Source organism: Neovison vison, chromosome 6 (assembly GCF_020171115.1).
Source record: "Neovison vison isolate M4711 chromosome 6, ASM_NN_V1, whole genome shotgun sequence".
NCBI lineage: Eukaryota > Metazoa > Chordata > Mammalia > Carnivora > Mustelidae > Neogale > Neogale vison.
In genome coordinates, this window is record NC_058096.1 from 135,719,941 (window position 1) to 135,792,029 (window position 72,089).

General features: G+C 39.9%; 1 long non-coding RNA gene across 1 annotated transcript; it reads left to right on the top strand.

Moving 5' to 3' along the window:
• Positions 1-11,012: 11,012 nt before the first annotated feature.
• LOC122908963 lies at positions 11,013-54,534 on the top strand. The gene is made up of 4 exons (XR_006385055.1): positions 11,013-11,045; positions 35,154-35,216; positions 53,469-53,583; positions 54,352-54,534. It is a non-coding gene; the product is annotated as an uncharacterized LOC122908963 (long non-coding RNA).
• The last annotated feature ends 17,555 nt before the right edge of the window (positions 54,535-72,089 follow it).

Here is a 72,089-nt window from a genome sequence, read left to right on the forward strand (position 1 = left end):
AGAAAGAGAGGAGGAAGCAGGATCCCCGCTGAGCAGAGAGCCCAATGTGGGGCTCCATCCCAGGACCCGGAGATCATGACCTGAGCCGAAGGCAGCGGCTTAACCCACTGAGCCACCCAGGCGCCCCTCCATGTTCTGATGTTAAAGGAAAAGTTTTTCAGCCTTTCACTATTGACTTTGATGTTAGGTGTGGATTTTTCATATGTGGCATTTATCATTTTGAGATAATTGCCTTTTATCCTTTTTAAGATTTTTTTTTATCATGAAAGGCTGTTGAGTTTGTGAGATGCTTTTTCTGCATCAGTGGAGGTGATCATGTATTTTTCCCCCCTTCATTTTAAGGTGATGGTGTTCTGTTGATTGATTTTCATATGTGAACTTTTCTTAATTCCAGGAATCAATCTCACTTGGCCATGGTATTAGAGAGAGCCCTTTTAGCAGGTTGCTGAATTTATTTTGTTAGTATTGTGTTAAGGATTTTTGTATCATTACCATAAGGAAAATTAATCTGTAGTTGTCTTTTCTTGTAGTATCTTCTTTTCTTTGGTACAGGTAAATGCTGTCTTCATAAAATGTGTTAGGAAGTGTTTCTTCTTTTTTGAGAAGTCTTTGAGAGTGATTGATTTTAATTCTGCTTTAAATGTTTGGTAGAATTTTCCTGATGAAGCCATGAGGTCCAGGACTTTTCTTTGTTGAGTAGTTTTTGATCACTGATCCAATTCCCTTACTAGTTCTAGATATATTCAGATAGCCCATTTCTTAATGATTCAGTCTTATTAGTAGGTTGGGTGTTTCTAGAAATCTGTCCATTTCATCTAGTTTACCTAATCCATTGGCTACAGTTGCTCATAATACTCTCTTATAACCTCCCATTTATTTCCTATTTTAGTGATTTAAATGTTCCCCCTGTTTTCATGGTCACTTTCCCTGTTTGGATAGTTTGATGATTCTCTGTTGCTTTTCTGTTCAGTATTGCATTTATTTCTGCTCTAACCCTTTATTATTTCTTTCCTTTTTCTTGCCTTGGTTGGTTTTGCTTTTCTAGTTTCTTACACTGAAAAGTTAGGTTATTGATAGCAGATCTTTTTTTTCTTAAATAATAAGGCATGTACAGCTATAAAATTCCCTGTAACCACTGCTTTAAAACAGCATTCAACAAACTTTGATATGTTTTCTCATTTTTGTTCATCCGAAAGTTGTGATCTTCTTGTGATTTCTTATTTGACCTATGGTTGTTTAGGTGTGTACTGTTTAATACCCACATATTTGTGAATTTCCTATATTTTTTTATGTTACTGATTTCTAGTTTCATTACATTGTGGTCCAGAGAATGTAGTTTATATGATTTCAATCTTTTTAATTTATTTAGACTTGTTTTATGGTATTTCTGTGTATATATGAGAAGAGTATACTGCTGTAGTTGGGTGGAGTGTTCAGAAAATGTTAGGTCTAGTTAGTGTAGTGTTACTAAAATAGCCAATTTTACTTCCTTGTTGATCTTCTAATTATTCTATTCATTATTAGAAGTGAGTATGGAAGTCTCCAATTATTATTATTGAATTGTATATTTGTGCCTTTTATTTATTTACTTTTTAAGATTTTAATTTATTTATTTGACAGACAGAGATCACAAGCAGGCAGAGAAGCAGGCAGAGAGAGAGAGAGAGGAGAAAGTAGGCTCCCTGCTGAGCAGAGAGCCTGACGTGGGGCTCGACATGACCTGAGCTGAAGGCAGAGGCTTTAACCCACTGAGCCACCCAGGCTCCCTGTGCCTTTTATTTTTAAAGGTTATGAGTGCCAGTAGGTGAGGGAGCATGAATGATTTGTTACATAATATAAATATCTTTGATATTGACTATAAAGATGTCCTATAAGTCAACATGAAAGATTCATTCTCCATTGAAAAGATATGCAGAGCATTGAACAATTTGTAGGCATATACAGCTTTCTAAAAAACACAGGAAGTTCTGTTTCACTTGTAGTCACAGAAATGCAAAAGAAAATGATATAACCATTAAGTCTAATTAGCAAAAAGTATGTAGTCTTAGAATATGGGGATATTCAGATATTGTATTGCATTTTATTTTATTCTCAAACATTGTTACTGATACTATAGCTTACTCTTTTTTTTTTTTTTTAAAGATTGTATTTATTGCGTGCCTGGGTGGCTCAGTGGGTTAAGCTTCTGCCTTCGGCTCAGGTCATGATCTTAGGGTCCTGGGATCGAGTCCCCCATCGGGCTCTCTGCTTGGCAGGGTGTCTGCTTCCTCCTCTCTCTCTCTCTCTCTCTCTGCCTGCCTCTCTGCCTACTTGTGATTTCTCTCTGTCAAATAAGTAAAAATCTTAAAAAAAGATAAAGGTTGTATTTATTTATTTGAGAGAGAGAGCATGAGAGGGGAGAATGTCATAAGGGGAAGCTGACTCCCCGTGGAGCTGGAACCCCAATGCGATTCGGGACTTGATCCCAGCATTTTGGGATAATGACCTGAGCCTAAGGCAGTTGCTCAACCACCTGAACCACCCAGGCGCCCCTGTAGGTGACTCTTTAAACTTTTTTTTTTTGGCAACCTCTTTGAAGCTTTTTAGTTTTCTTCCGTTTTGTTATGAATACTCCCCCATATTCATCACCCTACTTCAATAGTTAAAAACACACAAGACCAATCTTATTTTACCTGCGTTTTCATTAAACAGGTCCTCACATACCAGCTAAATTGAATCCAAGCTTTGTGTTTGTTTCGTTTTGGCAAGAATACTTTATAAGTGGTCTATTTCTCATGTGTTGCATCATACATCAAATAACCCTTGACTTTATGATTTAATTGATCGGGTTTCAGGTCTTATCAGCTTGATTATTCCCTTATAAAGTGCCTCATCAGCTTTTACCTCATGGTTTTAACAGCTATTAATGGTTGTTGCCTAGATGGACTATATTAGATTACAAAGTGGCAGGGTTTTAAGTTAATCATTCTGTCATTCATTATCAAAAATTTTTTTTAATTTTTTTTTATTTGACAGAGATCACAAGTAGGCAGAGAGGCAGGTGGGAGTGGGGAAGCAGGCTCCCTGCTGAGCAGAGAGGCCGATGCGGGGCTCTATCCCAGGACCCTGGGATCATGACCTTAGCTGAAGGCAGAGGCTTTAACCCACCGAGCCACCCAGGTGCCCTATTATCAAATTAAAAAAAGAAAAAAAAACTTTTCTTAGTCAAATATTTGGTTATGCTAATATGCAGAAAAGCAGGATAAATGCTTTCTTTTTCCCTCTCCTTCGTATTTAGCAGTTCTCAGAATAATGGCTTAGTTTTCTGGCATCCTCCAAAGATCTCCGGACTTGGAAATTTGAACACATATAATAATGTTTTAATCAATGGCAGACATTACTCTCTTTACGCAGTCTTTGCCCAGTGGGAGTTAACTTCAGGTTGGCTCCTGAATCCTTTCAGTGTGACTGTAGTCTTCAATAACATCTTCGCTTTTGGCAATGTAAGTTTCAGAGTCAATTGTATCTTTTTTTAAGATTTTATTTATTTATTTGACAGAGAGAGATCACAAGAAGGCGAGAGGCCGGCAGAGAGAGAGGAAGGGAAGCAGGCTCCCTGCTGAGCAGAGAGCCAGATATGGTACTCAATCCCAGGACCCTGAGATCATGACCTGAGCTGAAGGCAGCGGCCTAACCCACTGAACCACCCAGGCACCCCTCAATTGTATTTTTTACCCCAAATCTGGAATTAGCTATTTGTCAAAAAAGTCTCATTTTTTTAAAAAGTGGGAAATGATATTTGAAGACCACAGTCTTGGGCCCTGGGGGGGGGTGGTATTCACTCCTGTAGGGTTGCTCATTTTTTTTCTAGGTCTTTTCAGTGGCTCAAACTAGAAAATTCTAACTTTTTCATTAAGGTAATGCAGATCATAATGTGTATACTTTTTTAAACCAAATTTAGAATTTCAGATTTTTACTATTTTGATTTAATATTTTATCTTTTCTCTTACAATGAAAATCTCATTCCCTAGTGACAATAGCATGGTAACTTATTATATTCTACTTACACTTGAAAGTTTCAAAAAATAAAAAGTGTTATTACTACCAACATAATTACTTAAAACAGTTTAAAATTTCATTTTCTTTTTACCCTTAGGATATAGCTTCTAAGAATATTCATTCAAATTCTGTGTTTTAAAGCAACTAAACTACAACTCTTTATATATGGGTAGGTTGACGAATTTAATTTGGATTTGATTTTGTTTTACAATTAGCTGAAGCAGGTCCCTGGTTCCAAAGTTAAATGTATGAACCAACATAAGAAATCTAGCTTCCATCCTGTCACTTTCATTCCCTTCTCTCCTTCCTGTATGTAATTGCTTGGATGCTTATTTTTCTTGACATCTTGTGTTTTGTTTACTCAAATAAATGTGTGTGCAAATGCATTCATACTCTTCAGCCCTCTCTCATGTGAAAAGGGTGCTAACATTGCACATTATTCTAGACCTTGCTTTTTTGGTGTTTTATTTGTTTGGCAGCAGTAGTGTTCCCATAGCCTTGCGCACATGACACTTCATATTTTTGCCATATTGTCTGTGTGAGGAATCACTACAGTGGGGTTATTGCTTCAAAGTATAAATATATAAGTAATTTGGCTAAATATTGCCACATTGTTCCATTTCTCATCCCTTTAGCAGTGTAAGATTATATTGTCAAACTTCTGAAATTTTTCCCGTTCTAATAGTTAAGAATTAGATGAGTATGGCTTGATTTTGCATTTTTCTTGTAATAAAGTTGTTGAAGGGCTGTTCTATGAACTGTTAATATCTCTTACCCATCTTTTTGTTGGGTTGTTAGTCTTCTCGATTTTTCTAGAAACATTTTAAATGTTAGAGCTGTTAGCTGATTAGTTGACATAGTAAATTGAAGTAGTTTTTTCACTCACAGTTTGTACAGCTTTTTTAAAAAAGATTTTATTTATTTAGAGAGTGTGCATGAGCAGCCTGAGAGGCAGAGGGAGATAATCTCAAGCGGCCTCTGTGCTGATTGTGGAGCTGTATGTGGGGCTCAGTTTCACTACCCTGAGATCATGACTGGAGCCAAAACCAAGAATCTAATGTTTAATCTACTGAACCCTCCAGGTGCCCCTGTACAGCTTTTTGATTACAGTTGGTTGAATTTTATTTATTTATTTATTTAAGATTTTATTTATTTATTTGACAGAGAGAAATCACAAGTAGGCAGAGAGGCAGGCAGAGAGGAAGGGAAGCAGGCCCCCTGCTGAGCAGAGAGCCTGATGTGGGACTCGAACCCAGGACCTTGAGACCATGACCCGAGCTGAAGGCAGCAGCTTAACCCACTGAGCCACCCAGGTGCCCCAGTTGGTTAAATTTTAATTATAATTTGATTACAGTTGAATAAAAAAGAAAGCGGTATATCCACGTAATGGAATATTATTGGGCCATAAAATTGAATGATGAACATGGATGATTCTTAAAAACATGCTAAATGGATGAAGCAGGCAAAGTAGTCCACATGCTGGATGATTCCATTTATATATGATTCTAGAATAGGCAAATCCATAGAGACAGAAAGTATGTTAGTCATTGCTAGGAAATGGGGTGAGGGGAGATTGGGGCGTGACTGCTCTTAGATATGAGGTTTCTTTTTGGGGTAATGAAAATATTCCAGAATTAGATAGTGGTGGTAATTTTACAACCTTGTGAATATACTAATAAACACTGTATGCTTGGAAATGGCTAATTTAATGGAATGTGAAGGAAAAAATTAAAAATTAAATCAAGGAAAATATTAAAAATGCATATCATCACTCCAATCATGAGAACATGAAACAAATTCAAATGGGAGGGCATTCTTCACAATAACTGGTAAAGTTTACCAGTGGTCCTCAAAAGTGTCAGGATCATGAAAGTAAAAAATAAAAGTCTTAGTAGCTATCTCAGGTTGGAAAAACCCAAGGAAACATGAGAACAAAATGCAGTGCTAAATCCTGGATTAGATGCTAAACCAGGAAAAGGAAAAGATGAGTGAGAAAAATGGTGACATTCAAATAACATATAAATTACCTTAAAGTAGAATAGCAATGTTAATGTTTAGATTTGGATAATTGTACTGTAGTTATCTAAGACATTAGTATTTGGGGAAGTTTGGTGAAGGACATACTGGAACCCTGTACTGGTTTTGTAACTTTTCTGTGGGTTTTAAATTGTTTAAAAAAATAGAGTGGGTGACTCAGTTGGTTGAGCGTCTGAGTCTTAGTTTTGGCTCAGGTCATCAGTGTCTTTCTCCCTCCGTGCCCCCCGCCCCTTGCACATTCTCTCTCTAAAATAAATCTTTTTAAAAAATCATTTAAAAATAAAAATAATTATTAAATTATTAATTGCAGCAATATTAAAAGTGGAAACTCTCTAGTAAACATCAGTAGTGGAATGGTTAAAATTATGGTACCTCTGTACAGTGGAATATTGTGTAGCTATTATAAAGAATGAAGATTTGCATGCAGTGACATGGAAATAGATAAAGGTAAAAAAGGCAACATGTGTATTGTATTACCAGTTATGAAAAAGTATGTTTTTACCTATGAATGTACATGCATAAAAATATGACAGATTTCTAACATTGTGAATACCTATGAAAATTAGAACATGTATATTGCCTTAAGGTTTTACAATGTTCATATATTAGTGTAACGGTTGTAATTTCTTAAGTAAATATATTCCATATAAAATAACGCAAAAAGAGATTTGTCTCCTGCTTTTAAAACATTAGGTGGAAGAGAAATGCTAAGTGCAGTTATGTATTCCTTTAATACTAGCTTTCATAAATTTGATACTTTGCTTCTTTGTATTCAGGCTCATGAGCTGACTTTTAGGAATATGTGTTGAGTGAATCTTTGGTTGTTGCTCTGTTCTACTTTGAATGAAATCCCAGGGAATACTTGTTTTGCACAGTGTTGTTTTTTTTTTTTTTTTTTGATAACTAGTTATAAACTTCTGAATAGCCAGAGTGATGTAAACCCCTACTCACTTCTCTTTGGGAGAGAATTATGATAGGCTTATTTAACAGGACTGAGTCTAGATGTTGTTTTCCTTCTTAAGCAACACAATGTTAATTCCTCAAATTAAGAAAAAAAAATACTCCGTGCTTATTATTTCCTATTATGTGTAGTATACAGTCTTTACACAAAATGCTGGGGACCATGTTTTTTATTCACCTTCAAGCTAACTTCAGTATGTTAGGAAAATCATTAGTTCTCACTGAGGACCTTCTGACTCCATTTTAGGACAGTTTCCCTTTTTTGATTTTCACAGTTATGCGTGGACTGAGCGATGAGACTGGAGAATTACCAAAGGGATCTCAGGAAAGTTTAGTTTAAACTTAATCATGAGGGCAAAGGGGAGGAGGTTGTATCACTTAATGATTGCTACATAAGAAACTACCCCCAAATTTAGTGCCTTTAAAACACCAACCATTTATGACAATTCTTTGGGCTAAGATCAGCTTAGGGTTCTTCACTGGATTTGTGTGAGTCACTCATGCTTCCATAGTCATCTTCAGGCTTGATGGAGTTGGGTGATCTTAGCCTTGTTCCTCTGCCAGGCAGCTGGTAATGGCTGTTCACGCTGGTTGGTCCAGGTGGCCTCAATAGGGAGAACTTCATATGCTTTCCCCCTCTTGTGCCTATAAGGCATTTCCATGTGGTCTTGAAGGCCTCTGGAGTCCATATTGTCACTTCACCTGACATCTGTTGGTTTGTTGTTAAGCCAGCCCAGATCGAGGGAAGTGGAGAAATAGACTCTACCTTATTATGGCATAGACAGCACAGTCATATTGCAAAAAGATTATTATGTGCACAGAAATTCAGAATTTGTAGCTCAGTTTTTGTAGTCTTCTGCAGGTGTCATATATTGACATATGTATTTTAGAATGGTCACTCTGTGGTATCCAGAAAGATTTGGAGAAGGCAGGGTAGAGAAATCAAGGTAGAGTGAAGAGGCCATTGCAGTCATCTGTGGGAGAGACGGTAGTAGGAATGAATAAAGACATCACCACATACTTATTTTCTAAACATCTCAACCTGTTCCCTACTGATTTATAAAAGGGCAAATGGAGAGACAAGCCATTGAACTAATCCAGAGAGGCTACACTAGATCAGGCTCAACTGGAAATTTGTTAAAGTTTTCCTCATTACCTCAGATAATTTAAGTGAGAAAGTTGTGATACTTTTTTTTCATCAGCATACTGGCCACCAAGAGCTTGAGAAGAATTGGATGGACGGCAGACTTATTTTTGTTACCTTCTTATTTCTAGTTGCCCACATCATACCAAGGCCTCCCTGCCTATCATAGTACATTTCTTTTATGTATCACAGGTATTGACTAGTAATAGTTGATAGGTCAATTAAAGTAATTTAGGTAGAGGTGAGAATAAGAACGCGTTTTTATTTTAGAAGAGGTGTTTGTTAGACAATTTCTAATCGCTACATCTAAGCATATAATATGTAAACAAAAAGGTAGCGTTGTCTGGTTTTTTTCAGGGTGTTAAAATAGCATAATATCCTAAAAATATATCACACAGTTTAAAGTGTGTGTCTGTTCTTATGTTTAATCAGCATTGCCATCACATGGATCTCTATCCCAGTGGTCTCCATAAATAGAGCTTCATTGCCTAGGAAAAAACACCAAACCGTGGAAGCTGCAAATGCGAAATAGAGCTGCTTTCTTTGGCTTCCTGTTGTGTGCATTTTCAGAGTTTCCTGAGATTCTTATATGCATGATGCTTAATAAATAAAATGAATGATTCAAAAGCAATTGACATTCTTGCCCAGTGTACGGAAGCAATTGTTTTTTATAGTGTGTGGTTGGTGACTATCAGAATTTTTACCCAAACAGCTGGGAATTATTAGTTAATGCACATAGGCTCATTTACTTTTTAAAAATTATTTTTTGCTACCACTTCTACATCTTTTTTCTGTAGATTTTTAAAACAGATTCCAAACACACTCTCATTTCACAAATACATTACTGTGTATCTCTAAGAGATAAGGATCTTTTAAAAACACACCTTACTTCAAAACCATTATTACAAAGAGTCTAATTCTTTAGTATCAGCAAATACCCAGTCCATTTTCAAATTTCCATGATTGTCTCAGAATTGTCTTTTTTCAGGTAGTTTGAGTCAAACCCCAGAGTCACACAGTATTGCATTTGGTTAGTATTTTTTAAATTTCTTTTAATCTGTATACTAACATCATTCTCCCTCCTTTTTCTTTTTTTCTTTGCCCATACCATTTCCTTGTTGAAGAAACTGGAACATCTGCTTTAAAAATTTTTCCACATTTTGGGCTTTGCTGTTGAAAGGCTCTGAGAAAAGAGCAGTTAACATTTTTGACATTTGCTTTAGGAAATATGTTTTTTTTTTGTTGTTGTTGTTGTTGGTTTGGTTTGTTTTTGTGTTTTCAGCCAAACCATTTGACAGTAAGTCTCTGAAGAAGAGATCCTTCTTCCATCTCCTATATTTTGTGGAGTGCTTAGTACTATAGTGGGGTAAAAGGAGGGCTATTTGGATACATCATTGAACAAAGACAAAACCTTTTTCCTTCCTAGCATTTAAATTACCATTCCATGGGCAGTAGACAAAAATGAATCATTAAGTTTGTTGGAAATCCTCTAGAAAACAGTAAGAGCATAACAAGCGGATAGGGAGGTGTGGGACCTTGTTGGACAAGGGGGATGTGGGGCTGAATGCCCTGGAAGTCTAAGAGGGCAGAGTAGAGGAGTTGCCAGGATCTGATTTACGTTTAAATGGAGGCACTGCCGCTGCTGTGCAGCGGGTGAAAGGGCAGGGGTGGAAAGCTACTCTGTAACCTGGGAAAGAGATGGTAAAGGATTAGATAGAGGGCAGTGCAGGGAGAGCCAAGGGTGAAGGCCAAGTTTCTATCTCTAGCAGCTAGAACGACTTCATGCAGAGGGTCTCAGAAGGCTTAATCAGAGGCAGAGGCTGATTAGTTACTGCCATTTCCGTTCACTATTCTGTTGGTAAAGGACTACTGAAAACTAGTGCTTTTTGAAGGTTATGTTCATGGCCTTTTGTTTTGGAGGGTTGAATTGTTATATGCTTAAATATTTTCTCTTTTAAATTTTGTAAAATGCTTTCTGTTTTTGCCTCATCTAATGGCATTTTAAAGTACTTTTCATCGGACATTGTGAAAATTTAGAAATTTACAAGTTGTATTTTTAATAACATTTGTTCTTGGCTCCTTGGAATTTTTCAAAACTATAAAAAATTAAAAGTAAAATTATATTCCCTTCATCTAAATTCAGCAGTTAACATTTTTGACATTTGCTTTAGGAAATATGTTTTTTTTGTTGTTGTTGTTGTTGTTGGTTTGGTTTGTTTTTGTGTTTTCAGCCAAACCATTTGACAGTAAGTTGTAGACATCAAGAACACCCATGTGATTATCTAATATAAAGTACATATTCATATTTTATCCTTTTGTTCCCTTCTCCTCCAGGATCCAGTCTAGGATCCCCCATTTTGTTGTTGTGACTCTTGCATTCTTCAATATGTGTGAGTCTCCTGACCTTTACTTTCATCTTTTATGGCATTGACATTTTTAAGGAGATTCCACGCCTGTTATATTATAGAATGTCCCACAGTCTGGATTTGTCTGATCATTTCCTTATGATTAGATTCCAGTGAAATGATGCATATTTAGTTCTACCTTTTAAAGACTTAAAAATTTAAACATAGGAATAGAGAGGGGTTTACAGTCTTCTGTAAATATCACTTCCAGTTACTACCAAGTGGTAGCAAGGGGGGGCCTAATCTTGCCAATGTCCTAAGTTTATTTTATACAGCATTTATTTTGTGTGTTAGATACCATTTTAGCAAAATGGATTTCTTTTATCTTGCTACTATTTTTCATAATAACTTTCTTCCTTTTTTAGCTACAAGGCTTTGGCAGACCAAGTGTATACCATGCTGCTATTGTCATCTTCCTAGAATCCTTTGCGTGGGGCTTGTTGACAACTCCAATGTTAACTGTAAGTATTGCTGAACAGGTCCTTGTTTATGAAAGCAAAACACAGGTTCTTAAGCATGTATCTCCAGGGCCAAATGTTTAGTTCTGTGTTTGAGAGACTCTCTTGATAGCTATTTGAAACAGCTTCTTCCACTGGGTTGTTTCCACTATGTACACAGACTGTGAACTACCTGAGCAGCAAAACGCCTGGGCTGCACTTTAAGTATTCTTGGGTAGCAGGGTCCTCCCACTGACCCAGAATCTTGGAAGTGCTGTGAGTGAACTGTAGGTATTTAGGAATATGCACTAGGGGAAGTTGTTGCAAAGTTTTTTTTTTGTTTTTTTTTTTTTTTCAAGTTCCACATTTTATTAAAGTGTGAAAGTGCAGACAGATTTTTTTTTCCTTTGTAAATACAACATTGCACCTCACTTTCAATTACCTCCAGAGTGGAGGAGACATTGACATTCAGCAGTTCAGTTTCGTGGATGGTCCAGCGGCTCATGCAGGTTTCCCCTGCTATCCAGCATGCCTGTGAGACCTTTCATAAGCTGAAATGGCATAAAGCAAAGAAGCAATTACCATTAATTTATATGGAAATTTTTTGAGGGTTCCCAGACCCCTGAAAAATAACCTCTCAGGCTTTTCTGGTACCTTATGACACATCCTGGTAATGGATACACAAAATAAATGAAGATAAAGCACAGATGTTCACACAGTTCAAAGCTCTGAGGGCTTGGTATGGAGATGCTAAGTGTAGTTCTTGGGGAAGGAGCTCGGTGAGGACACTCTGGCTGCTTAGGGTACATGCTACATCTATACTGACTTGCTACCAAAAAAAATGCTCAACACTATTTTTACTTTTCACCTTTTTTCATAAAAGTGGAAATCGTCTTCTGATTTCTTTCAGTTAGCGAAAACAGGTGCCAATGTACGTCTTTTGTAAAAGCAAACTTGGCATACGGTGAACTTTTATTTTTTTTTCCCCAATTAATTTATTTTCAGAAAAACAGTATTCATTATTTTTTCACCACACCCAGTGCTCCATGCAAGCTGTGCCCTCTATAATACCCACCACCTGGTACCCCAACCTCCCACCCCCCCGCCACTTCAAACCCCTCAGACTGTTTTTCAGAGTCCATAGTCTCTCATGGTTCACCTCCCCTTCCAATTTACCCAAATTCCCTACTACTCTCTAACGCCCCTTGTCCTCCATGCTATTGGTTATGCTCCACAAATGAGTGAAACCATATGATAATTGACTCTCTCTGCTTGACTGATTTCACTCAGCATCATCTCTTCCAGTCCCGTCCATGTTGCTACAAAAGTTGGATATTCGTCCTTTCTGATGGAGGCATAACACTCCATAGTGTATATGGACCACATCTTCCTTATCCATTCATCCGTTGAAGGGCATCTTGGTTCTTTCCATAGTTTGGCGACTGTGGCCATTGCTGCTATAAACATTGGGGTACAGATGGCCCTTCTTTTCACGACATCTGTATCTTTGGGGTAAATACCCAGGAGTGCAATGGCAGGGTCATAGGGAAGCTCTATTTTTAATTTCTTGAGGAATCTCCACACTGTTCTCCAAAGAGGCTGCACCAACTTGCATTCCCACCAACAGTGGAAGAGGGTTCCCCTTTCTCCACATCCTCTCCAACACATGTTGTTTCCTGTTTTGTTAATTTTGGCCATTCTAACTGGTGTAAGGTGATATCTCAATGTGGTTTTAATTTGAATCTCCCTGAGGGCTAATGATGATGAGCATTTTTTCATGTGTCTGATAGCCATTTGTATTTCTTGATTGGAGAAGTGTCTGTTCATATCTTCTGCCCATTTTTTGATGTGTTTGTCTGTTTCGTGTGGGTTGAGTTTGAGGAGTTCATTATAGATCCTGGATATCAACCTTTTGTCTGTACTGTCATTTGCAAATATCTTCTCCCATTCCGTGGGTTGCCTCTTTGTTTTTTTGACTGTTTCCTTTGCTGTGCAGAAGCTTTTGATTTTGATGAAGTCCCAGAAGTCTATTTTCGCTTTTGTTTCCTTTGCCTTTGGAGACGTATCTTGAAAGAAGTTGCTGTGGCTGATATCGAAGAGATTACTGCCTATGTTCTCCTCTAAGATTCTGATAGATTCCTGTCTCACGTTGAGGTCTTTTATCCATTTTGAGTTGATCTTTGTGTACGGTGTAAGAGAATGGTCGAGTTTCATTCTTCTACATATAGCTGTCCAGCTTTCCCAGCACCATTTATTGAAGAGACTGTCTTTTTTCCACTGTATATTTTTTCCTGTTTTGTCGAAGATTAATTGACCATAGAGTTGAGGGTCCATATCAGGGCTCTCTACTCTGTTCCACTGGTCTATGTGTCTGTTTTTATGCCAGTACCATGCTGTCTTGGTGATCACAGCTTTGTAATAAAGCTTGAAATCAGGTAAGGTGATGCCGCCAGCTTTATTTTTGTTTTTCAACGTTTCCTTAGCGATTCGGGGTCTCTTCTGATTCCATACAAATTTTTGGATTATTTGCTCCAGCTCTTTGAAGAATGCCGGTGGAATTTTGATCGGCGCCCCGTTCTCAGTGCCCCAGACGCGCGCCCGACCCACAGCCGCCTCTGAAAAGAGGTGCGCGCAAGCCGGGCACTCCCAGCCCCGGCCAGCGGCAAAATCTCAGTGTGCGATCGCTGCTTGGAACCTCTCTGGCGGTCAGGAGCTCCCAGACAGCCGCCACTGCCTTGGCTTTGGGGACGAGCAAAAGATCCTGCGCCCCCAGGGTCTTTAACTTGGAACCTGCACTGCCAGCGTCCAAGGGGGAATTTATTCAGCTTCTGCACCCAGACTGAGGCTTCTGAGACGGAGATCAGGAAGTGCTCCAGGGTGCACCTTGACTGCACCAGAGTTGATACATCCAGCTACATCTGTTCAGTCTTCTCCCACCAAAATGACTAGGAGGAGGAATGCCCAACAGAAGAAAAATACAGAGGATGGACCTTCTGCAACAGAGCTAACGGCTATCAACATAGACAATATGTCGGAAAGAGAATTCAGGCTAACAATTATCCAGGCAATAGCTAGGTTGGAGAAAGCCATGGATGACCAAACAGAATTGATTAGAGCCGAACTGAAAGCGACCAGACAGGATGTTCACAATGTTAGGGCGGAGCTTAAAGCTACCAGGGAGGAGGTCCACAATGCTCTCAATGAGTTCCAATCCAATCTAAACTCTCTCAAAGCTAGGGTAACTGAGACAGAAGATAGAATTAGTGATCTGGAAGACAAACAGATAGAGAGAAAGGATCAGGAGGAAGCCTGGAACAAACAGCTTAGATCCCACGAAAGCAGAATTAGGGAAATAAGTGATGCCATGAAGCGTTCCAACGTCAGAATTATTGGAATTCCCGAAGGGGAGGAGAAAGAAAGAAGTCTAGAAGATGTCGTGGAACAAGTCCTTCATGAAAACTTTCCGAATCTCGCGAATGAAACCAGCGTTCATGTACTAGAGGCTGAACGGTCTCCACCCAAGATTATACACTCCAAAAAAACATCACGACACCTGATAGTCAAATTGAGAAATTATAATTGTAGGTATAATCTCTTGAAAGCTGCCAGGGCAAAGAGGCTCCTTACTTACAGAGGGAAGCCCATCAGAATAACGTCAGACCTGTCCACAGAGACCTGGCAAGCCAGAAGAGGCTGGCAAGATATATTCAGGGCACTAAATGAGAAGAACATGCAGCCAAGAATACTTTATCCAGCAAGACTGACATTCAAAATGGATGGAGAGATAAAGAGTTTCCAAGACCGGCAAGACTTAAAAGACTATGCAACCACCAAGCCGATACTGCAGGAAATATTAAGGGGGGTTCTATAAAAGAGGAAAAATCCCAAGAATAGCATTGAACAGAAATATAGAGACAGTCTACAGGAAGAAAGACTTCAAAGGTAACTCGATGTCAATAAAAACGTATCTATCAATAATCACTCTCAATGTGAATGGCCTAAATGCACCCATAAAACGGCACAGGGTTGCAGATTGGATAAAACGACAGGACCCATCCATATGCTGTCTACAAGAGACCCATTTTGAACCTAAAGATACACGCAGACTGAAAGTGAAGGGGTGGAGAAGCATCTTTCATGCCAATGGGACTCAAAAGAAGGCTGGGGTAGCGATTCTCATATCAGATAAATTAGACTTCAAACTAAAGACTGTAGTCAGAGATACAGAAGGACACTACATAATCCTTAAAGGGACTATCCACCAAGATGATCTAACAATTGTAAATATCTATGCTCCCAATATGGGAGCAGCCAATTACTTAAGAAAACTGTTAATCAAGATAAAGAGTCATATTGATATGAATACACTAATCGTAGGTGATCTTAACACGCCTCTTTCAGAATTAGACAGATCATCGAAGCAGAAAATCAATAAAGAAACAAGAGCATTGAACGACACATTGGACCAGATGGACCTCATAGATATATACAGAACATTCCACCCTAAAACAGCAGAATACTCATTCTTCTCAAGTGCACACGGTACCTTCTCCAGAATAGACCACATACTGGGTCACAAATCAGGACTCAGCCGATACCAAAAGACTGAGATTATTCCCTGCATATTCTCAGATCACAATGCTTTGAAACTGGAGCTCAATCACAAGGAAAAGTTCCGAAGGAACTCAAACACCTGGAAGCTAAAGACCACCTTGCTTAAGAATGCTTGGATCAACCAGGAGATCAAAGAAGAACTGAAACAATTCATGGAAACCAATGAGAATGAAGACACTTCGGTCCAAAACCTATGGGATACAGCAAAGGCGGTCCTAAGGGGAAAATATATAGCCATCCAAGCCTTGCTCAAAAAAATTGAAAAATCCAGAACACACCAGCTGTCTCTACACCTTAAAGAACTGGAGGATCAACAACAAATCAAACCAACTCCACACATAAGAAGGGAAATCATCAAGATTAGAGCTGAGATCAATGAGGGAGAAACCAGAGATACAGTAGAACGTATCAATGAAACTAGAAGCTGGTTTTTTGAAAGAATCAATAAGATCGATAAGCCACTGGCTACACTAATCCGAAAGAAAAGAGAGAAATCCCAAATTCATAAAATTATGAATGAAAGGGGAGAGATCACAACTAACACCAAGGAAGTAGAAACAATCATCAGAAGTTACTACGAACAGTTATATGCCAATAAGCTTAGCAACCTTGATGAAATGGATGCATTCCTGGAAAAATATAAACTACCAAAATTGAACCAGGAAGAAATCGACAACCTGAATAGACCGATATCTAATAACGAGATTGAAGCAGTGATCATAAATCTCCCAAAAAACAAGAGCCCAGGACCTGACGGATTCCCTGGGGAATTCTACCAAACCTTCCAAGAAGAAATAACACCTATTCTCCTGAAGCTGTTTCAAAAAATTGAAGCAGAAGGAAAACTTCCAGACTCTTTCTATGAAGCCAGCATTACCCTGATCCCCAAACCAGGCAAGGACCATACCAAAAAGGAGAATTTCAGACCAATATCACTGATGAATATGGATGCTAAGATTCTCAACAAGATCCTAGCCAACAGGATCCAACAACACATTAAAAAGATTATCCACCATGATCAGGTGGGATTCATCCCTGGGCTACAAGGATGGTTCAACATTCGTAAATCAATCAATGTGATACAACAAATTAATAGGAGAAGAGAGAAGAACCACATGGTCCTCTCAATTGATGCAGAAAAAGCATTTGACAAAATCCAACATCCGTTCCTGATTAAAACGCTTCAAAGTATAGGGATAGAGGGAACATTCCTGAACCTCATCAAATCTATCTATGAAAGACCCACAGCAAATATCATCCTCAATGGGAAAAAGCTTGCAGCCTTCCCGTTGAGATCAGGAACAAGACAAGGATGCCCACTTTCACCACTCTTGTTCAACATAGTATTAGAAGTCCTAGCAACAGCAATCAGACAACAGAGAGAAATAAAAGGTATCCAAATTGGTAATGAAGAAGTCAAACTCTCTCTCTTCGCAGATGACATGATTCTTTATATGGAAAACCCAAAAGACTCCACCCCCAAACTACTAGAACTCATACAGCAATTCAGCAGCGTGGCAGGATACAAAGTCAATGTGCAGAAATCAGTGGCTTTCTTATACACTAACAAGGAAAATACAGAAAGGGAAATTAGAGAATCGATTCCATTTACTATAGCACCAAGAACCATAAGATACCTGGGAATAAACCTAACTAAAGAGGTAAAGGATCTATACTTGAGGAACTATAGAACACTCATGAAAGAAATTGAAGAAGACACAAAAAGATGGAAGACCATTCCATGCTCTTGGATCGGAAGAATAAACATCGTTAAAATGTCTATACTGCCTAGAGCAATCTATACTTTTAATGCCATTCCGATCGAAATTCCACCGGCATTGTTGCAAAGTTTTGTTGAACTTTGTAACTTACTTTGTGTGGATGTAATGGCCTTTGACCAAGTAATAGATTGGTAAGTACCTTGTAACAGTGAGAGTGATCATTGTTAAGAATGTTTAGATTTCCATATTTGGTAGCTGACTTACCTATAGCGACTTTTTGCTGAGGCTGCACTGAATTTCTTAGCAAGAACCTCGATGTTTGATATATGTTGTGGTTAGAGGAAGGGAGATGTGTAAGAAAGGATTGGCATGTAGATTTTGGGTGCTTAATTACTATTTTATTTTGTTTTTTTAAATATTTTATTTATTTGAATGAGAAAGTGCATCTATACATGCGTACATGAGCAGGTGGAGGAGCAGAGGGAAAGAGAGAATTCCAAGCAAATTCTATGCTGAGGACAGAGCCCCAGACAGGGCTCAATTTCAGGACCTTGAGATCACAGCCTGAGCCAAAATCAAGAATCAGACACTTACTCGACTGAGCCACCCAGGCACACCCCAATCACTAACAATTATACTAAAGATATTTTTAAATTGAAGAAAAAGATCCTTTTTATATTTCAGTTGTCTTAAATTGTTCTTTAAAAATCATTGGTGGTTAACTCTTCCCAATCACCATGTTGCCATGCCAGAGAATCCCTTTGGATACAGATGAACTCTGTTTCAAAATTAGCTTTCGAAAATAGAGTACTTTAAAGAGGCTGTTAGCCTCACATTAGACTTCGCTATTTTTATTCTTCTGGTGCATTAAAAATGAAATTTGATTAATTAAAGTGACAGCTTGAATGGAATAGTCAAAAGATTACCTGTGTTTTTAAACCTCTGTTTTGTTCTTTCTCATTACACTACCTTTTCCTTCCTAATGCTTTACTACAGAGGATAACTGGTTATTAGTTAGTGGGGTAAGTGGTCCCCATTTTAAGTTGACAAGCCTGCTATGTTCACCACTGTTTGGACTGCCTATGACACACTAAGTGCTGAGGAGATATTTTCTTTGAATAATAGGAATATGCATTGTAGGCTCACATGTGTGTCCTTGAGGGACTTCTTTGAGATGTATTTTCAGTATGAGTATAGACATACCAGGCTACTTATTGTAAGGAAATAAGTTATTTAATTTTTAGTCTTAGCTCTCTGACTCTGTCCATGTCCGTCCCCCGTGTATATTCCCCTCACACCCCTGCCCCCGCTTATGTGTTAAGCGTCCTTTTTTTTAAAAAAAAATTATTTATGCTGAGTGAAATAAGTCAAGCAGAGAGAGTCAATTATCATATGGTTTCACTCATTTGTGGAGCATAACCAATAGCATGGAGGACAAGGGGCGTTAGAGAGGAGTAGGGAATTTGGGTAAATTGGAAGGGGAGGTGAACCATGAGAGACTATGGACTCTGAAAAACAGTCTGAGGGGTTTGAAGTGGCGGGGGGGTGGGAGGTTGGGGTACCAGGTGGTGGGTATTATAGAGGGCACAGCTTGCATGGAGCACTGGGTGTGGTGAAAAAATAATGAATACTGTTTTTCTGAAAATAAATAAATTGGGAAAAAAATTTTTTTTGAAAATAAAGTTTGATTAATTTTCTAAAAAAAAATTATTTCTATTTATTTATTTATTTTTTAATTTGACAGAGAGAAGGAGATCACAAGCAGGCAGAGAGGCAGGCAGAGAGAGAGAGGGAAACAGGCTCCTTGCTGAGCAGAGAGCCCAGTGCGGGCCTCGATCCCAGGACCCTGTGAACATGACCTGAGCCGAAGGTAGAGGATTAACCCACTGAGCCACCCAGGTGCCCTGTTAAGCGTTTAAATAGTATTTTTCTAAGGCAACCAGAAATCTCCTATAGTGGTTCAGCAGGTTTCTCAATATGGAGTTAATCCTATAATCATTCTCTGGTAAGAATTCAAAGTGAAGTGAAGAACAACTTAATGTTTTTGAGGCCTTGTTAGAAATTCTAAAACCACTTTCCAGACATTTAAAATCTTTGGGGACCTTTTTGGCCCTAGACCAGATTGTCAGATCTCTTTTAGATTTAATTAATTAATTAATTTTCGTATACATCCAAAGACTGATACTGCCCAATGCAGATAATTTTCCTAGGGGTTCTTTGTCCTCATTAGACCCTCGAATGCAGCCTTAGAAACCAAATAAAATGCTGCTTTATTTCCTCTTTGCAGTTTCTGAGCAGTTTTGCTGCTTGCAAAGATTTGGTTAAAATAAACATGTGTGAGGAGTACAGGGTTGCTGGCATCACTCTGACACACTATATTGTCATAGAAGAAGTGTTGCTGAGTTAATAGGCGGGTTCTTTCTCTTTTTTTTCTGAGCTCTTGGTGTTGCTAAATTAAGCTAAATGTCCTTTACTGTACTATCTCACTTAGCCTTTACACTATAGTTTGCTACCTGTGTTTCTGTTCTGGTGGGGGTGGTTCCTTCCTAAACTATGGGAAGAGTCCCATATTTTAAAGAAAAAAGATAATCTCTGGCATATCCCCTCTACTTTCTCCCTTTTCTGGTTGGACAGAGAACTGATAATGTTAGGTTTTTTGATAAGGAAAGGATAAAATTAGGGTTTATTTCATTACAGCAGGAGTTCATTTATCCTCGTCTTTTATGTTGGGGTTTACTATTGTCATGTAAGTAGTTCTTGGCATCCTGCATCTATCATCCACTTTGGTGTAACTATTAGAATGATGGTTCATGTGTGGGTTTTTTCCATGCTATAACTAGTGGACAGCACTCTGTCCTGTTCCCTTCAGGTGAGAAAAACAGCCTGATAAGGATTTGGAGATACAGAACAGTACCTGCATATTCATATGTTGTCCAGTCTGACTGTCTGCGTCCTAGCACTCAGTAGAAGTCGTCTGTTTGAAGTAGTATATGGAATTGGAGACTTTCCAAGATGGCCGAGAAGTGGGAGACCTTAGTTTTGTCTGGTCCCAGGAATTCAGCTAGATTGCTGTCAAATCATTCTGAATACCTGTGAACTCATCCTGAGATCTAAGAAAAGAATTGCTCCAGTTCTACAAATAGAAAAGTGATCACATTCTGCAAGAATGACAAGATGGAAAAGCTCACCTCAAAAAAGAAAAAGAGACAGTACTGACAGCCAGAGACCTAATCAGTATGGATATAAGTAAGATGTCAGAACTAGAATGTGGAATAATGATTATAGAGATACTAGCTGGCTCGAAAAAAGCCTAGAAGACGCTAGAGAATCCCTCTCTGGAGAAATGAATGAACTAACATCTAATCAAGGTGAAATAAAAAAGGCTATTAATGAGATGCAATTAAAAAAAATGGTAGCGGGGCGCCTGGGTGTCTCAGTGGGTTAAGCCACTCCCTTCGGCTCAGGTCATGGTCTCGGGGTCCTGGGATCGAGCCCCGAATCGGGCTCTCTGCTCAGCGGGGAGCTTGCTTCCTCCTCTCTCTCTGCCTGCCTCTATGCCTGCTTGTGATCTCCATCTGTCAAATAAATAAATAAAATCTTTAAAAAAAATGGTGGCTCTAACTGCTAGGTTAAATGAGGCAGATGGCTGCCATTCCCATTGGAAATACGGACTTTAGCCCTGCTTATAGTCCTCCCTATCCCATTGCTGCTTTTCTAAGTAGGTCTTAGTTCGCATTCCAGGGCTTGGGGCTTTTACACAGCCAGGGTGCCAAGACTGGTGGCAGGTTCCCAGTCAGCCCCTGAATGCTTGGTGCTTAGCTGGCCAGGGTATTCATGGGGATGGGTAAGGTTTAATTTTCTATTATGCTGGTACACAAAACCATTTGTGTTTTTACCCTGTGTCTAGTGATTTTGATAAATTCAGTTACTAATCCTAAATGTTCATCAACAGGTTTTTACATACACATTCATATATTTTGTGAATGACAGTTTTTAGCTCCTCCCAGTTCTTTTTTATTTTTCTTATTGCACTGCTGTGACATCCAGTACAGTGTTGACTAGAAGCAGTCACTGTAGGCACCCTTATTTCATAGATGACCTCTGGTGGAAAGTGATCTGAAATTTAAAATTCACCACTAAGCATGTTATTTGCTATAGATTTGTTTTTGCCGATATTCTTTTTCAGAGAAAGGAAGTTCCCTTCTTCCTGCTTCACTTACAGTTATCCTAAATAGGTATTAAATTTTATCAAATGAATTTTCTGCATACAACCAGATAACAACTAGATTTTTCTATTATTTGAGTAATGTGGTCAATTATATTGATTTTTTTAAAAAGATTTTGTTTATTTATTTGACAGACACAGATCACGTAGGCAGAGAGGCAGGCAGAGAGAAAGGGGGAAGCAGGCTACCTGCTGAGCAGAGAGCCTGATGTGGGGCTCCATCCGAGGACCCCGGGATCATGACCTGAGTCAAAGGAAGAGGCTTTAACCCACTGAGCCACCCAGGTGCCCCATATTGATTTTTTTTTAATTAAAAGATTTTACTTATTAGAGCTTGAAAAAGAAAGATTACAGGAAGGGGCAGGTAGAGGGAGAAGCAGACTTCTCCCGCTGAGCAGGGAGCCCAATGCAGAACCTGATCCCAGGAGTCTGGGTTCATGACCCAAACTGAAAGCAGGTTAGAAAGGTATTATGGAATTTGATGTACTGTACAACTTTCTGTGATAGTAAATAGGTTAAAAAAATTACCTATGTGTAAAAAATATATATATATGAACCGGAATAGTGGGAACGAGTGAACAATAAAAGTTTTCCTATGAAGTAGTGGTTGTTCACTTGTAGTCCTTTTTTTTTCCCCTTTTTTTGGTTTGTTTTCTGGGGGAGGAGCCTGCCATGTGGGTTGTCAGTCAATGATGTTTCCTGAGTTAAGTCCTCCCACCCCCCTCAAGGGGGTGGGCTCTGAGGAAACTGGCTTTTTTTTCAGGCTTTTGTTCTCTGGCGGTTTTTATGCTTGTTCACTTTTTTTTTCCTCTCACTTTGACCACCTTTGATGGTTTTTGTAGTATTGGAGGAAATCAAACCGCACCCTGATCTCCCTCTCAGAGAGAAGCCTCAGTCTGACTGCAGAACCTGAATTACTTCCCCCTTGGCTGCGGGCAGAGCAGGTTCCAAGTTGCAGACCCTGGGGGCACAGGATCTTTTGCTCGTACCCAAAGCCAAGGCAGTGGTGGCTTTCTGGGAGCTCCCGACTACCAGAGAGGTTCCAAGCAGCATTCGCACACTGAGATTTTGCCGCCGGCCCGGGCTGGGAGTGCCCGGCTTGCGCGCACCTCTTTTCAGAGGCGGCTATGGGTCGGGCGCGCGTCTGGGGCACTGAGAACGGGGCGCTGGTCCGTAAGCCCCAGGCTGGGCTTTTGCACACCTCTGTCAGGGGAAGAGTTTTGAGCGTGCAGCTTAGGCTTTGAAACAATGGCGCGGGTCAAAGAGCGCCAGCCGGGCCTTTGTAACTCATGGGAGCATGAGGGACGTGCGCGCATATCTCGAGCTTTGTGGTAGGGCTAGCGTGCGTTCTGCTGACTGGCGCAGCTCCCATCCCCTCACAGGAGCCAGAACCCACGCATTCTCAGGCGTGCTGGTGGCTTAGGGTTCACAAGAAGCTGGTTTCTCCGCCGCACTCTCTCTACCTCAGCTCCAGGGAGGCTGTCCTGCGACTGGGGACTTAAGTCCCTGTCCCTAGCCACCCCGATCCCCACAATTTCCCCCCCGTAATCCTTTGCTCTTTTGGAGTGCTTTCAACCAGTCTCTAAGTTACTGCTGGTCCCCAGATGCAGGGCACTCTCGCTTGTATTGGGGTATTACTTTCCCACCGGTCGCCACTGGTGGCTCCCTCCCCCTTTTGTTTATCTTCCAATATCAGTCCGCCTTCCCACTCTGCTTTACCTGCCCACTGGCATCTTCTGCCCCTATAGAGATCCAGACGTGTATAATTCTGATCTCAGGCTGATTTCATGGGTGATCGGAGTTCTTTGGTAGGTAATCAGCTCACTTTGGGGTACAGGCTGAAAAGGCGCCTCTTCCTAGTTCCCCGCCATCTTGTCCCACCAAGTTATTGCAATCTTAATCACTATATTTCCTGTGCTCATAAGCTATTGTAAGTATATTGTCTTAATTTCTAAACATTTGGGGACTTTTCTAAGTTGTATTATCAGAAATCATATTATGAATTATTTTAGTTCTTTGAAATTTATTGAAGCCTGTTTGGTATACTCATATAGGGTTAATTCTGGTAAATTTTCCATGTGATCTGCTAAGAATTAAATATTCCCTGGAGTAGTATTCTCTACAAGGTAAGTATGTTAAATTTGTTAATTTTGTTTGATGTATTTTGTATATTCACTGGTATCATTTGTCTACCTGTTCTGGCATCTTGGAAGAGAGATGTATTTCTCTCCTACTTTTTACATTGTTGTGCAGCTAAATTCTGTATTTTTTTTTAAACACTGCAGTACATTGTAATGTTTTGTACAGTCACTATTTATCCTGGAGTTACACATTCCGATGTTCTTCCTTTTTCTGTATTTCTGTGCTTTTTCCAGTAATCAGTTCTTTAAGACATTTTTTTTTACCTGTTTTGCTTTGGTGCAGGCCCCTGTGCAACACATTGTTTTTAATATATGTAGCATTTTTTTAAAATCTATTGGAGGACACTTACACTTATTTTAAAACTTTCTTCTGGTTCCTATCATAGTTTGGTTATTTGGCAGTAGGGTAGATTGTCTTTTCCTATTTGTGCCTTTTAATGATTTTTAGATTTGTTATTGAATTTTACATGCTTATATTTACAGATGAGGGGGTAGATCAGAGATTGTGAAAACAAGTATCTTCTGGGGCCAGGCAAGTAATATAAATGTCAGAAGTGGGGTGGAATATGTGCTGCTTTGGCCACAGCAGCCACTGTCTGCTTACTCAGCTAATCAGTGATGTAGCACTTCAAGCCCCATGTTTTCAAATCTTCTGACTTCTTGTGACATGCTAGAAAACCATATGGTATATGACTTTTTCCTGAAAATTTTCACACTGACAGTTACTGCACTTTAGGAAACACAAAGACAAATCAGAAAGAATATCAGCTTGCGAGTTTGCCACCCGTGCTCTAGACACCTGTGGTAGTTGAAGTATTGTTCTCCAGCCCAGGTGGAAGGCCCTGTTCCTCAGAACTGAATGCAGGCATTGCTTGTAGGAGCTCCTGATTTCTGACAGTGTGGTTGTTCAGAGAGCCCTCTATAATGAAGTAGTTTATTATGTGATCGTAGGGCTTTTTGCTACTCTTGGCAGACCTAAGGGACCTGGGGCATTATTATTTTTTAATTCTACCCATTTGGTTCTGCAGGTAACCCATTTAGTAGTCTCAGTTCAGAGAACTCTGCTGTTTGATTCTTATGTTGGGCTCTCCTAGGGAGCATTGCAGCTTTGAGAGCAAGATACAGGAACTCATTTTATAACCTTTTAAAAACCTGTTGAACAATGGCTGTTTTTCCTCCTCCTCCAGTTCTGGGTCTTGTTTTTGTCTTGGTTTGGTTTGGGTTTTTTTCCTGGACTCTGGAAAATTTATGTTTTCAAAGATCTTTTTTTCCCTCCCACCTTCACATGTTATTGTTACTTGAGCTCTTTCAGGGTTTCCTGTCTGCTGTGTGTCATCCACTATTCCTAGCTTCCCAGGAATACTGTAAATGTAGTTTCCTAGAAGTGGAATTTTAGGTAAAAGTGCAGAATTACAGCTGTGCGTATATAATGTGTAAGCAAATACATACATACATATATGTCTCCGTGATTACATACATTCGGTTATATGCTTCATTGTACCAGAAGTCAGTTCAACCCTCTAAACTTGCAGTTATTAGGAAATACCATTATAGAGGTGCCTGGGTGGCTCAGGTCATTATCCCAGGGTCCTGGGATTGAGCCCCACCTCAGGCTCCCTCCTTAGTTGGGAGTCTGCTTCTCCCTCTCCCTCTGCTGCTTCCCCTGTTTCTGCTTTCTTTCTGTCAAGTAAATAAATAAAATCTTAAAAAAAACATTATATTTAATGCTTCCAGTAGTCTTGAAGAATAAAGGCAATTTCTTCCTTAAGTTTTATTTTATATAGGAAGAAGTTAAAAATGAAAGCTTTGATTTTATCAGAAATGTTTAATATACTTCTTATTGTTAGATTTAATTTATTATGGTAACAGTTACTGTCTTTTGTAGTTAAATTATATACTGTATTTAATTTTTTTAAATTTATCATAAAATGGGTAGAATATTACCTTTTTTTAAAGATTTTATTTATTTATTTGACAGAGATCAGAGGCAGGCAGAGAGAAAGGGGAAGCAGGCTTCCTGCTAAGCAGAGAGCCCGATGTGGGGCTCAATCCCAGGACCCTGAGATCATGACCAAGACGAAGGCAGAGGTTTTAACCCACTGAGCCACCCAGGTGCCCCTCGTTTTCCCTTATAGCTGCTTTATTTTATGAAGGCTTATCTTATTTTTATTGACTTTTGTTTTACTTCCTTATCCAGTAAGATTTAACCGCTATCTTCTCCACTTTCCCTCCAATTAGAAAAAAGCAGAAGAGGTTTGAAAAGCACTGATTGAAAATTCTTAGAGGAACTTCCTGCATCGTCTCTCACATAGCCAGATATCCCATCAGATCTTTGTAGTTTACCCTTCAGCCCAATAAATGCATACTCCATTGTTCATATATGGATACAGTTTTGCCAAATTTAAGTGGCTGTGTTCTGTTTCTGCTGCGTCATCTGCACAAGTGAATGCATGTTCTGGTCCTTTTGAGTGTAGTGTTGTTTTTTTTTTTTTTTTTTTTTTTAGATATGCTTTATATTTTTATTTTTCCCAATTTATTTATTTTCAGAAAAACAGTATTCATTATTTTTTCACCACACCCAGTGCTCCATGCAAGCTGTGCCCTCTATAATACCCACCACCTGGTACCCCAACCTCCCACCCCCCCGCCACTTCAAACCCCTCAGACAGTTTTTCAGAGTCCATAGTCTCTCATGGTTCACCTCCCCTTCCAATTTACCCAAATTCCCTACTACTCTCTAACGCCCCTTGTCCTCCATGCTATTGGTTTTGCTCCACAAATGAGTAAAACCATATGATAATTGACTCTCTCTGCTTGACTGATTTCACTCAGCATCATCTCTTCCAGTCCCGTCCATGTTGCTACAAAAGTTGGATATTCGTCCTTTCTGATGGAGGCATAATACTCCATAGTGTATATGGACCACATCTTCCTTATCCATTCATCCGTTGAAGGGCATCTTGGTTCTTTCCATAGTTTGGCGACTGTGGCCATTGCTGCTATAAACATTGGGGTACAGATGGCCCTTCTTTTCACGACATCTGTATCTTTGGGGTAAATACCCAGGAGTGCAATTGCAGGGTCGTAGGGAAGCTCTATTTTTAATTTCTTGAGGAATCTCCACACTGTTCTCCAAAGAGGCTGCACCAACTTGCATTCCCACCAACAGTGGAAGAGGGTTCCCCTTTCTCCACATCCTCTCCAACACATGTTGTTTCCTGTTTTGTTAATTTTGGCCATTCTAACTGGTGTAAGGTGATATCTCAATGTGGTTTTAATTTGAATCTCCCTGAGGGCTAATGATGATGAGCATTTTTTCATGTGTCTGATAGCCATTTGTATTTCTTGATTGGAGAAGTGTCTGTTCATATCTTCTGCCCATTTTTTGATGTATTTGTCTGTTTCGTGTGGGTTGAGTTTGAGGAGTTCATTATAGATCCTGGATATCAACCTTTTGTCTGTACTGTCATTTGCAAATATCTTCTCCCATTCCGTGGGTTGCCTCTTTGTTTTTTTGACTGTTTCCTTTGCTGTGCAGAAGCTTTTGATTTTGATGAAGTCCCAGAAGTCTATTTTCGCTTTTGTTTCCTTTGCCTTTGGAGACGTATCTTGAAAGAAGTTGCTGTGGCTGATATCGAAGAGATTACTGCCTATGTTCTCCTCTAAGATTCTGATAGATTCCTGTCTCACGTTGAGGTCTTTTATCCATTTTGAGTTGATCTTTGTGTACGGTGTAAGAGAATTGTCGAGTTTCATTCTTCTACATATAGCTGTCCAGTTTTCCCAGCACCATTTATTGAAGAGACTGTCTTTTTTCCACTGTATATTTTTTCCTGTTTTGTCGAAGATTAATTGACCATAGAGTTGAGGGTCCATATCAGGGCTCTCTACTCTGTTCCACTGGTCTATGTGTCTGTTTTTATGCCAGTACCATGCTGTCTTGGTGATCACAGCTTTGTAATAAAGCTTGAAATCAGGTAAGGTGATGCCGCCAGCTTTATTTTTGTTTTTCAACGTTTCCTTAGCGATTCGGGGTCTCTTCTGATTCCATACAAATTTTTGGATTATTTGCTCCAGCTCTTTGAAGAATGCCGGTGGAATTTTGATCGGAATGGCATTAAAAGTATAGATTGCTCTAGGCAGTATAGACATTTTAACGATGTTTATTCTTCCGATCCAAGAGCATGGAATGGTCTTCCATCTTTTTGTGTCTTCTTCAATTTCTTTCATGAGTGTTCTATAGTTCCTCAAGTATAGATCCTTTACCTCTTTAGTTAGGTTTATTCCCAGGTATCTTATGGTTCTTGGTGCTATAGTAAATGGAATCGATTCTCTAATTTCCCTTTCTGTATTTTCCTTGTTAGTGTATAAGAAAGCCACTGATTTCTGCACATTGACTTTGTATCCTGCCACGCTGCTGAATTGCTGTATGAGTTCTAGTAGTTTGGGGGTGGAGTCTTTTGGGTTTTCCATATAAAGAATCATGTCATCTGCGAAGAGAGAGAGTTTGACTTCTTCATTACCAATTTGGATACCTTTTATTTCTCTCTGTTGTCTGATTGCTGTTGCTAGGACTTCTAATACTATGTTGAACAAGAGTGGTGAAAGTGGGCATCCTTGTCTTGTTCCTGATCTCAACGGGAAGGCTGCAAGCTTTTTCCCATTGAGGATGATATTTGCTGTGGGTCTTTCATAGATAGATTTGATGAGGTTCAGGAATGTTCCCTCTATCCCTATACTTTGAAGCGTTTTAATCAGGAACGGATGTTGGATTTTGTCAAATGCTTTTTCTGCATCAATTGAGAGGACCATGTGGTTCTTCTCTCTTCTCCTATTAATTTGTTGTATCACATTGATTGATTTACGAATGTTGAACCATCCTTGTAGCCCAGGGATGAATCCCACCTGATCATGGTGGATAATCTTTTTAATGTGTTGTTGGATCCTGTTGGCTAGGATCTTGTTGAGAATCTTAGCATCCATATTCATCAGTGATATTGGTCTGAAATTCTCCTTTTTGGTATGGTCCTTGCCTGGTTTGGGGATCAGGGTAATGCTGGCTTCATAGAAAGAGTCTGGAAGTTTTCCTTCTGCTTCAATTTTTTGAAACAGCTTCAGGAGAATAGGTGTTATTTCTTCTTGGAAGGTTTGGTAGAATTCCCCAGGGAATCCGTCAGGTCCTGGGCTCTTGTTTTTTGGGAGATTTTTGATCACTGCTTCAATCTCGTTATTAGATATCGGTCTATTCAGGTTGTCGAATTCTTCCTGGTTCAATTTTGGTAGTTTATATTTTTCCAGGAATGCATCCATTTCATCAAGGTTGCTAAGCTTGTTGGCATATAACTGTTCGTAGTAACTTCTGATGATTGTTTCTACTTCCTTGGTTTTAGTTGTGATCTCTCCCCTTTCATTCATAATTTTATGAATTTGGGATTTCTCTCTTTTCTTTCGGATTAGTGTAGCCAGTGGCTTATCGATCTTATTGATTCTTTCAAAAAACCAGCTTCTAGTTTCATTGATACGTTCTACTGTATCTCTGGTTTCTCCCTCATTGATCTCAGCTCTAATCTTGATGATTTCCCTTCTTATGTGTGGAGTTGGTTTGATTTGTTGTTGATCCTCCAGTTCTTTAAGGTGTAGAGACAGCTGGTGTGTTCTGGATTTTTCAATTTTTTTGAGCAAGGCTTGGATGGCTATATATTTTCCCCTTAGGACCGCCTTTGCTGTATCCCATAGGTTTTGGACCGAAGTGTCTTCATTCTCATTGGTTTCCATGAATTGTTTCAGTTCTTCTTTGATCTCCTGGTTGATCCAAGCATTCTTAAGCAAGGTGGTCTTTAGCTTCCAGGTGTTTGAGTTCCTTCGGAACTTTTCCTTGTGATTGAGCTCCAGTTTCAAAGCATTGTGATCTGAGAATATGCAGGGAATAATCTCAGTCTTTTGGTATCGGCTGAGTCCTGATTTGTGACCCAGTATGTGGTCTATTCTGGAGAAGGTTCCGTGTGCACTTGAGAAGAATGAGTATTCTGTTGTTTTAGGGTGGAATGTTCTGTATATATCTGAGGTCCATCTGGTCCAATGTGTTGTTCAATGCTCTTGTTTCTTTATTGATTTTCTGCTTCGATGATCTGTCTAATTCTGAAAGAGGCGTGTTAAGATCACCTACGATTAGTGTATTCATATCAATATGACTCTTTATCTTGATTAACAGTTTTCTTAAGTAATTGGCTGCTCCCATATTGGGAGCATAGATATTTACAATTGTTAGATCATCTTGGTGGATAGTCCCTTTAAGGATTATGTAGTGTCCTTCTGTATCTCTGACTACAGTCTTTAGTTTGAAGTCTAATTTATCTGATATGAGAATCGCTACCCCAGCCTTCTTTTGAGTCCCATTGGCATGAAAGATGCTTCTCCACCCCTTCACTTTCAGTCTGCGTGTATCTTTAGGTTCAAAATGGGTCTCTTGTAGACAGCATATGGATGGGTCCTGTCGTTTTATCCAGTCTGCAACCCTGTGCCGTTTTATGGGTGCATTGAGGCCATTCACATTGAGAGTGATTATTGATAGATACGTTTTTATTGACATCGAGTTACCTTTGAAGTCTTTCTTTCTGTAGACTGTCTCTATATTTCTGTTCAATGCTATTCTTGGGATTTTTCCTCTTTTATAGAACCCCCCTTAATATTTCCTGCAGTATCGGCTTGGTGGTTGCATAGTCTTTTAAGTCTTGCCGGTCTTGGAAACTCTTTATCTCTCCATCCATTTTGAATGTCAGTCTTGCTGGATAAAGTATTCTTGGCTGCATGTTCTTCTCATTTAGTGCCCTGAATATATCTTGCCAGCCTCTTCTGGCTTGCCAGGTCTCTGTGGACAGGTCTGACGTTATTCTGATGGGCTTCCCTCTGTAAGTAAGGAGCCTCTTTGCCCTGGCAGCTTTCAAGAGATTATACCTACAATTATAATTTCTCAATTTGACTATCAGGTGTCGTGATGTTTTTTTGGAGTGTATAATCTTGGGTGGAGACCGTTCAGCCTCTAGTACATGAACGCTGGTTTCATTCGCGAGACTCGGAAAGTTTTCATGAAGGACTTGTTCCACGACATCTTCTAGACTTCTTTCTTTCTCCTCCCCTTCAGGAATTCCAATAATTCTGACGTTGGAACGCTTCATGGCATCACTTATTTCCCTAATTCTGCTTTCGTGGGATCTAAGCTGTTTGTTCCAGGCTTCCTCCTGATCCTTTCTCTCTATCTGTTTGTCTTCCAGATCACTAATTCTATCTTCTGTCTCAGTTACCCTAGCTTTGAGAGAGTTTAGATTGGATTGGAACTCATTGAGAGCATTGTGGACCTCCTCCCTGGTAGCTTTAAGCTCCGCCCTAACATTGTGAACATCCTGTCTGGTCGCTTTCAGTTTGGCTCTAATCAATTCTGTTTGGTCATCCATGGCTTTCTCCAACCTAGCTATTGCCTGGATAATTGTTAGCCTGAATTCTCTTTCCGACATATTGTCTATGTTGATAGCCGTTAGCTCTGTTGCGGAAGGTCCATCCTCTGTATTTTTCTTCTGTTGGGCATTCCTCCTCCTAGTCATTTTGGTGGGAGAAGACTGAACAGATGTAGCTGGATGTATCAACTCTGGTGCAGTCAAGGTGCACCCTGGAACACTTCCTGATCTCCGTCTCAGAAGCCTCAGTGTGGGTGCAGAAGCTGAATAAATTCCCCCTTGGATGCTGGCAGTGCAGGTTCCAAGTTAAAGACCCTGGGGGCGCAGGATCTTTTGCTCGTCCCCAAAGCCAAGGCAGTGGCGGCTGTCTGGGAGCTCCTGACCGCCAGAGAGGTTCCAAGCAGCGATCGCACACTGAGATTTTGCCGCTGGCCGGGGCTGGGAGTGCCCGGCTTGCGCGCACCTCTTTTCAGAGGCGGCTGTGGGTCGGGCGCGCGTCTGGGGCACTGAGAACGGGGCGCTGGTCCGTAAGCTGCAGGCTGGGCTTTTGCGCGCCTCTGTCCGGGGAAGAGTTTCGCGGGCGCGAGGCTTAGACTTTGAAACAATGGCCCGGGTCAAGAAGCGCCCCAGGGCCTTAGAAACCCAGGAGAGCTGGAGCGACGTGCACGCGCATCTCAAGCTTTGTGGTAGGGCTAGCGCGCGTTCTGCAGACCGGCTCCCATCCCCTCACAGGAGCCGGAACCCCGCGCTCTGGGGCACGCTGGCGGCTTAGGGACCAGGAGCCGGTTTCTCCGCCGCACTCTCTCTGCCTCCGCGCCGGGGAGGCTGTCTGGGACCGGGGACTCAAGCCCCTGTCCCTAGCCGCCCCGATTCCCACAGTTTGCCCCCGCGATCCTTTGCTCTTTTGGAGTGCTTTCAACCAGTCTCCGAGTTAATGCTGGTCCCCAGACGCAGGGCACTCTCGCTCGTATCGGGGTATTACTTTTGCACCGGTCGCCTCTGGTGGCTCCCTCCCCCTTTTGTTTATCTTCCGATATCAGTCCGCTGTTCCCATTCCGCTTTACCTGCTCACTGGCGTCTTCTGCCCCTGTAGAGATCCAGACGTGTATAATTCTGATCTCAGGCTGATTTCATGGGTGATCAGAGTTCTTTGGTAGGTAATCAGCTCACTTTGGGGTACCAGCTGAAAAGACGCCTCTTCCTAGTACCCCGCCATCTTCTCACTTTCCCTGTAGTGTTGTTTTAAGGGAAGTCAGAGGACAGAGCTGGAGGCAGGGGAGGATCAACACTGGTGCAGCAAGCAGGCAGCCCTGGATTTGGTGTGGTATTTAACCGGCCCTTCCCCACCTTCTGTTTCACTCTGGCAGAAACTGAGGAAGCCTGTGAGCGAGGGGAGTCTGAGGAATGTCTGTCTGCTCTCAGCCTCAGTTCGACAGAATATATAAGAATATATAAGGTTGTGAGGCAGTGGATACCCACACCCAATGGCATGCTCAGGGACAGAGAAACATTTTTAAAAATACATCGACTTTCTTGTGTTTTGCTGTTTCACTGTATTTTTGTGATGCATGTAACAAATGACACTGTGAAGTAGTTCTGATACTGATTTGGATCCTGTTTTCTTTAAAGAAAATTTTATATCTCTGTATCCTATGAAGTGTTATTTTTGAGATTTTGCTGAGAACTTGAGATTTTTAACTTGAGCTATTTGCTTTCATTTATTTGCTTATTTTTCCAGTACAGATAGATAGAGTCCAAATGCCACTAGCTGAGGTGACAAACCTTTTCTAAAGCTTAAGCATAATCTTGTAAGAAAAAGGTTGGAAGCAATTTCTGTGAAATTGTTTCATAGCATTCCATGTGAACTTACTGAAGTCTGTCAGTATCTTCACCCTAATCTAGGACAGCAGTGTCAGCACAAATGAGGTGAAGAAATGTAAATACTTTGTTTATTTACCTCCTTTATTCTAATGTCATTAAGTCTTCTAATACACAATGAAAAATAAAACCTACAGGACACATCATTTTGTTGTGTGCATCACTGTTTGTTTATATTCACCATTTTCTTTGCTGTTTATGTTGCATCTCAGATCTTACATCTGTATTATTTTCCTTCTTCTGGAAGTACATTATTTTATATCTCATTAGGTGGAGTCCGTAAGTTAGTAGACGTACTGAGCTAAGTTTTGCTAGGTTAAAAATTGTGCTCAAAGTACATTTTAGCCAGGTATAGAATTATAGGTTAGCATTTGTCTTTTCCCTGTTATGTTGATGATAGGATAGCATGCTTCTTTTCTGGGCTCCATTGTAACTGTTATGAAGACATTTTAACTGGAGCTCAATTGAAGGCAGTCTGTATCTCTTGCTGCATTTAGGATTTGTTATTGTTGTTGTTTTTGGTTTTCTGATTGTGAGTTTGGATTTCTTTTTATATTGCTTAGAATTTATTATGCTGCTTTAATCTCTGCCCTGATACCCATCATTGGTGTAGTTCATTCTCGGCCATTGGCTCCTGAAACGTTGTGTCTGCCTCATTTTCATTACAAGACAAGTTTAATTGAAATTGTATCATATTTTCTTATAGGATCCTCTGTGCCTTTTACTTTCTCTTTTATTTTTTGTCTTTTTTTCTCTCCATGCTGCATTTTGGATAGTTTCTTTTCTTTTCTTTCTTTTTTTTAAGATTTTTATTTATTTTTCAGATAGAGAGAGAGCAAGCGCGTGTGCGCAAGCACAAGCGCACAAGCAGACAGAGGCAGAGAAAGAAGCAGGCTCCCCGCCAAGCAAAGAGCCAAATGTGGGACTCGATCCAGGACCCTGGGATCATGACCTGAGCCAAAGGCAGTGGCATAAGCGACTGAGCCACCCAAGCATCCCAGGATAGTTTCTTTTGACCTACTTTTGGGTTCAATAATTCTCAGCCACGTCTAATCTTGTTAAACATATCCATTGAGTGAGTTCCTAACTTGAGTCAATATGTTTTTTTTCTGTTTTGGAATTTCTTTTTGTTCTTCTTAAAAGCTGTGTGCTTTCTTACAGCTTCTAGTTCAAAAATTTCAAGCTTATTTTCTATATCTTGGAACATAGTAAAAAATATATATATATGTATATATGTATTTTTAAAGATTTTATTTATTTGAGAGAGTGAGCATGCACATACCAGTGGGGGGAGGGGTAAAGGGAGAGGGACAGGCAGACTACTTGCTAAATGAGGAGGATGACGTAGGACTTGATCCCAAGCCCCAAGATCATGAACTGAGCCAAAAGTCAGATGCTTAACCAACTGAGCTGCCTAGGTGCCCTAAGCAAATTCATTTTACCTTATTTCTGTTAAGTAATTCCAAAATGTGAAGTTGTTGAGAGTCTGTTTCTATTATATACACATTCTTTGTTGCTGTTTGTTGCTCATGGTATCATATTTCCTTTTGTATCTCATTACCTTTTTTTTTTTTTTTAAATGCCCTGGTCATTGTATTTGAAAAACATATATGTGTGGTTGATTTGAAGCTCAGATGATGCCTTTTGATGATTGATTTTAAATTTTTTCTGTTAGATATCCAGAGGTGCTACAAGTTCAGAATCACTATGATCCAAATTAAAGGCTTGGGGTTTACTAGACTACCTAGGTCACATGAACCTGGGCTGCAGGTTCATATATTGAGCTTATATAACCTTTTGTGGTACCTGCTTAAAATTGTTAGTAGTGAAAGGTGTAGCCAATTAACAATTTATGTTTGCTGCAGATGCTTTTGTAAGAAAAACATCTGAGTTCTCCTGTGTAGGTTCTTGCTTTATTTATATTTCTGCCTCATTGTTTTTTATGTTTTCGTACTTTTGGGTATTTTCCATATTTCACTGATACTTAAAGTGCTTTCATTCCAGGGTTCATCTTATTTACCTAACCTAATATTAACAGAGGCAAAAATATTACCTTTTAATTTGTTGTCGAATTTTTCTTGATGTGTGTTTGCTTTTTGTAGGTTCTACATGAAACATTTCCTCAACATACATTCCTTATGAATGTTCTCATTCAAGGTGTAAAGGTAAGAACAGTTTTTGTGTGGTTCACAAGGAACCAAAGACAGGAATCCTTAGTAGTTTAAGTCTGGACGTTTGAATGCGAGGTGGGGAAATAATCACTATTTGTTCTTGAGACCTTAATCTAAACTTTTACTTGGATTATCAATGTCATAATGAAATACAACCCAAGTCCATAAGGCATAGAATGGTTTACTGGTAAAAGTGGTACTTCATTTTTATTAACATGTACACAGCAGTTTATAAAGAGTTTATGTGAGGCTTTTAATTCCCTGCCTATCATGTTCTTTTCTACTTTTGAGATTGACTTTGATATTGAGGAAGAAGGCAGCATCAAGATTTCATCAGCTATGTAGTAGTCTTTCGTCAGAGCTTGTGTTTTAATCAAAGCTAAGTTCTTGACCATGTAATTATTAATTCATTGTTTAATGTGACATTTATCAGAAAAGTTTATAAATCAGAGATTAAAATAGAATGTTATGTTCCAGTCCCACTTTACAGTATGATTAGTATACGGGAATAGTGTCTAATGTGTTCCTCTCAGCTTTGACGGCTTTGATCTGTGAGCTGAGGAGCACACTCCAAATTATACCCTATTTATATTTATTTATTTATTTATTAAAAAATATTTTATTTATTTATTTGTCAGAGAGAGGGAGAGCGAGAAAGCAAGCACAGGCAGGCAGAGGCAGAGGGACAAGCAGGCTCCCCGCTGAGCAAGGATCCGGATGTGGGACTCGGTCATAGGACACTGGGATCATGACCTGAGCTGAAGGCATCTGCTTAACCAACTGAGCCATCCAGGCGTCCCCTACCCTATTTATTTATTGAATTTGCGGCTTTGAGCAGTATTATTTGTAATGAATGACATTTATTCTTTTCCTATTTTCAAAAAGAATTTGAGAGTGCTTACAGTAATGGCATTTTATTTTTTTAAAGATTTATTTACTTTAGGGAGCATGAGCAGGGGAAGGGGCAGAGGGAGAGAGAGAATCTCCAGCTGACTCCACACTGAGGCCATTGTGACCCTATATTTTCACTTAACTTTAGAAATACACCGAGGAGTACTAGAAATGCTGGATCATATGGTAACTTGATCGTTTTAATTGACAGCTTTCCTAACCCTCTCTCTGGCAAGTTCTATGGGTGACTTAAGCCTTGGACAACAATTTCTTCTATCTCTACACTCACTTCCTGGATGAAATTATCAGACTTACCACTTTCAGCTCTGAAATATTTCCCTAGACCTTAGACTTACATAGCCAGTTGCCTTATTGACACCTCTTTTTCCTTGGCTGATAAGCATCTCAAGGTCACCATGCTGAAACTGAGTTCCTGATCTTCCCCTTTAGCCGGACAGGCTCCCAAGTCTTCCTCATTTTGATTATTGGTCATGCCATTCTCACTCAGACCAAAATCCCTGGAGTCAGCGTTGACTCCCTTCTCTTCCCAAAACCATTCCATCAGTAGAGTCTGTGTTGTGCCTCCAAAATAGATCTATAGTGAAAACATTCTCTGGTCTCCTTTCAGTAGAGATCCTGAGAAAATAGAAGCCAGCTGTGGTCTTAACCAATCCCATCCCCACTCAGTTGTCTCCTCTGGCATCATCCTTGTTCTCTCCTGCACTCCCGGTGACCTTTCTCTAAGCAAAGCTGCCTTAGCCTGTGCTTGCCTGAGGGCTTTGTAGGTTCTGTTTTTTTCTGCTTGATTGCTTTCCCCCCAGATACTGACCTCACTCTGTAAACCTGAGCTTTTCACCCAGATGTCATTTTTTAGGAAAGCCTTTACTGACTATTGTGTTGAATAATGTAACCTGTTGTCATCACTTTAGTCCCTCTTCTCTGCTTTTTCTTCAAAAGCACTGTAATTTCACCTCTGACATGCTGTATATTTTGCTTTATTTTGTTACTGTATGTCCTTCTCAACCTTTCTCTTTAGACTAGAACCTTCTTGAAGACATGAATTTTTGTTTGCTTTGCTTACTGCTGTCCTCAGCACCTACAACACTTCTTGGCAAATGACACATGTTCAGTAAATATTGTTGACTTAATATTTCTTTCTAGTCTTTTTCTACACATTTTTAAATAGTCAAGATCCAGCTTACACAGAGACTAACAATTTATCTTTGTTCTTGTATCAGCCGTCACTAATTATATAGCATAATAATTTCTCTATGACATTAAAAAATCATATGAAATAGGCAGCCCTCTTTTTGCACATTCTGGTATGCACAGATTTCAGTTATTCAAGTTCAGTTAAAAAATACCAATCCCTGCAACAGTACAGCTCAAATCTCCCTCACTGTGGTCTGTTGACTGTGAGTAATACCATAAAGTACAAACTGCTGCTAGCTCCTCAGTCCACAGAACACTGCATAAATCACAGGTGAAACACCATCATTGGTAACCATTTGTGGCACTTCAGAATGTTGGTGACTGGTCACTGTGCATCTCTTAGTTCTTGCACAGAGAGCAAAGCATGCGGCTGTGTTTCCTCCTTGGCTCCAGTGATAAACCCCTATAACACTTTAGAAAAACGGATCATTGAAAAAGAACTGGCCAACAAGAGTGGAAGTGCAGTGGAGTAATTACTGATAATGCTAGAAGTGAGATTCGTGTAGAACCTCTGCAGAGTCATAGAAGAAATAGGCTGGTTGGGTGTAAATCCTGAGGAACTTATTAAGATAAACTCAGCAGCATAAAGGAGAACAGTGTGATGAAGATGTCCTCGGGAAGTGATGTCAGCAAAATGCTTCACACTGAAGGAACTCACAGAGACGGTATTTCATAACACTGACAACATAAAGGACAAAACGTTGCAAGCTGATTGAAATTTAGAAAGGCATCTGACAGTTTTCCAATGCACAGAAAATACTGACTGCACATCATATGTTATATGGCTTAGTAGGACAGCAAGCACTGTTCACGTGACTCTTGATAAGTTTTTTTTTTTTTTTAAGATTTTATTTTATTGATTTGAGAGAGAGAGACAGTGAGAGAGAGCATGAGCGAGGAGAAGGTCAGAGAGCGAAGCAGACTCCCCATGGAGCTGGGAGCCTGATGTGGGACTCGATCCCGGGACTCCAGGATCACGCCCTGAGCCGGAGGCAGTCGTCCAACCAACTGCGCCACCCAGGCGTCCCTCTTGATAAGTTTTTTATAAGGAAATAAAACACTTTATTTCCTAAGGTTTGAGATTACAGTCTAAATAAATATTAGCAATTTTTTTTCTTTTCATTAGTTATTAAGAGATTTATAACATACATTAAAAGAATTACTTTAAGAAATGGACTCGGATGATTTGGGATTAACAAGTCTGAAATTTGTCGGGCAGGCTGAACTCAGGCAAGAGTTGATCCTATAGTCAGTCCTAAGGCAGAACTCATTCTTCTCCTGGAAACCTCAGCTTTTGCTGTTAAGGCCATCAGCTAACTGGATGAGCCTCTCCCCATATTGTTGAGGGTGATACCCTTTACTGTAAAACCAACTGCAACAAAATAACCTTCACAGGAACCCCCACACTACATTTGATGAAACAACTGGGTGCTATAGCCTAGCCAAGGTGACAGCATCACAGTAGTTGTAGCTACACTTTGTCAGAAATGTTACACCAGGGCGCCTGGATGGCTCAGTGGATTGAGCCACTGCCTTCAGCTCAGGTCATGATCTCAGGGTCCTGGGATCGAGTCCTGCCATCAGGCTTTCTGCTCAGCAGGGAGCCTGCTTCCCTTTCTCCCTCTGCCTGCCTCTCTGTCTACTTGTGATCTCTCTTTGTCAAATAAATAAATAAAATCTTTAAAAAATTTTTTAAAAAATGTTATACCAGACTGAGAGCCAGGTGTGACTTGGCAGGTGAAGTCCTGTTATGACTGCTGGTTGATAGCAGCAGGTGGACTGACTGTAATCATTTTCAACATTAAAACCAATTGGTCTGATGACCTGACGTCTGCCTTGTAACTTGTTGAAACTTTTTTCTTCAGCAGCTATGTTTTATATTTATGACAGAAGTACACATATCAGTGTCCCAGACTCAGCAGGTCATGTGTCCAGGGTTTTATGCCTAGAGTGATCAGTATGAAGAGGGTGGCGCTAAAGCAGGAAGTGATGATCTTGTCTAGCTTCGACATCACAGTGAAGGCTGGGGAAAGGGGAAAAAGTAGAAGGCCCAGCAGGCCAGTTAATGGGGTGGCCACAGGGGTTCACATGCATATGTGCTGCTTCTCAGTCTAGACTTGACCATCAACTTTGATTAAGGAAATGGCAAGTAGATCCTCTGCCAGGATGCTCTTCCAGGGATATTTAATATGTCATGTTTCTGCAGTGCCCGGAGCTGCTGCTCATCTGTCTCATTCTGCTATTTAAATGAATTAAATCAGCAGTAGTAGCTTAGCATAAGTAAACATGGAAACTTTTGATTTTTTTTTAGGTTTATTTATTTGAGAGAGGGAGTGTGCACAAGTGAGGGTAGGGGCAAAGGGAGAGAGAGAATCTCAAGCAGACTCCCTGCCACGGGGCTCCATCTTACAACCCTGAGATCACTACCTGAGACGAAACTGAGTCAGATGCTTAACTGACTGAGTTACCCAGGCGCCTCTCGGTTGATGTTTTTAAGAATTAAAGAGTCAAAAACAAGATATCTTTAAAGTTCCCTCATGTTACTCTGATATTCGTAGGTACAGATTGGTTTCCCTACACACACACACACACACACACACACACATATACACACACACGCACACACGGAATAATTCTTAATTTGGACAAAAATTTAAAGATTATCCTTTATATTATCTGCAAATACAATTGTCAGACAACCTACTTGAGAAATGACTTCATGTTTTAAGTACAGTCTTTTCATGGTAGACTGCTAATTCATCCATTTAATAAATTAGGTGTGGGGTGCCCGGGTGGCACAGTCAGTGAAGCATTCCACTCTTGGTTTCAGCTCAGGTCATGATCTCATAGTTGGGGGACAGAGCCCTGCATCAGACTCCACACTCAGCATAGAGCCTGCCTGGGATCCTCTGTCCTTCCTGTTTGTGTGCTTTCTCCCCCCAACCCCCAAAATAAATAAATCTTTAAAATAAAATAAATAAAATAAACATAAGAGTACCCACAAGTGGGAAAGACATGTGCTTTAGGTTAGAGACCCTGAAATGTTAACAGATTAAGAATTGGTTTGAATTGTGGACTTATGGGTTGGGACTCGGGTTCTGGAGCCACCTCACATCTGAGCCGAAACCTGCCTCTGCTGCTTATGAGCCTCGGGCTAGCTGCTTACCCTGATAGCGCCAAGTCACAGCGTCAGGACATGTGTGTGGAAGGTGTGGAAGAGTCTGGCATATGTGGATCCTAGCTGTTACTGTTACTACTTTAGAACATACACTGAGCTTTCCTGGAGTCAGGATTTGAAGTAGGGACCTACTACTTGTAAGTAGGAAAAGTCAACTTATATTTTAATTAAAACAATTTCACTTTCATCTGCTTTTTATTTCTTCTTTCTTTTAGTGACTCTTTCCTACTTTGCTCCTTTACCTCAGAATAAAACCACACGCCCTAGCCTTCCTGCCCGTATCATTATTTCCTTGAAGGCTCTGGCACCAACTGTTCTTTGACCCTTCTCCAGCTTTGCAGTTTCACTTTTCCAAACTTTAAGCGAATTAAAATCACTTTATGTGTCACATTTCTCATTTGCCCTCTTGCATTGATTGATGTGTACCCTCTGAAGGGAAGCTCTTTACTGTGCGGGGTCTCAGTGGGCCCTAAGTCAGAGAGGTAACCCTGTGTTAATACTGTTTTTGCGTGAAAATATTTGTTCTAGTCAATTACACAAATAAAAACACAGTTCCATTGGTGTATGATTTTCTCTGATCTTTTAAGAAATGAGAAATTGAACAAATCTAAAATTGATCTAGAATCTAGAAAATGAACAAATCTAATTTGGGGGTAATAGGTGTACATGTTGCAAGTTCCTCATAGCTTATTAAAGAATACTGAAAATTTGTCATAGTATGTGAACCTTTTCAAGGAAAAGTGAAAATTTTCAGAAGTAGTTAAATGACTTTGTACTCTATTCTGTGAAGCCATTGCTCCCTCACATTCATTTGTAAAGTTAATTATGCTATTTGAAAGAAAACAAAAAAAAAAACATTCTTAGGTTTGAAAATACTGACCCAACTGTTTCAGTCAAATATTTGCCAGCTGCATATGTTAAGGAAAACGTATGCTTAAAACTTTTATGATGGCTATATGAAGTGTAAAATTCATGTGTGTTTGCTTCAGGTAAGTTTTATTTGTCATTCTATGTATGCTTTAAAATGTTACTTGGAAAAAAAATGTTACTTGGGTAATTGCATTTAATTGAACGATAAACTCTAATTAGAGCCGAAAAGTCATGTCAGAAATACTAGCCAAGGCACCTGAGTGGCTTACGTTAGTTAAGTGTTTGCCTTTGGCTCGGGTCATGCTCCTGGGGTCCTGCTCAGTGAGGAGCCTGCTTCTCCCTCCCTCTGCTGCTTCTCCAGCTTGTACCCCCTTCTTCCCCTCTGTCAAGTAAGTAAAATAAAATCTTTATTTTATTTATTTGACAGTGATCACAAGTAGGCAGAGAGGCAGGCAGAGAGAGAGAGGAGGAAGCAGGTTCCCCGCTGAGCAGAGAACCCGATAAGGGGCTCGATCCCAGGACCCAGAGATCATGACTGGAGCTGAAGGCAGAGGCTTTAACCCACTGAGCCACCCAGGCGCCCCAGTTAAAATAAAATCTTAAAGAAAAAAAAATACTGGCCAATTAATTATGCCACCGTACACACCCACATCTGCTGGGAAGTTAACTAACTGTAGCGACTGTGTGAGCCGTTGGTGAATTTTACCGTCTGCACCCAGACTCCTACACACCGTGTTGCATCTCGTACTGGTTGGGCTGGAACAGCATAGTACCCACTGATCCTCATTATGTTTGGATTTCATGTTTGCAAATCCACCTACTCAGTGAGTTTATCTGTGACCCCAGATCAGCACAGTGCTTCCGTGGTCATTCATGCCCCTCTGGGTGAGGGGGAGTGTCAGGTACCAGCCCCTCATTTCTAGCTGAGTTCGAATTTGTGTCTGTTTGAGGTTTTACTCTGTACCTATGTCCTTGTGGTCCATTTAGTGCTACGTTTTTTGCATCTTCGTGTCTTTTGTTGGTGATTTGGCTATTTAAAATGTACCCAAGGGTAGTGCAGCAGTGCTGACTAGTATCTTTAAGCGTGGGAGGTTGTGATGTGCCTTACGGAGAATATACTGTCAGATGAGCCTCATTCAAGGCATGAGTCATGGTGCTGTTGATTTAGAGTTCAGTGTTCAGCGGTCAACAATGTATATTAAGGATAGTGTCTTTAAAGAGAAACACACATAAATCATGGTTGTGTATTGATCATTTAATGGAATTAGGTGACCAGAGCCTTACAGGAAGCTGAGGAGCATTGGCTCCACATTCTCTAGTTCAGTGTTTCTCGCAACCTTATAGAACATAACCCTGTGGGTAATGAGAATCAGCGGTATTTCTGATCAAGAAAAGGGGTCTGAGGTCTGTCTGATGTTACTTTTTAAACATTTTGTTCTCATTTGCAGATTCTATCAGGGTACAAATACCCTCAGTCTGTTTCTCTCACAATGTGGCCTGATAGCATCTGGGGCCAGGTCGGGTAGTAAAGACATCACTCTGGCGTAGGAAAAGTGATTTTTAGAAATTCATGTTTTCCAAAGAGCCAGGTACAGTTGACCTTGAACAACCCAGGTTTGAATTGCATGGGTTCACTTGCAGGCTGTTTTTTTCTTTTGGCTGTCATGTATTTTTGGTTATGATCTTTCTAACATTTTCTTTTCGTTAGCTTACTTTAAGAATACAGTATGTAATACATAAAATATACAAATAATATACAAAATACCATTGATCAACTGTTTACATTATTGATAAAGCTTCTGGTAAACAGTTTAATTTGGGGGAAATCAAAAATTATGTGTAGGTTTTTTTTTTAAGATTTTATTTATTTGAGAGAGTACACAAGCAGAGGAAGAGGGAGAAGCAGACTCCCCCACTGAGCAGGGAGCCCGACGTGGGGCCCGATCCTAGGACCCTGGGATCATGACCTGAGGTGAAGGCAGACACCTAATGACTGAGCCACCCAGGTGCCCCAATATGTGGATTTTTGACCACATGATGTAGAGGGTGTTGGTGCCCCAAACTGTGATCTTCAGGGGTCAGCTGCATGAGATTGTATGTTAGGATCTTAATTAAAAAGGTGGTCCGGTGCCTGGGTACCTCAGTTGGTTAAGCAACTTCCTTCAGCTCAGGTTATGATCCTTGAGTCCTGGGATGGAGTCCCGCATTGGACTCCCAGCTCCACGGGGAGTCTGCTTCTCCTTCTGACCTCCCCTCTCATGCTCTCTCGCTCACTCTCTCAAATAAATAAATAAAATCTTTTAAAAAGGGGGGTAGGTTGTCCCAGAAGATGTTTTCAGTATCTATTACTGTTACTAAGAATTTGATTAAAATATTTTTAATGGATAAATTACCATTTAAAATCCATAATCTGGAAGACAGCATTTTTTCTGTAAAAACTGTGTTACTTTAAATATTTTAATGTTTAAATATTTTAATATTTAATATTAAATATTTAAATATTTATTTAATGTTTGGCCTTTTTAAAAGATTTTATTTATTTTTTATTTTATTTTATTTATTTATCTCTCTCCCTCTCTCTTCAAAGAGAGAGGGAGAGAGAGCACAAGCAGGGGAAATGGCACACAGAGGCAGAAGCAGGCTCCCCACTGAACAAGGAGCCTGATGTGGGACTCAATCCCAGGACCCTGAGATCATGAACTGAGCCAAAGGCAGACGCTTAAGGGACTGAGCCACCCAGCCATCCCGCCTTCTCATTTTTTTGTTTAAAAATGGCATCTTTTAAAACATTGTGTGAAGTCTCAAGTGTGGGAAGTGTATGCAGGCACAGCAAAGTCCCATTGGCACAAAGGAAAATGGCATATCAGAAAACTAAGAAGTACTACATATAGCCAAAGCACAGAATGTGCGTTAGGTGCCGGATTTTGGAGGGTACTGTGTGTATGCAATGCTGAGCAATTTCAGATACACAGCAGCAGGAAGTATAATGAACACCCATGTACTTACCACCCAGTTTCATTATTTATCAACATTTTCCTACTCATGTCTCCTCTGTCTCAGTTTTCCCGTACTTATTTTTTTTTATAAAAGCTAAGTTCAGAAACTCATTATTTCACCCATAAGTACCCACTGAAAAATTTTAATCTGTGCACAGTGGAGGCTATGGCAGGGTTTTAAAGATTTTTTATTATTTTAGAGTGAGTATGAATGAGGGGGAGGAGCAGAGAGGGAAGAAGGAGAGACTCTAACGCAGTCCCTGCACTGAGTTCAGAGCCCAATGCAGGGCCCAGTCTCATGATTCCGACATTACCTGAGCTGAAACCAACGGTCGGATGCTTAAGTGACTGAGCCACCCAGGTGCCCCAAGACCACCCAAGACCAGGGTTTAAAGAAGGGATTGAACGGAGGTTTGCAGCTCATAAGGGGAGCACATCCTGTAGGGAGGGTCAGGGTCGGGGCCAAGTGGGCAAGAAAGTGTCTTCACTGCAGCACATGATTTGGAGCTATGCATATAATTAAGTTTCTGGCTTAAGTGTGTGTTCATCTCATGGGCCATCTGTAGGTGTACATCATATCACTGCTTCTCCAGAAAAATAAGCTCCCCCCCCCCGCCATTTTCCATTTTCTAACAGCATGCTTAGAAATTCGTTAGGATTTTTTTTTTTTTCATTTCCAGTCCTGTTTTTATTTGGGCAATAAACAAGTGAAATTGTAATGGTAAATTGACTGCTCTGGGCAGTGAGGCCATGCTAATGGGCTGACTTGTAATGATGTAGGGTTTTTCATTGTTCAGTTATCCACTGTGTAGTACATTATCAGTTTTTGATGTAGTGTTCAGTGATTCATTAATTGCGTACAACACCCAGTGCCCGTTGCAGTATGCGCGCTCCTTAATACCCATCACCCAACTACCCTATCCCTCCCCTCTCTCCCCTCTGAAACCCTCCACTGTTTCCCAGAGCCCATAGTTTCTCATAGTTCCTCTCGCTTTCTGATTTCTCCCCCTTCAGTTTTCCCTTCCTTCCCTAGTGGTCCTCCGTGCTATTCCTTATGTTCCACATATGTCTAAAACCATATTATAATTGTCTTTCTCTGCTTGACTTATTTCATTAGAATGTTTTTAAATGACACTTTATATTTAATGTTTCAAATTAGTCTGTTTTGGGGCCAGTGAAATAAATTGGAGCATTCAGAAAGTAAGAATTACAAGTGATTGTGGGACCACATTGTAAATTTGACCTTTGTTTCTGCTTTCCCATCCAGGGCCTGCTGTCTTTTCTAAGTGCCCCTTCATAGGCGCTCTGTCGGATGTGTGGGGGAGGAAACCCTTTCTCCACGGCATTGTGTTTTTCACCTGCTTCCCAATTCCACTGATGAGGATCAGCCCTTGGTTAGTGGCTTTGTTTTGGGTCACATGTGAATGATATGTCTGCAAAGCATTTCTTAACCATTTCAAAGCAATTGATACTTGTATTTATATTTGATTTCTTTGGTAATACTGAAAGCCGATTTGGGCTCTAAGATGTATCAAGATGTCACTAAGGGAGGCACCTGGGTGGCTTCGTGGGTTCAAGCCTCTGCCTTCGGCTTGGGTCATAATCCCAGGGTCCTGGGATCAAGCCCCTCATCGGGCTCTCTGCTCAGCAGGGAGTCTGCTTCCACCTCTCTCTCTGCCTGCCTCTCTGCCTACTCGTGATCTCTCTCTGTCAAATAAATAAATAAAAATCTTTAAAAAAAAGTCTCTAAGAGCAGCTGTTGTTGCCATCAGGTCAGTTAAAGGATTGGGTCCTGGGAGGGGCTGACAGTCGCTGTAGTCACCCCTTTGGCTCAGCTGACTGCAAATGTGTTGTCATCTCACTGTTCTCTCTAGGGCACCGATGAAAAAAGTTTACATCAATAGACACGAGTCACTTTTGAGTACACGGTAGTGAGACCAAGAGACTGTTCTAAATCATAATGTGAATTTGATCTTATTTTTTCTTGATAAATAGGGAGAGAATACTTAACATATAACTAAATACCAAAGATGGTTTGGAATTTGCACCTGATCTGTACCTTAGTTGTTTTTCTTGGTTCCAGAATATGGTATTTGGCCAAAATTTCTGTTGCTGAGCTGCTCGTCCTAAGGTGTGAAGAACACACCTTACAATGAAAAGTTGTGTGTGTATGTGTGTGTGTGTGTGTGTGTGTGTGTTAATGCATTAATATTTCTTTTTTGGATCATGTGAAAATGTCCTTATTTGTTCATATGATAATTTTATATCAGTATTTGTTACATGATAAATATGTTGGTTTAGTGGGTCCTTTTATTTTCTATGAGATGATGAATTTTTTTTTTCTTAAAGATTTTATTTATTTATTTGACAGAGAGAGAACATAAGTAGGCAGAGAGGCAGGCAGAGAGAGAGGGAGGAAGCAGGCTCCCCGCTGAGCAGACAGCCCGATGCGGGACTCGATCCCAGGACCCTGAGATCATGACCTGAGCCGAAGGCAGCGGCTTAACCCACTGAGCCACCCAGGCGCCCCTATGAATTTCTATTAAATAATTATTGAGTCTTTCCGAGAACAAGTCATGCTTTTCCATGCTTTTCCAATAAATGAGGGCTTTTTTTTAAATAAATGATTTTGTTTTTAATATAATTTACTTATATATTTAATACAATTTATATAATTGTATGTTTATTCCATTCAATTCTTTATTTTCACATTTCAAGGTTTTTTTTTTCAATTTATTTATTTTCAGAAAAACATTATTCATTATTTTTTCCCCACACCCAGTGCTCCATGCAAGCCGTGCCCTCTATAATACCCACCACCTGGTACCCCAACCTCCCACCCGCCCCCGCCACTTCAAACCCCTCAGATTGTTTTTCAGAGTCCATAGTCTCTCATGGTTCACCTCCCCTTCCAATTTACCCAAATTCCCTACTCCTCTCTAACGCCCCTTGTCCTCCATGCTATTTGTTATGCTCCACAAATAAGTGAAACCATATGATAATTGACTCTCTCTGCTTATTTCACTCAGCATCATCTCTTCCAGTCCTGTCCATGTTGCTACAAAAGTTAGGTATTCATCCTTTCTGATGGAGGCATAATACTCCATAGTGTATATGGACCACATCTTCCTTATCCATTCATCCGTTGAAGGGCATCTTGGTTCTTTCCATAGGTTGGCGACTGTGGCCATTGCAGCTATAAACACTGGGGTACAGATGGCCCTTCTTTTCACGACATCTGTGTCTTTGGGGTAAATACCCAGGAGTGCAATGGCAGGGTAATAGGGAAGCTCTATTTTTAATTTCTTGAGTAATCTCCACACTGTTCTCCAAAGAGGCTACACCAACTTGCATTCCCACCAACAGTGTAAGAGGGTTCCCCTTTCTCCACATAAATGAGGGCTTTCTTTAATGTCCTCTCAATATCTTAAAATATTTTTTGTTAGATTTTCCACTGATTTTGCCTCTTCCCTTCCCATTTTCATACTGTTGCTTTTGCTTATATTGATTAATGAATAATGCTAAGTAAAAGTGATAATGGACTTAACATCTCATGTATATAAAGCAAATATTGTAATGTTTCATCATTTGAGTGTTCAGTGCATTGAAAAATATTGTTACTATGAAGAATTATATTAATAGATTTTCTTTTTTTTAAAATTTTTATTATGCTAAGTTGGTCATCATTAGTCATTAGTCCTTAATGCAGTGTTCCATGATTCATTGTTTGCGTATAACACCCAGTGCTCATTGCAATACGTGCCCTTAATACCCATCACGAGGCTAATCCATCCCCCATCCCACTCCCCTCTGAAACCCTAAGTTTCCCGGAGTCCATAGTCTCTCATGGCTTGTCTCCCCCTCTGATTTCCCCCACTTAATTTTTCCCTTCCTATTCCTAATGTCCTCTATGCTATTCCTTATGTTCCACATATAAATGAAACCGTATGATAATTGTTTTTCTCTGCTTGACTTATTTCACTCAGCAGAATCCCCTCCAGTTCCATCCATGTTGATTTAGAGGTAGGTGTTCACCCTTTCTGATGGCCATGTGGTAGTCCACTGTAATACACACCACATCTTCTCTATCCATTCATCTGCTGAAGGGCATCTCAGCTCCTTCCACAGTTTGGCTGTTGTAACATTGCTGCTGTGAACATTGGGTGTATGTGCCCCTTTTTTTTTCACTACATCTGTATATTTGGGGTAAATACTTAGTAGTGCAGTGGCTAGGTCATAGGGAAGCTCTGTTTTTAACTTCTTGAGGAAACTCTACTGTTTTTGTTTCTTTCTTTCTTTTTTTAATTTTTTTAATTTTTTATTAAAATATATATTTTTTAATTTATTTGACAGGCAGAGGTCACAGGTAGGCAGAGAGGCTGGCAGAGAGAAAGGAAGGAAAGCAGGCTCCCTGCTGAGCAAAGAGCCCAACTCGGGGCTCGATCCCAGGACTCTGGGACCATGACCTGAGCTGAAGGCAGAGGCTTTAACCCACTGAGCCACCCAGGCACCCCTGTACTGTTTTTCCAAAGGGGCTGCACCAGCTTGCATTCCCACCAACAGTGTAGGAGGCTTCCCCTTTCTCCACATCCTCACCAATGTCTGTTGTTTCCTACCTTGTTAGTTTTAGCCATTCTGACTGGTGTAAGGTGGTATCTCATTGTGGTTTTGACTTGAATTTCCCTGATGGCTCATGATATAGAACATTTTTAATGTGTCTGTAAGCCATTTGTATGTCATCTTTGGAGAAGTGTCTGTTTGTTCATGTTTTATGCCCATTTCTTGACTTGAAAATTTGGTTTTTGGGTGTTTGGAAAGTTCTTTATAGATCTTGGATATCAGTCCTTTATCTGTAGTATCATTTGCAAATATCTTCTCCCACTCGGTGGGTTGCCTCTTTGTTTTGTTGACTCTTTCCTTTGCTGTGCAAAAGACTTCTATCTTGATGAAGTCCTAAAAGTTCATCTTCACTTATGTTTCCCATGCCTTCAGAGACATATCTTGCAAGAAGTTGCTGTGGCCGATGTCGAAGAGGTTACTGCCTATGTTATTCTCTAGGATTTTGATGAATTCCTGTCTCATATTGAGGTCTCTCATTCGTTTTGAACTTATCTTTGTGTACGGTGTAAGAGGATGGTCCAGTTTCCTTCTTCTGTAGATAGCTGTCCAATTTTCCCAGCACCATTTATTGAAGAGACTGTCTTTTTTCCATGGGATATTTTTCCTGCTTTATCAAAGATTAGTTGACCATAGAGTTGAGGGTCTATATCTGGGCTCTCTATTCTGTTCCATTGATCTGTGTGTCTGTTTTTGTGCCAGTACCATGCTGTCTTAGTGATCATAGCTTTGTAATGTAGCTTGAAATCAGGCAGCCTGATGCCCCAGCTTGTTTATCTTTTTCAGTATTTCCTTGGTGATTTGGGGGTCTTTTCTGGTTCCATACAAATTTTAGGATTGTTTGTTCTAGCTCTTTGAAAAATGCCAATGTTATTTTGATAGGGGTTGAAAGATTGCTTTGGGCAGCATAGACATTTTAACAATGTTTATTCTTCCAGTCCATGAGCATGGAATGTTTTTCCATCTTTTTGTGTCTTCTTCAGTTTCTTTCATAAGTGTTCTGTAGTTCCTTGAGTATAGATCCTTTGCCTCTTTGGTTAGGTTTATTCCAAGGTATCTTAGGGGTTTTGGTGCTGTTATAAATGGAATCGATTCTCTAAATTTCTGAATCTACAGTTATATTATCAGTGTATAGAAAAGCAACTGATTTCTGTGCCCTGATTTTGTATCCTGCCACATTACTGTATTGCTATATGAGTTCTAGTAATTGGGGCATGGAGTCTTTTGGGTTTTCCACATAAAGTATCATGTCATCTGCTATGAGAGTTTGACTACTTCTTTGCCAATTTGAATACCTTTTATTTCTTTTGTGGTCTGATTGTTGTTGCTAGGACTTCTAGTACTATATTGAAGGAAAGTGGTGAGCATGGGCACCCTTGTCATGTTCCTGATCTTAAGGGAAAAGCTCTCAGCTTTTCCCCATTGAGAATGATACTCGCTTTGGGATTTTCATAGATGTTTTTTTATGAATTTGAGGAATGTTCCCTCTATCTATATACTCTGAAGACTTTTAATCAGGAAAGGATGCTGTACTTTGTCAAATGCTTTTTCTGCATCAATTGAGAGGACCATATGATTCTTGTCTCTTCTCTTTTTTTTTTTAAAGATTTTATTTATTTATTTGACAGAGAGAGATCAGAAGCAGGCTCACTGCTGAACAGAGAGCCCGATGTGGGACTCGATCCCAGGACCCTGAGATCATGACCTGAGCCAAAGGCAGCGGCCCAACCCACTGAGCCACCCAGGCGCCCTCTTGTCTCTTCTCTTACTAGTGTGTCATACTGATTGATTTGTGAATGTTGAACCACCCTTGCAGTCCAGGAATAAATCACACCTTGCTGTGATGGATAATCCTTTTAATGTACAGTTGGATCCTGCGAGCTAGGATCTTGTTTTTTTTTTTTAAGATTTATTTATTTATTTGACAGATCACAAGTAGGCAGAGAGGCAGGCAGAGAGAGTCGGGGAAGCAGGCTCCCTGCTGAGCAGAGAGCCCGATATGGGGCTTGATCCCAGTACCCTGGGATTATGACCTGAGCTGAAAGCAGAGGCTTTAACCCACTGAGCCACCCAGGCGCCCCTAGGATCTTGTTGAGTATTTTGGCATCCATGTTCATCTTGGTCTCTAATTCTCCTTTTTGATGGGGTCTTTGCCTGTTTTGGGGGTCAGGGTAATGCTGGACTCATGAATTAGTTTGGAAGTTTTCCTCCTGTTTCTGTTTTTTTGAAACAGCTTCAGGAGAATAAGTATTATTTCTTCTTTAAATATTTGGTAGAATTCTCCTGGGAATCTATCAGGCCCTGAACTCTTGTTTTTTGGGAGGTTTTTGATCACTGCTTCAAAAGATAGTTCATTCTTCTGCCTCGTTTACCCTGGCAGTCAGAGTATCCAGTGTAGACTGCATTTCATTCATATTATTTTTATGTTTGGCCTGATTAGATCTCTTTTCTGCTCTTAGAGATTCTGTGTCTTTGCTAATATTTTTCTCAAACCTAAATATCGACTTCATAATTGTTGCTCTGATGTCAGTTTCTGACTTCTTGGTTATATCCATATCCATTACGTCTGTGGCAGAGGCCACAATCTCGGATTCTTTCCTTTGTTGGGGGTTCCTCCACTTAATCCTTCTGTTGTGGAGGGGTTGAGGGAATGTACAGAGATGGAAGTATTAAGCACGACCCAAGCAAGATGCACCTGTTTTATAGGGACCTTAGGGTTGTCAGCCTCTTCTTCCAGCCTGTCTTCTAGGGATGGGCCTGCTGCGGCTGTTATTCAGGCAACCCTGCTTGGGCAGAGTTGCCATGCTCCCTGTTGGGGTGCGGGGTGTGGGCTCAGTGAAAACTGGTTTTGGGGGGCTTTTGTTCCATGGCTGCTTTCCCAGGCGGCTTTCTGCGTTTCTTCCAAGAGTCAGAGCAGTAGTGACCACATCCAAACCTCTGTCTCAAGACAGAGAAATCGCAGTCTGCTCTTCACTGAGCTCTCCAGGCCACACTGTCTCCATTTCTGTCTGCACTGCTAAAACCCACAGCCTCCCCAGTCCTCCACAGTGCACCCCACAGCAAAACTCCCAGTGGTGATAGCCAGGGCCAGGCATGTCTCTGCCCTTTGTGCTTCTAAAACCACCAGCCACCCCCAGTTCCACACGCACACCTGTAGCTCCTGGATCCTGTCTGGGGCCTGACCTAAAGTCTCTTCCTGGCCACCACAGGTCCACCAGTCTGTACCTGGTTCCCAGCATGGGGCGCTCTTGTGCTCCTGTGTTATATCACCTTCCCAGCGCCAGCGCATGGCAGCTTCCTCTCCCTTCTGCTTATCTTCCAATATTTGCGCAGCGTCATGGCTCCTTGCTTCATACCTTGAGATTGTTGGAGATATTCTGTTTGTGGAGCTCCAGATATATATTCTTACATCTCAGGCTGATTTGTGAGTGTTCAGAATGGTTTGGTAGATACCCATCTAAATTCAGGGGACTGGTTGAAATAGAGTCCCCTACACCCCTGCCATTTTTTTCCCGATCCCCTTATATTATTTTCTAATAATATATTTCTAATAATAATTATTAGATTTTCTAATACTGAAATATCCTTATGTCTCAGGATAAACCCTACATTTTGTTCTGTGGAATTTTGTTTGGTCGTATCTTAACTAGATTTTTTTTTAAAGCATCTGTGCCTGTGAATGAAATTATAGTCTTAAATGCATTAATATTGTTATGATTTCTGCTTTTATGTAGCTCTTTTACTTATTTTTAAGATTCTGAGAGCGAGCGAGCATGCGCATGTGTGTCCAAGAGCGGGGGAAAGGGCAGAAGGAAAAGAGAGTTTTACTCCCTGCTGAGCAGGGGGCCCCACATGAGGCTGAGTCCCAGGACCTGGAAATCATGACCTGAGCCGAAGGCAGACACTTGACCAGCGGATCCACCCAGGCGCCCCTGTGTAGTAGCTCTTTTAAGTTATTTTCTGTATGTGTCTTTTTCTTAGCTAAAGCGAGGAAAATTTAAGTTTTTATTTCTCTTTTATTGGCTGCCTTTAAAACCATATCCCCTTACTCTTTAATTTTTTTTCAGCTGCATGTACTGACTGCCTTTAAGCAGTTACAGATTTGGTGTGTTTCTATTTCTTCCCCATCTTATCATTTTATTAGTTGTCCTTTGTATTTTTAAATATACATATACATGTATTTGTTTTCAAATTTATGTTTTGGTTTATAATCTTTACATGATACTTTGGTTCTGATTATAAAGATTTTATTTATTTATTTGAGAGAGAGAGACAGTGAGAGAGAGCATGAGCGAGGAGAAGGTCAGAGAGCGAAGCAGACTCCCCATGGAGCTGGGAGCCTGATGTGGGACTCGATCCTGGGACTCCAGGATCACGCCCTGAGCCGAAGGCAGTCGTCCAACCAACTGAGCCACCCAGGCGTCCCTATAAAAATGTATGCACACTACCTTTCTCTTCATAATTAAAGTAATCTTTTTATAGGTGGTACTTTGCGATGATTTCTGTGTCTGGAGTCTTCTTTGTCACATTCTCTGTGATATTTGCCTATGTATCTGATGTCACTCAAGAACACGAGTGAAGTACTACTTATGGATGGGTAAGAGTACAGTTTATGTTTTTTAACCAGAGAAGTAATTAGCATCCTATTTAAAAATGTATTGGAAAGTAAGATTTAAAATAAGCTACAAATACTGATTTACATAAGAGAAAATGTAAAGTAATTGAAGTTTTAAAAGGAGATTTATGAAGTTTAAAATAACAAGATGGAAATTGCTAGTAATATATCCTCTGGCTGTAGGGTGGGAAATTTGGCAGGAATGTGTGAGTTGTCAGCTGCAAAATTACTTCAGAAGTTGATTTGATTTGTTTATTTTAGCTTATCTCTTGAGGAAATATAAATAATAAACAGGTGCTAAGCACATAAGTCCCTGCAAGCTCGTTGAAGCTCCTTGGAGTCAGAGAGATGCTGCACCTCAGCCCTGCTAATCCACTTTTAACTGCATTGTTGGTTGTGTATCTTCGATGCTTCTTTGGCTGATGGTACTGTAGAGAAAGGAATTTTTTCGGCACATGATTGTTGAGTACGTGACACGAGTTGTAGGAGACCTTGTTTTTGGATAGTTGAGTATTAGAGAATCATTTCTAATTTTCTGAGGTGGGTTATGGCTTTATGGTTCTGCAGGGGAAGACAGACGTGTACAAGAGGACAGGCTGAAGCCCTTGAGGTCAGAGTGTCAGGACTAGAGTGGCTGGGGGCGGGGAGGGAGATGCCCTGTGAGCATCTGTGGGTGTGTGTCCGGGATGTGAACTTGCTGAGGCACGTGACAGTTGTTGAGGGGCTACATTTTCCCTTCTTCTCTTCTAGGTTCGTTGGCTACCCTAGTCATAATTAAATTGACATCAAACAGATTACCAGGGGGGAAACGTTTAATTTTGTACAGAGCTCCACAAAGACCTGAGAGGCCCAAAGGCAGTTGGGCAGTTGGAGCTGGTGTGCCATCCTGCGCTGAGGAGAAAGGGGGGTGGGGCCTGGGGCTTCAGAGGGAAAGAAAACCGTTCACAGGACGAGAAGAGCAAATGTTTGGTAAATAAATGTTTGCCACGCCATGCAAAAAAACCTTTCTGATATAAAAAGTTATCTCTGGCAGTTATCTAGGAAGGTAGTCCCCCTATCTAAATTCTTTCAGGCTCTGAAAGAGAAGCCAAAAAGCTTGCCTTGAGGCTACGGCCATAACACCCTGAACAGGCCCGATCTCGTCTGATCTCAGGAAACCTTCCCTGAGCCTGCTGGGTCTTCATTGCCTTCACCCAGAATAGTCTGCACGCAGAGGGGTGTAGTTGGGGTGGCGCCTTCTCCCCGTCCGCGTGCCCCGGGCTCTTCTCTCAGCTTCCTGTGTTGGGAAGTGTTTACAGTGAGAAAAGGTGGAAGAAGAAAAATCTGCCTGGGTTCTGGAGCAAGTTGTAGGAGAACTGAAGGCCAGAAACCCGGGTTACTTCTTCTTTTCCCAAGCCTTTATCTTTCTCTTGAATCCTACTTCCTGGAAGATAGTGAGGAGTCATAGTTGTATAGAGGCCAGTTACTGCTGTTCCATAAAACACATCAGCAGCTCTCACTTTGCTGACTTCAGACATTAGTTTAAAAACTTATTCATCGGGGCGCCTGGGTGGCTCAGTGGGTTAAGCCGCTGCCTTTGGCTCAGGTCATGATCTCAGGGTCCTGGGATCGAGTCCCGCATCGGGCTCTCTGCTCAGCAGGGAGCCTGCTTCCTCCTCTCTCTCTGCCTGCCTTTCTGCCTACTTGTGATCTCTCTCTGTCAAATAAATAAATAAAATCTTTAATAAAAAAAAAAAAAACTTATTCATCCGCACTACCTCCCCTCCACCTGCTTACTGCCTGCTTTCCCCTCCCACCCGGAAGGTCCCTCCTACCACATCCTGAGACGGTCTCCAGCCGCTGTCTCCAGAATGCGGTGCCAGAGCGCAGAGGGAGAGGCTGCTAGGAGCCTTCCAAAAAGGCAGGGGGTTGCATGGTGGCTCGGAACAGCAGAGTTGAGAAAGGGCCAGAAGCCTCATTCACCATGTTTGTGCAGCTTTTCTACATGATGGAAAATACCCATTGAGATACTCCTTTCCCATCAGTTTTTTTTTTTTAACCCAAACCCTAACTTGGTCATAGGAGTCAGGATGTTGACCAGTGACTAACCTTTATGTGTACCCTAAGTTGTCAGATGTTAAGATCACAGAACTTAAAAAAAAAAAAAAGAAAGAAAGTTTGCAGGCTGCTATTCCTTACAGGAATCCTCCCTACAGGAGGATTTACTGCCAGTTATCTACAGGACCGGAAGTCTAGCTGGGGCCCGTGAAGTCAGGGCTGCACCAGGAGGCCTTGCGGGCCTGGCCTCAGTGCTGACGCCTCGGTGCTGGTGCCCTGCTGTGCCAGCTGTGCTCCTTTATGGGGCTTTCGGCTCTGATTCAGATACACCGAATCTGAAGTCTTACACTCTTTTCTTTTTTTTTTTTTTTTTAAGATTTATTTTATTTGAGAGAGAGAAGAAGACTCTGTGCTAGGCAAGGACCCTGAGAGCATGACCTGAGCTGAAATCAGGAGTTGGACACTTACCCGACTGAGCCATCCAGGTGCCCCCTAAACTCATTTCTTAAACTCTGTTTTGAAAGCTTAGAAGAAGGATTCTCACTAAGATTTTCATCTCTGCCAGTTTGAGGTTTTCTCTGTAGAAGTTTACAAATAATGAAATTTGGAAATACTAGAAAATAGGGTACTTTCTCAGAGCAATGTTGCAGGGTGCGTCACACGGAAGGGAAAGATGAATTAGAAAGTGACCGTGGTTCGGATGTACGCATTATTTTTAGATGAGCATTAGTCTCAGTCCATCGGAAGCAGCTGCTGTAGCCCTTCCCAAGTTTTCTGAGGAGGAGCTTAGTAGAATGCAGTCATTTTCCATTCAAAACTCATGTATCAGGTGTGTTCATATATATTAAATCATTGTCCTAGGATAATAAATTTAATTCCATTGTTTGTAATGACCTAGTCTTGAGTTATTGAAAAATTTTTGTTTTAGAAAGTGTCCATTTGGCTAGAAAACAATTATAATGGTAGATTTAGAAACGTCATTTTGACAAATGATGAAACAAGTTCTTGTTTTCTTCTTTAAATTCAAGTGATTGTTAGATCCTTTAAACTTGGAATGCTGTGGAATTATGAAAAGCAGCTTCAGTTGAAATGAAGCAGCTGTAAGTCTAACTGTATGCACATTTTGGCCAGAAAAATGAGAGATTAGAAAAGGGCTCCCGTTCTTGCTCATCATATGAACTTAAGAGTTATTTAGGAATCACACAGAGAACATTGGGAGATGGAGAGGTTAAGAGAGTTGGGGAAAATCAGGAGGAGACTGAGAAACAAATTGAGGGTTTTGGAGGGAAGGGGGTGGGAAGAAAGAGCCTGGTGGTGGGTACTAAGGAGGGCACAGATTGCATGGAGCACTGGGTGTGGTGCATCAACAATGAATTTTGGAACACTGAAAAAAAATGTATAAATAAATAAATAAACGGTTATTTAACTTAGGGCACCTGGGTGGCTTAGTTCGACTCAGGTCATGATCTCGGGGTCCTGGGATTGAGCCCTGCATTGGGCTCCCTGATGTTCTGCCTACTTGTGCTCTATCTCTGTCAAATAAATAAAATCTTTAAAAAAAAGTTACTTTTCTATTGTTATTTGTACATTGAGTACAAATTTTTGGTTTATATACGAAAATGTGAAGACTAAGAAAATGAAAACTTATGAATAAATGACTGACTTATTGACCCATTTTGTGCAGAAATGAGGTGGTTAGCACTGGAGGACCCGGTGGCAGTGCGCTCTTAGCAGCCTGCATGTCATTGCAATTTATAATGTACTTATGTAATAGCCCTCATCTTCTCAAAATAATATGAAAAACCTGCAGGGCAGGAGCTCTGTCTTCTTCTGGTACAGAGTGGGTATTTGGTAAATACTGGACCTGATTTGTGACCCAGGATGTGATCTATTCTGGAGAATGTTCCATGTGCATTAGAGAAGAGTATGTATTGTTGCTTTGGGATGGAATGTTCTGAATATATTTGTGATGTCCTTCTGGTCCAGTGTGTCATTTCAGGCCTTTATTTCCTTATTGATCTTTTTCTTGCATGATCTGTCCATTTCAGTGAGGAGAGTGTTAAAGCTCCCTACTCTTCTTGTATTATTGTCAATGTGTTTCTTTGATTTTGTTATTAATTGGTTTATATAGTTGGCTGCTCCCATGTTAGGGGCATAGATATTTAAAATTGTTAGATCTTCTTGTTGGAAAGATCCTGGAGTATGCTGTAGTGTTCTTCCTCATCTCTTTTATTATAGTCTTTGGCATAAAATCTAATTGATCTGATAGAAGGATTGCCACCCAGCTTTCTTCTGATGTTCATTAGCATGGTAAATTGTTTTCCACATCCTCACTTTTTTTTTTCTCCCAATTTATTTATTTTCAGAAAAACAGTATTCATTATTTTTTCACCACACCCAGTGCTCCATGCAAGCTGTGCCTTCTATAATACCCACCACCAGGTACCCCAACCTCCCACCCCCCCGCCACTTCAAACCCCTCAGACTGTTTTTCAGAGTCCATAGTCTCTCATGGTTCACCTCCCCTTCCAATTTACCCAAATTCCCTACTACTCTCTAACGCCCCCTGTCCTCCATGCTATTGGTTATGCTCCACAAATGAGTGAAACCATATGATAATTGACTCTCTCTGCTTGACTGATTTCACTCAGCATAATCTCTTCCAGTCCCGTCCATGTTGCTACAAAAGATGGATATTCGTCCTTTCTGATGGAGGCATAATACTCCATAGTGTATATGGACCACATCTTCCTTATCCATTCGTCCGTTGAAGGGCATCTTGGTTCTTTCCATAGTTTGGCGACTGTGCCCATTGCTGCTATAAACATTGGGGTACAGATGGCCCTTCTTTTCACGACATCTGTATCTTTGGGGTAAATACCCAGGAGTGCAATTGCAGGGTCATAGGGAAGTTCTATTTTTAATTTCTTGAGGAATCTCCACACTGTTCTCCAAAGAGGCTGCACCAACTTGCATTCCCACCAACAGTGTAAGAGGGTTCCCCTTTCTCCACATCCTCTCCAACACATGTTGTTTCCTGTTTTGTTAATTTTGGCCATTCTAACTGGTGTAAGGTGATATCTCAATGTGGTTTTAATTTGAATCTCCCTGAGGGCTAATGATGATGAGCATTTTTTCATGTGTCTGATAGCCATTTGTATGTCTTGATTGGAGAAGTGTCTGTTCATATCTTCTGCCCATTTTTTGATGTGTTTGCCTGTTTCGTGTGGGTTGAGTTTGAGGAGTTCATTATAGATCCTGGATATCAACCTTTTGTCTGTACTGTCATTTGCAAATATCTTCTCCCATTCCGTGGGTTGCCTCTTTGTTTTGTTGACTGTTTCCTTTGCTGTGCAGAAGCTTTTGATTTTGAAAATACAGAAAGGGAAATTAGAGAATCGATTCCATTTACTATAGCACCAAGAACCATAAGATACCTGGGAATAAACCTAACCAAAGAGGTAAAGGATCTATACTTGAGGAACTATAGAACACTCATGAAAGAAATTGAAGAAGACACAAAAAGATGGAAGACCATTCCATGCTCTTGGATCGGAAGAATAAACATTGTTAAAATGTCTATACTGCCTAGAGCAATCTATACTTTTAATGCCATTCCGATCAAAATTCCACCGGCATTCTTCAAAGAGCTGGAGCAAATAATCCTAAAATTTGTATGGAATCAGAAGAGACCCCGAATCGCTAAGGAAATGTTGAAAAACAAAAATAAAGCTGGCAGCATCACCTTACCTGATTTCAGGCTTTATTACAAAGCTGTGATCACCAAGACAGCATGGTACTGGCATAAAAACAGACACATAGACCAGTGGAACAGAGTAGAGAGGCCTGATATGGACCCTCAACTCTATGGTCAATTAATCTTCGACAAAACAGGAAAAAATATACAGTGGAAAAAAGACAGTCTCTTCAATAAATGGTGCTGGGAAAACTGGACAGCTATATGTAGAAGAATGAAACTCGACCATTCTCTTACACCGTACACAAAGATCAACTCAAAATGGATAAAAGACCTCAACGTGAGACAGGAATCTATCAGAATCTTAGAGGAGAACATAGGCAGTAATCTCTTCGATATCAGCCACAGCAACTTCTTTCAAGATACGTCTCCAAAGGCAAAGGAAACAAAAGCGAAAATAAACTTCTGGGACTTCACATCCTCACTTTAAATCTGGAGGTGTCTTTGGGTCTAAAATGAGTTTCTTTTAGGCAGCATATTGTTGGGTTTTGTGTTTATATCCATTCTGATACCCTGTGTCTTTTGATTGGGGCATTTAACCCATTTACATTCAGGGGAACTATTGAGAGATATGAATTTAGTGCCCTTGTATTGCCTGTAAGATGCCTGTTACTGTATGTTGTCTCTGTTCCTTTCTGATCTACAACTTTTAGGCTCTCTCTTTGCTTAGAGGACCGCTTTCAATATTTCTTGTAGAAGTGGTTTGGTGTTTGCAAATTCTTTCAGTTTTTGTTTGTCCTGGAAGCTTCTTATCTTTCTATTTTCAATGATATCCTAGCTGGATATAGTATTCTTGGCTGCATATTTTTCTCGTTTATTGCTCTGAATATATCTTGCCAGTCCTTGCTGGCCTTCCAGGTTTCTGTGGATAAGTCTGCTGCCAATCTAATATTTTTACCATTGTATGTTACAGACTTCTTGTCCCGGGGTGCTGTCAGGATTTTCTCTTTGTCGCTAAGACTTGTAAATTTTACTATTAGATGACGGGGTGTGGACCGATTCTTATTGATTTTGATGGGGGTTCTCTACACCTCCTGGATTTTTTTTTTAAAGATTTTATTTTATTTATTTGAGAGAGAGAGACAGTGAGAGAGAGCACGAGCGAGAAGGTCAGAGAGCAAAGCAGACTCCCCATGGAGCTGGGAGCCCGATGTGGGACTCGATCCCGGGACTCCAGGATCACGCCCTGAGCTGAAGGCTGTCGTCCAACCAACTGCGCCACCCAGGCGTCCCCACCTCCTGGATTTTGATGCTTGCTCCCTTTGCCATATTAGAGAAATTCTCTCCAATAATTCTCTCCAATATACATTCTGCTCCGCTCTCTCTTTCTTCTCCTTCTGGAATCCCAATTATTCTAATGTTGTTTTGTCTTATGGTATCACTTATCTCTGGAATTCTCCCCAAATGGTCCTGTAGTTGTTTGTCTCGCTTTTGCTCAGCTTCTTTATTCTCTGTCATTTGGTCTTCTATATCACTAATTCTTTCTTCTGTCTCATTTATCCTAGCAGTAAGAGCCTCCATCTTTGATTGCAACTCTTTAATAGCTTTTATGATTTCAGCTTGGTTAAACTGTAGTTCTTTTATTTCTCCAGAAAGGGCTTTTGTATCTCCAGATAGGGTTTCTTTAATATCTTCCATGCCTTTTTGGAGCGTGGCTAGAACCTTGAGAATCATCATTCTGAACTCTAGATCTGACATATTACCAGTGTCCTTATTGATTAGGTCCTTAGCCTTCAGTACTACCTCTTGTTCTTTTTTTTTTTTTTTTTGTGGTGAGTTTTTCCGCCTTGTCATTTTGTCCAGATAAGAATATATGAAGGAGCAAATAAAATACTAAAAGGGTGGCAAAGACCCCAGCAAAGTGTGCTTGAGCCAAATCAGAAGAGACCCCAAATCATGGTGGGGGAGAAAGGGGGTAAAAGGAAGTTCAGGGAAAAAAATTTAAAAAGAAAACAAATAATGAAATAATATTAAGAAGAAATATATATATACATATTAGACTGGTGACTAGAACAGGGTCACTCACTTAATTTTGGGTGTATTTTTGTCTCTTAGAAGAAATTACCTCCCCAAATTTTAAAGAATGGAAAACATATATAAGAGTAAACACAATGAAGGGATGGAATATGACTATTAAGATGAAAAAAAAATTTTAATTTCTAAAAAAGGAGTTGATAGGTAAGTTAGTTGGGAGAATAAAGAAAAAGAAATTGGACAAGATTTGCTCAGGCTGGAGAGTAGAACAAGCCCAGTGGTAGATTTAGGGTGTAGTTTCATCTATTAGAAGAAATTGTACCCCAAATTTTTTAGAAGAAAAAACCCTATGTGTATACAAAAACTGAAGTTAGATACAATGAAGGATAACATATGACAATAATAATGAAGGTTCGAAAAAGATTTTTTTAATGAAAAATATTGTCAATAATGGTGCTGGGAAAACTGGACAGCTATATGTAGAAGAATGGAACTCGACCATTCTCTTACACCGTACACAAAGATCAACTCAAAATGGATAAAAGACCTCAACGTGAGACAGGAATCCATCAGAATCTTAGAGGAGAACATAGGCAGAAATCTCTTTGATACCAGCCACAGCAACTTCTTTCAAGATACGTCTCCAAAGGTAAAGGAAACAAAAGCGAAAATAAACTTCTGGGACTTCATCAAAATCAAAAGCTTCTGCACAGCAAAGGAAACAGTCAACAAAACAAAGAGGCAACCCACGGAATGGGAGAAGATATTTGCAAATGACAGCACAGACAAAAGGTTGATATCCAGGATCTATAATGAACTCCTCAAACTCAACCCACACGAAACAGGCAAACACATCAAAAAATGGGCAGAAGATATGAACAGACACTTCTCCAATCAAGACATACAAATGGCTATCAGACACATGAAAAAATGCTCATCATCATTAGCCCTCAGGGAGATTCAAATTAAAACCACATTGAGATATCACCTTACACCAGTTAGAATGGCCAAAATTAACAAAACAGGAAACAACATGTGTTGGAGAGGATGTGGAGAAAGGGGAACCCTCTTCCACTGTTGGTGGGAATGCAAGTTGGTGCAGCCTCTTTGGAAAACAGTGTGGAGATTCCTCAAGAAATTAAAAACAGAGCTTCCCTATGACCCTGCAATTGCACTCCTGGGTATTTACCCCAAAGATACAGATGTCGTGAAAAGAAGGGCCATCTGTACCCCAATGTTTATAGCAGCAATGGCCACAGTTGCCAAACTATGGAAAGAACCAAGATGCCCTTCAACGGATGAATGGATAAGGAAGATGTGGTCCATATACACTATGGAGTATTATGCCTCCATCAGAAAAGATGAATACCCAACTTTTGTAGCAACATGGACGGGACTGGAAGAGATGATGCTGAGTGAAATAAGTCAAGCAGAGAAAGTCAATTATCATATAGTTTCACTTATTTGTGGAGCATAACAAATAGCATGGAGGACAAGGGGCGTTAGAGAGGAGTAGGGAATTTGGGTGAATTGGAAGGGGAGGTGAACCATGAGAGACTTTGGACTCTGAAAAACAGTCTGAGGGGTTTGAAGTGGCGGGGGGTGGGTGGGAGGTTGGGGTACCAGGTGGTGGGTATTATAGAGGGCACGGCTTGCATGGAGCACTGGGGTGGTGAAAAAATAATGAATACTGTTTTTCTGAAAATAAATAAATTGGAAAAAAAAAGAAAAAAAATTGGGGTGACAGAAAACAGTAACATGATAAATATTAATCCAATTATGTCAGTAATCACCTTGAATGTCAATCATGTAAATATGACAATAAAAAGAAAGATCGTCAGAAAAGAAAAAAAAAGAAGAGAGCCTTTCACAGAAAAAGCCGATTATAACCACAGCCCCACATGGAACCTATTGAGGGCTACAGTTGCAGCTGTTGAGCATTATAGCATGAGACACACACTGGAAATGTCTCTTATGAAGAATATGTTGAAAAGTGGTTTATTAAACTCAGCTGTATGGGAGTCCTTTGGTGTTTTTAAAACCAGGGGACAGGTTTTTGGGTTTTTTTTGTTTTTTTTGTTTTTTTGTTTTTTTGTTTTTTTTTTGTGTGTGTGTGTGTGTGTGTGTGTGTGTTTTAATACCAAGAGGCCCCTCATATTTCTTTAAGCTTTGCTTATGCAATTTTTATGCACTGATACTGCATGGAAGCATTTGGGTTGTTTAGAACCCCCTGAATATATCCCTAGCAGAGGGCATAGGACTCAGTTTCAGATCGTTATCTTTGGGCAATGGCCTTGGCTTATTTTTGACTGTAGGGAAATTAGGAAATAGAAATTCAGTGGCATCTAGGTTACATATTTTTGGGGACTGGTGAAGTGCATGATAAGGGCAAGAGGTGAAAGGGCATTGGGGATGAGCACAAGCGTCATTGAAGCTTTACCCCAGAACAAGATGATGTGCTAACAGCAGAGAATGGTGGCATTCACAGCAGAGAGATCATGACCAGGGAAGACAAGAGATCTGTTTGTAATTTCAAAACTGAAATAAGGTTTTCGTGTTGTCTTCGTGGCAATATTATGAGTATCTTAGTGGTTAACTTTTTTTCTCTTCTTACCAGTTGTACACAATTTTGCATCAGTAGTAATCAAACAGAGTAAAAACCAAAACCAAAGCAAACAGGAGAGGAAAAGCACACATCACTGGAATTTAAAGATAATCTCACATTCCATTTTAGCTAATATTTCCTATTCTCACCTTCATTCAATTCAACTCTTGTAAGCTGTGCAGTAATAAGTGTTAGTCACAACTCCAAGGTAAAGACAGGTGTGCAGGAAGAGTGAAATAGCCAATATGCTGAACACCCTGCATTTCCCCTGGCTACTCAGTGTGCTAGTAGATTCAAAAGGGAGAGAGGACACCCATACATTTATGGCCAGGACCAGCAGAACGTTCTAGCACAGAGGATATGCATAGGGAAGCATTTTATTTTTCTTAGAGGCTTTGGACCTTAAAGCCATTGTAGTCTCTAGGTGAATTTGGCACCTGGGAATGTCACAACATATTTGCTCAGATGAGGCAGGTCCCAGTGGTATGAATGATGCCACTTTCCTATGCTACCTATTCCCCACAAGTCACTCTTAGATAGGAAGGGTCATATGAAAGCTTCCCAAGTACAAGGTGATGTCCTAATTATAAGTTGGGACATTTCCAAAGAGTCTTGCAATGCATTGCTATCTTTAGTTTACATAGAGTCAAGGCTGGGAAACGTCTGAGAATGGTGTGGGGTGGGCATCCAAGACCCCATCACAGTTGTGCCTATGGCCCAGAATACTTTGATGCCACCAATTTTCAAAACATGAAAAGCTGAGCTTATAAGGCAATTCGGAGACCTTACTTTAATCGATGAGAAAATTATATCCTTTTGTTTTGGTGATAATTATATATGGTAAGGCAGGGAGATAACTTTTTAAACAGGTATCAAACAGTAAAATTAATGATAGAGATTCTAATCCAAAAAGTCTTCCAGCTTTGAGGAGGAGGTCATAATGGGCTCGGATTGTCAGAACGGCTAAAATTAACAACTCACAATGTCTGACATTGGTGAGGATGCAGAGAAAGGGGAACCCTCCTTACACTGTTGGTGGGAATGCAAGCCAGTGCAGGCATTCCAGTAAACAGGATGGAGGCTCCTCAGAAGTTGAAAATAGATCCACACTACAACAGCAGTTGCACTACTAGGTATTTAGTCAAAGGATACAAACATAGTGATTTGAAGGAGCACATGCCCCACAAGGTTTATAGGGGATAGCAATGTCCACAATTGCTAAAATACAGAAAAGAGACCAGATGTCTATCAACAGATGGATAGATAAGGAGGTTGTGGTACACGCACACACATGCACACACACACTAGAATATTACTCAGCCATCCAAAAGAATGGAATCTTGCCATTTGCAATGATGTGGATAGAACTAGAGAGTATGCTAAGTGAAATCAGTCAGTCAGGGAAAGACAAATACCATATGCTCTCCCACTTACGTGGAATTTAAGAAACAAACAGATGAACATAGGGGAAGGGGAAGAAAAATAAAATAAGAAGAAAACAAAGAAGGAAGTAAACCATAAGAACCTTTTAACTATAGGGAACAAACTGAGAGCTGCTGGAGGGGAGATAGGTGTGAAGGTGCAGTAACTGGATGATAGGCAGTTAAGAAGGGCACTTGAAGTAATGAGCCCTGGCTGTTATACACAACTGATGAATCACTGAATTCAACCTCTGAAACTAATAATATAGTATATGTTAATTAAATTGGATTTAAATTAAAAAGAGAAATATTTCTGCTTTTATGAGGTTAAATTTGTGAGACTAATACATGTAAAAGTAAGTGAATTCTGAAATATGGTAGAGGGCAATGAATGTAACAGAAAAAAATAGAGCAAAACAATGGAGTTTGAAATGTTAGCAGGAGCAGATCAGGGTGCTAGGATTGTTGGGTTCTGGTGAGAGTCCTCTTCCTGACTTGCAAACAGCTTTGCCTTTGTATATCCTCACATGGCAGAGAAGAGTAAATTAGCCATATCCCTTCTTGTAAGCCATATCCCTTCTCCACCCTCATGACTTCATCCAAACCTAACTACCCCCCAAAAGCTGACTTCCAAATGCCATCACGTTGGGAGTTAAGGTTTCAACATGGCATTTGGGGAATTCACAAATGCTTAGCCCATTGTAAGGGGATATGCCTAATTTGGAAGGAAGACATGATTCCTCATTTAAATTGGGAAATAGAATGGGAGTGATTCTAGAAGTAAAGAAGGTAGCCTCTTGAGCAAGTACAGTGATACACCATTTAGATGACTCATACCACTGGTAGGCAGTCCTTCATTGTGCACTATTTGCATGTGAGTGGCTTGAACCATCTACTGGCATAATGAACCCCACACAGATATTCTTCTCATTGTACCATCTGAGTATATATTGGGGAACTGTGATTCTAGACCCTATTCTTTGTGTCTCAGTATTACTTCTTTGAGATTAACAAAATAGAGGATACTTTCCTGAATCTACTAAGCCAGAACATATGAGGATAAAACCATTTATAAATACTTTACATGATTCCAATGTACACTCAGATTTAGGAAACATGAGCTTTTACTTGGTGTGGCCTTGGAGTAAATATCACTGAAATAATATCTTGAACCATTTCAGAGACTTCTGGAAGCAATGTCAAAGAAATGTTTTCAGGACACTCAAGGAGACTAATTAAATCCATAGCAAGGATTAGAGAAGTGATTGAGAAAGATAAACTTTACTAAGTCATCCCTAGTATCACTAAGTGATCCCTAGTATCACTTGTTAATACATAGAAATATTCAGACAAAACTAATTTAAATGTTATCTTTATTCTGTAATTTATTTAATGTTAAAATTTGTTTCTAATTCACCTGTGTTTGGAAACTTAAAAACTGAACTACTGAGTAAAACTATGAGTCTTTTACAAAAAATGAATATTATGTTGGAATAAAAATTAAGAATTATATAGTACTTAGAAAAAAATATATTCTCTATAATTTGGTAACTTAAAACTTTATAAAATGACTGTTTTAAGGGTATCTTTGATATGATTATTGACATTATTTTTCCCCCGTGACATAAAAAACTAGTGAAACATTACATTCCATTTTAAAAATATATTATTTAGTGAAATGTATTTCTAAAACATCTGATGATATTTTGTTTTCAATTCATTTGAACAAATGTAAGAAAGAAAAATCATTCCATTAGGGTTCTTTGGAGAAGCAGATCAGAAGTGTGCATTTATTTGTTTGGTTGTTTATTGATTATGATTTACTGGTTTACACAGCTATGCAAGCTGAGAAGTCCCACAAAGTGGCTATCTGCAGGCTGGAGAACCAGGAAAGCTTGTGGTATAATTCAGCCAAAGCACTAAGCACAAAGGCCTGAGGGACTGGAGAGGCAGTGATGTAACTCCCAGTCCAAGGGCAGGAGAGGACAAGATGAGATGCCTTGGCTCAAGCTGTGGGTCAGGAAAAAGGGGTGAATTGTTCCTTTCTCTGACTGTTGTTCTATCTCAGTTTCCAATAGGTTGGGTGATATACACCTACCTTGGGAAGTGCAATCTGCTTTCCTGAGATTGTGCTAATCGTCTCTGGAATAATCCTCACGGAAAAACCCAGAAAGGTTTAATCTGGATACCTCATGGCCAGTCAGGCTGACATATAAAATTAACCATCACAGCCATACTTGTGAAAAACCTCTTTAAAACATTTTATTCTTTGGGCACCTGGGTGACTCAGTTGGTTAAGCCACTGTCTTCTGGTCAGGTCACGATCCCAGAGTCCCAGAATCGAGTCCTGCTTCAGGCTCCCAGCTCCATGAGGAGTCTGCTTCTCCCTCTGACCTTCTCCCCTCTCATGCTCTCTCTCAAATAAATAAATAAAATCTTTATTTTATTTATATATAATCTTATATGTAAGATTATATATGTATAAATATATAATCTAAAATATAAAATCTTAAAAAAATTTGATTCTTTTAATTACATGCTCAATATATTTCAAATGAGAAGACATAGGAAGAGAACCCTTCACATCAGAGATACTAAAACATTCATTTGTGCATATCTAAATTATATACTAAGTAACTAGAGAATGGTGAGTTTTCACAAGGGTAAATCACGTCCATTTTAATAAAAACTTCTGTTGTAATTGATCAATATCATGAATAATAGTGATGTTCATTAAAAGTCATGAGGTTATTTATTTGTTTCTAAAGATTTGGTTATTTGTTTGAGAGAGAGCAAGTTGTGGGGAGGTACAGAGGGAGAGAAACTTCAAGCAGACTCCCCATTCACCAGGAAGCTTGAGACAGGACTTGATCTCACGACCCATGAGATCATGACCTGAGCTGAAACGAAGAGTCAGATGCACAACCAACTGAGCCACCCAGGCTCACTGAAAGTCATGACTTTATAACATAATCCAATAGTATGAACATTATTGCTATTATAGTTGACCAGTTGCTGTCTAAAAGGGGGGGTGGTCTACAGTTTAGTTAACTATATTTGCTATATCAAAACAACAACACCAAAACCAAAGTCTAGTGGCTGAGAAAAATGAATGTTTTTGGTCCTGTAAAAGTGAGGGTTTGTGTTCATAGTCAGGAAGCAGCTTTTTCCAGGTGATGATTCAGGCACTGAAGCTCTTCCAATTTTGAGGTCCCAACATCCCACATGGTCTTCAGTCTTCCTCTGGCTGCTGGAGAAGGAACAGGCAGTATAGAACCACCCCTGGTTGGTACTGGTGTACATTCATGGATAAGATCTTACCACAAAGTCACACCTACTTTGTGTATATCTACGGAGTCTTCTGCACACCTGCCTCTCCACCTCAACTCTTTACTTTAAAAAAGGGAGCCTAAATGCCTATGAAATCTGGTCTCTCTGTTGCTGCTTGACCTAGCTGGTTTATCAATGTTAAATCAGAGCATTTGTCCTAGAGCATACCTTTCATGCTGTAGTTAGCATAATGCACTTTGTCAACATGAGTAATTGTTCTCCTGAGAAAGATTTACAAATATATTGCTTAGGAAGAAATAAGCTTAATTAAAAATAATAAAAACAAAATGAAAATCCTTCAATAAAAATTCTAATCTAAAATGTGACTAGGGATTAGTTTTCATTTTACTTTCGAGGAGGTGAAGTTGTTTCGTTTCATTCTTTTTTTCTTGGTTCTACACCAAATGTTTATATATATATAATGTTTATATATATAAATAAATATATATATAAATGTTTATATATATAAACTATATATATAGTATATTGACCCATTATATATCCTCTATATTATATATATTGTAATATATATAGCCATCATAAATATTTCATTTATATTAAGGAATTATTTAGGAATAATAATGATGTATTTTATGTAAAGAATTAACAAGTTTCACCATAAATAATGTTAATAATTACAATTATGCATGTGTAATTAGTTTATTTCAGTTTTCCTGCGTGTTGGGCATATGACTGAAAAAATAATTCGTGTTGTTTCATAGCTATTTATAGGCATATTAGTAATAGTCTAGCATGTATTTTTCGAAACAGTAAATTTCAACGTCTTCTGGCAATGTGATATTTACATTCACAAGAAGTTTGGTAATGGGCTCCTACATGCCATGGGTTAGGTACCCCTCTTTTGAAATCAGCTCCCACAATAAGAATGCCAAGAGACTGACATGAGAGTAGGGAAATTATATTTTGCTTCCATTTTCTCTTTTAGTTGCAAAATAGTTGAGGGAAAAGGCAATGAATTATGGGAATACCTATGCTTGTTCTATAATTGTGGCAAAGTGATCCCTAGGTCTTGAGAGCTCTTAAAAATTTTAAGTACATCAGTGGGATTTCCATCACCTGTATGGAACAGGAAAGTTCATTTGCTATTTTGTCTAACCTAAATGGATTTGTTTTTTTCTCCACATACCTAAGTAAACCCAGCATAAGGATGGTCATTCTTATCCTTTCATTCAGGTAAGTTTTTTCTTTATCTGAGCACTGAAGGGATATGTGAAAGAATGTTAAGAATATTTTTGTTAGGGTGTCTGGGTCGCTCAATTGGTTAAACATCAGACTCTTGATTTTGGCTCAGGTCATGATCTCAGGGTCTGGAGGTGGAATCCTATGTCAGGCTTCCCTCTTTCTTACCCTCTGTGGGGGTCTGCTTCCCCTCTTTCTTTCCCTCTGCTCCTACCCCACTGGAGGGCAATCTCTCTCTCCCCCTCTTTCTTTTTTTTAAATACATATTCTTAAATTTTTATTTATTTGACAGACAGAGATCACAAGTAGACAGAGAGGCAGGCAGAGAGAGAGAGAGAGAGAGAGAGAGGAAGAAGCAGGCTCCCCGCCAAGCAGAGAGCCTGATGCGGGGCTCAGTCCCAGGACTCTGGGATCATGACCTGAGCCAAAGGCAGAGGCTTAACCCATTGAGCCACCCAGGCACCCCCTCTCCCTCTTTCTTAAATAAAGAAATAAATCTTTTTAAAAAAGAATATTCTTGGTAATGCCTTCAACTGGGGATCTTTTTGTTTAATTTCTAATAGGAAAGCTTGAATGAAACAAATATCATTTTTTATGTCAAGAAAAACTATTCTGATCATGATTTTTTATTCACAAAACCATACACACATATATAATACCTGAATTAACAACAGATATAATATCTGGGTGATATCCAAGTCACCTATTAGTTCAGAAAATTAAGAATACAAATGGAGCAAGACCTCTAGAATTATTTAGGAATAATAGTGATGCATTGTGTATAAAGAATCAACAAACTGCACCATAAATAATGTTAATAATTAAAATTATGCATGACAGAAAAAATGTCTTAGTGCTCCATTTGTGTTCTAAATTTCCTATACTAATATGTGATGGGGGTTTCACTCAGATATGGTACCTGTTGCTATTTCAGGTACCATATGTGTGTATATGGTTTTATGAGTTTGGTCAGTTTGTCTCTGCAGGAGAAGCAACCTCTAGAGATGAAGAATGAATGAATCTTTCAATGAATGACCTCACATATAAAAAGAGGATGTATAAATAAATCATATGGATAACAGAAAGGGAGTAGAGTCAGATCGTGGAGAACTGGTGCAACTGAGAAAAGCTTTATAGCAGCACTTGGGTCTCCAGGTTTTGAAGAATGGAAAGAATCTGCATATCTGAAAGGGCCAAGCAGAGGTAATGGCCCAAACCTGAAGAAAAGGTACAGAACTAAAAATGTGCATGATAAATTCCCTATAGCATGGAAAATAATACTTTTTAAAAAACATGATCATATGTGCTCAACCATATATGGTCTTAGAAGTGACTCGGGTGCCAGTTTGCAATCTCTGACTCAGAAGTGGAATGCAGGCTGCAGTTTTGTTTGCTCTTGACACATATATGTTAACATTTATAAGGCTGAATTTGCACATACATGGGGGAAAACAATAGTCATAATTACTGTACAGAAAATTGTGAAGAGGAATTAGATATTCTTTACAATTAAATATTTACCTTTCTTTGAAGAAAAAAGCATCCTAAAGAGAGTTAATTATTTAGCATAAAAACTCCAGATTGCATGGAGCACTGGGTGTGGTGAAAAAATAATAAATACTGTTATGCCAAAAATAAATAAAAAATAAATTTAAAAAAACCCTCAAGAATATATGAACATAAAGCACTATGGGTCACTTTAATATAATGCCGATTCATTAAGCCATGACAACGTCCTCTTCAAACATGATGTAATGAAATATAATTTCTTTAAAATGTCTGAACTCCCTTAATAGACTGTAAGTTTCTGTAGAGAAGGGCCTGTCTGATTCATTTTTGTTTCCTCCAGAACATCAGCACATAGAAGCTATTCAATAAGTCTATGTCTGTTGGTGATGAGATTAATAAAAACTTTAAAACTTGATAAATCAGTAAAAGATTTGAATTGAGGGGCTGGGAAGGAAATGCCTCGATTATAAATTCTATGATGGTGAATATTAGACATTGTTGGGAGACAGTATACATGACAACTTTGAGCACCAGTTAATTTTACTCAAGAAGGTGAGGGATAGATGAAATGACAGACTGGGATGAATTTTAGACAAAGAAATTTAGAAGGAAAAAAGTCAGCTGGGGTTAAGGAATAGAAATCAGAGGGTGGGTC